The sequence below is a fragment of the Mauremys reevesii genome, linkage group 9 (genome assembly GCF_016161935.1).
Source record: "Mauremys reevesii isolate NIE-2019 linkage group 9, ASM1616193v1, whole genome shotgun sequence".
Lineage (NCBI taxonomy): Eukaryota > Metazoa > Chordata > Testudines > Geoemydidae > Mauremys > Mauremys reevesii.
Window position 1 is genome coordinate 18,933,351 of NC_052631.1, and position 72,089 is coordinate 19,005,439.

General features: G+C 40.2%; 3 long non-coding RNA genes across 5 annotated transcripts; 1 reads left to right on the plus strand and 2 right to left on the minus strand.

Annotated features, from left to right (window-relative positions):
- Positions 1–8,416: 8,416 nt before the first annotated feature.
- Positions 8,417–39,266, minus strand: LOC120371294. Of its 3 annotated transcripts, XR_005584259.1 has the most exons (5): positions 39,104–39,266; positions 17,645–17,745; positions 13,475–13,649; positions 10,310–10,379; positions 8,417–8,610 (listed from the first exon to the last, which is right to left on the minus strand). It is a non-coding gene; the product is annotated as an uncharacterized LOC120371294 (long non-coding RNA). The 3 variants fall into 3 exon arrangements; XR_005584258.1 differs by lacking the exon at positions 13,475–13,649; XR_005584257.1 differs by lacking the exons at positions 13,475–13,649; positions 17,645–17,745.
- On the minus strand, positions 25,404–30,944 carry LOC120371296. Its single transcript, XR_005584261.1, has 3 exons — positions 30,876–30,944; positions 28,331–28,434; positions 25,404–25,476 (listed from the first exon to the last, which is right to left on the minus strand). It is a non-coding gene; the product is annotated as an uncharacterized LOC120371296 (long non-coding RNA).
- Positions 39,267–40,476: 1,210 nt separating the features above from the next.
- LOC120371295 lies at positions 40,477–57,425 on the plus strand. Its single transcript, XR_005584260.1, has 4 exons — positions 40,477–40,539; positions 51,257–51,389; positions 54,826–54,942; positions 57,066–57,425. It is a non-coding gene; the product is annotated as an uncharacterized LOC120371295 (long non-coding RNA).
- The last annotated feature ends 14,664 nt before the right edge of the window (positions 57,426–72,089 follow it).

Genomic DNA, 72,089 nt, shown 5'->3' on the forward strand with positions numbered 1-72,089 from the left:
TGCATCACATTCCTCTCCTGCTCATTCATGCACAAGAAAAGCTGTTTTTATAGCGCTTTTTGAAACAAGGGACCAGTTCTACACTGCCTTCCTCCATCTATTTCTGAGGATTTTCTGACAGTTCATGCATTAGACAGTCCATTGTACTGTCTCAGTTGGCCCTCAGTACCAAAGGGTATTGGACGGAGAACAAAAAGGAGAGAGAAAAAAAAGAAAGAAAAAAAAAGCAAGCAGGGGTACTTTTCCAAGCTCCACTCACAAAATACACTCCACCCATGCGACAACACTCACAGTAGATTGAAGATATGGTCATCATGCACCACATATTTTCTGCTTTGAATATTCTCCTTGTTCTCCAAGTGCCCCACAAAGAACACCCAAATCCTTCCCTGAGAACAGAGAAACCCTTTGATAATTATCCCATATAGATACATTTGCAGGAAATCAAGACTCCCTCAGACCTTACATGCTGAACTCAAGGATGCTCTATGTTTGTACAAAGTTTTTCATAAACCTGCCTGCCTGCCCTCCCCTTCTTCACTATATCCCAAATTCTACTCTCACCTGCCTGTGTCACTGCTGCTTAAATAAAGAGACTTCCTCATATGCAAATAAGGACATAATTTGGCCCTTGATTTATCTTCTTGCATTACGGTGTTCAGAGAAGTGTTTTAAAATCATAACAGTGGCATAGAACTAAAAGGTAAAAAGAGAAAATGTTCAGTACTGACTTACATTACCAATTGATTTAACACGCATCAGATACAATGTTTCTGGAGTGCAGAACAGCTCACAGACATTCACATCACATACAGAATGCATTGATTCGCAGCCCTCATCATTATTTCCTATCACAAGAATGTAACACTTCAAGTCAAAAACTCAAGGCTCAGCAATTGACCGTGCTTTAGTCAACATGCTGCTGAGATCTGTTCAGAAAGTAAGGTTTCTGCAGTGCTTTGCATTAGGATGGCTATTTTCAAAGGCAAGGGGAGCAAAGCCATTTCAATTATATTTTAAAACGTGTAAAGATTTAGAGGGAAAAATGGGCCAGTTTACACCACTGGAGGAAAGTTTCCCATCCTGTACAATGGTCATCAGTGCTACCATAGCAAAATGACTGTACATGCATTGATTGGAAGATAAGATGCAGACAGATATTGTGAGCATGACAGATGTTTTTTGCTCCTTGGTAAGGGCAGTATAGCACATGGAGAAGCTGTATGGTAATATTGGCTACAAATGGCTTGTTGAGTATCTTATTTACTTGAAGCAAAGATTACATGTTTATTGGTACCCTCCTACCTCTTTGCAGGGCTCCTCAGCTTCTGTCCCCTTTGTTTGCCAGGGCATTCAGAAGATTCATCTGTTTCCCAGCTTCTCCTCCTTCCACTGGGCCCACTACTCTTCCCTTTGCCGCCCCCACTCTTAAAGGAGTAGAGACTCAGAGGCTGCTCTGTTCATTATTTCCCCCCACCCACCTGTGGAAAACAAGCAGGCTCCAGGGACTGTTCTACTCCCTCAGATCCCTCTTCTTCCATCCGTTACCCTTGCCCAAGTTTCTCTTGTACATTATGACAAAAACCATGAAAAGAAGAAACAAGGTCACTTCTTTGCGCTTAATTATTTTCAGTGTTTGTTAAGGGGAAGTAAAGATGACTTTAGGAAGAATAAGCAACTAATTACTGAGTAATTAACTACCTTTACTTACATTTATTATTTTACATAAAAGGAACATTTATACCTCAGAGTAAAGAAATAATTTTTCAACTTGTGAAATAACAGCGCATTTCTTGCTTTAAAATGTCTTTGGACTGACATTTTAAATGCACTGCTCCTAATGTTAAAGATCACTCCAAATAAAATATCCATTAGTGTGAAACCATTTCTGTACCTACTAACAGAGTCCCTAGTCCAGCAGGGTACTCAAGCAGGGAGCTTAGTTTAAACATGAGTAAATCCTCTGATTTCAATGAACTACTCACATGCTTAAAGTTGGGCATCTGCTTAAGTAACTTGTTGAATCAGGGCTTTCTACTGTATGCTGGACATTGGCAATGAGTTCTATCCTGTTTTCTTTCTTTGAAGAGTCATCTTGAAGAGAAGGTGATAAGAAATCTTTCAGTGCTACCTCAACTTTTTATTGTGCTGAAGAGGTCATTGAACATCCTTGAGACGTCAGGCAAAATTATTTTCCTTTTGATAGTGGTAGAGTTACCCCATTGTCTGGTTTAACTACCTTCAAAATGGATAATTTCTCCAACTGAATACATTTTATTTGTTCTGCTTTGGCAGGCTCTGTGTGGGAAGGAGATAAAGAGATTTTGATCTAAAGGATTTGTCTCTGTAGCTCCTGTGCAAGAAAAACCAACTGCAAAAGAACGTTCAAGAGATCACTCCAGGAAATTTTCTGGGTGACTCTGAGCTGATCAAATTAGTTCTCTCACCACACAAAAGAATAATTATTAAATTATGTAATGGATATGGTTTAAGCTGATGGAGTCAGCCAACATGGTCTTGAATAGCTGAAGCTCTCTTTCCCCAATCCCAATTTATTTATTCTTAAAACAAGTTTTACAAAAACAAGAACTTAGATTAGTTTAAAAAAAAAACCAAACCAAACAAAAAAAAAACAACCTACAGAGCCAAGAGGTGTTGCTCTAACCAAGCAAGGCCTGTGCCTGATTAACTGCCATGAAAATTTGTCTCCTTGGTGCTCCTTAGCACTCAGTCCTTCACTGTGATGAAAGCAGCTGTAAAACTTGCACAGAGCCAAAGACCTTGTATTGAGAGTTCAGTGTTTGCTCTGCCTTTTTAGAAAGGCTTTCACTTAGCTAAGTGAAATGCATACATTACTCAACAATAGTATTTTTAGTTATTTACAGTAGCACTACGTGGTAAGGGCTTTCCAAATATTGAGGACTGGGAGTCCCTGCTGTGAGGAGCTCACTAAGGACAGATGGAGAAGAGACAACCTGAATGTCTATGTACTCATTGATCTGAACACTGTGGAGTGAGAGCGGTGAGGAATTTAGCAAGACACAAAGAATGGCTAGATTAGGATTGATGGGTAATGCAGACTCATGTAATACTGTATTGATCTGGGTGACCAACTCTAGGCACCCAAGTTTGAAAACATTGGTCTTAGCATCTCATTGCCCTTCGTCAGGAGCCATTACTTATTACCTTAAAACCCCCAAATCTCTCCATCTGTGCGTGCTCAGGCTGCAGGAGAGTTCAGCATGCATTAACTCTGGTTGCAGGATTCAGGATAGGGCTGCTTCATCCTATTATATGGACCTGAATTACTCTGATTGTTTTTAAAAGGTGTGCTGTATGAGGAATAATCAGTATGAATGTCGTGAATACAATGAATTAGATTTATCACATTAAATTTGATTTCGACTTTATCTTTTCAGCTAAATAACTTAGTAAAATGCTGTCCCAAATATCCAAATGTGGCTGGAGACTAAGTGAATTTGGATGAAAGAGAACTGTAATGGAATTTATTGACATCAGAGGACATAATCCTGTGTTGGATAGCCATTTCAGATAATAGAATTGAGTAATCAAGGTAAGAATAGATCATACAATGGTTCCATGTGCATAACTCCGATTGAAATTAATAGGAATTTAAGGTACAGAAGGACTGTAAGAATGACGCCTTTGAATGTAATTTCTTTAAATAATGTTGTTAGACTGTCTATGTGTGAGTAGCTTTTTCCACATTTCTTTTTGGGCTTTTGTGATGGTCACCATAGCTATGAAAGTTTGTTATCCTATAGTTTACCTTATCAAAATAATGTTTTCTATTGTATATTTGTTGTAAACAGAAGAATGTTTTCCTTCTAATACATTGTACTCTTTTTCCTTTACAGTTGCAAAGAATAGGAAACATCTTGTAGAAAATGAAGCAAGCATTGTTTCAGATACAAACCATTTGAGAATACTTTGAAGATAGGACTCTTTAAGTTTTAAACTTTTTAAACTTACCTCAGCTCCCTAATTGTTATATTGCCCTTGGACTGAACTACAGGAACAATATAGATCAAGACATTTTCAAAAGTTCCATCTGTAATACTAATGAAATAATAAAACAATATACAATTGAACAGGGGAAAGCAATGCATTTGTACATCCACTGAACTCAAATGGAAAAAAATCCAATTGAATTAAGAATACGATATTCTTTGTTTATTTAACTCTCAAGAGGAAACTGCTGGTGCCAGATCATTGGACAATTTATTTTCTGCTCATGACATCAGCTTTGGGAATAAGAGCAGAGGTTAAAAACTAAGAATCATTCTGGACGGCAGTCAAAACAGCACTTGTTATTGACTGAAATACACTATACAGAAACCACAGTAAAGAAAGAGGGCTAATGTACTGCACTACATTACTAATTTGGACCATCGTTTCCACATGCCAAGCATTTATTGGGTTGTATTCTTCTTTGGACAGTGGAAATAGGTGGTGTGAGGTGTAGGATTGTATCTAGTAAATTAGAAAACTACAATGGCTGTTGTAGGAATCCAGTCTGTTCTGTGACTTCCTAATAAATCTGTAGATCGGGTTGTCAGATGCCCATAGGCGAGGGGGCTTTCTGTAATTTGATACTGAAGGTCATATCAGTACTTCCATTAGAAACACCATTTCTTCACTTGTTTACAGCTCGGTCATTCCTGCAAAATAAGTCTGACAAAGTCTCATCCTATTAGATTTTTTAAAGGTATCTATTGATTTTAAAATTAAATCTCACCAAAATAAAACAAATACTTTTTTGACTGAGGTCCCAATCCTGCAAACACTTACCCACCTGTTGAATGTTATGCACACGAATAATCTCTGACTCCAATGGCACACTATTCATGGACATAAAGTTAGGCACATAGTAAGTGTTTGCAGGTCTGGGGCCTTCGGAAACAATCTGGAAATCAGATCAGTAGCACAGACCTGGAGCCCCATTGATTTCCATTGATGCAGGGGTTAGTTTGTTTAGTCAGTTCTCCTGTAACTCATCTTATTCCTTTTTATTAAGCAATAAGGAGATTTACAGTGAAAATTAATACACAAATTATGTGAAGATAGCAGTTTGCTAATCCACTCCATAGAGACATGTCCACTCTCAGTTTCCCCTTGTTCTTGTGGTGGCTCATGATTTTTTTGTGCTTTGGCCCTCCAGCCACACCAAAACATCCTCTCCTTCCATGGTAACATGGAAACACAACACAAAGCAAAATATGTCCAAGGCCTCCCTGGGCCACAACCTTCACCTTTTAAATCCAAGCTCAACCAATTGTATTACAGGTTAAATAGTTCCTTAAGCTCTTCAAATTCCTTTACCTCTGGGTCACAAAGGTGTTCTCACCAATCTCTAGGTGGTATCACGAGGGCTTATACCCTCCCTCTTCTACAGGTCCTGCTATTTTAAATCACAGCGAGAGCCACTGCTTAGAATTATTCTCTCTATTCAGGCCATCTTGCCAGCAGTTTTCCAAACAGCTACTCTTCACCACACATCTTCATTGGGCCTCTGTGGAGAGCCCTATACCAAGGTCTTGCTAGAACCCAATATGTCTCTTAAGAGAAGTCTGCTTCTTTTGCATCAGAACTGCTTTCAGCATGTGGTCCCACAACCCTTTTTAGTCATGTGTTCACTCTATGGATTACAATACCAGAATTCTTGGCCTTTAGGGGGTTTGGCCATGGTTGGCTCAAAAGACTACCCTGTTACATTATACAAGCTGACAAAGGTGAAACAAACTGGGAAACTGCACAACTGCGCACCTGACAGAGATGCAGAGCTAAATCCTCTGAAAAATGGCACTTATTGGTGGATGAGTCAGTTGGTTTCTCTGTTTGGTCGCTAGAGATCATAGCATTGGGGCAAACAGCAATGACAAGAGGGGGATGCACTGAACGGGAGGTCTGCCCCTTTTCTCAATCACAGATGATTTTCCTCAGGTTCACTGGGTTCTGTGTATTTGGATGCCTGCCTTCTTCAACATAATCACTATCCTTGTTAAGCCCCATGGTGATTCCCCTCCATTATCTTGTGGTGACCCCTTTGCTGAGCGAATAACCAGAATCGTAAAAAGTTCAGGGCAATGGCCAGCAAGGAGACACTGAAAACTGGTTGAAGGACTGAGCATGAGACTTTCTGGGCCTCGGTATAGGTGGGATACCCTTTCATAGGTAACCCAGGATCTATTTGGAGCTCAGAACACTAGCAGATTTATGCCAATGGAACTCCTCCGATTTGTTGTTATGGCATATGCTAACCTCATTACTCCCCACAGAGAAAGCTCTGCAACTCAAAATCAGATTCCTGACATCTATGCAGGTTTCCTACATTGGGAAGAATTTGGAAAACAGGTGACAAATTAGAGCACCTATTGCACATATTGGTGTAGGTGGGCTACGTGTCCCAAAACTAAACGTCCATCCCCTCAAATGAGAGGGAGGAGTGACTGAGCCCAGTAGGCAAATGATCGTAGGGGAAGGGCAAAAATGAGAAAAATCAGGAGACGAGTGAAGGTCATAGGGCCAAGATGAGGGATCCTGGGGTGGGGTGGGAGGATGGCACAGAGGCCGCATTAGAGTATCATGGACTTAACAAATATCTTTTAGTGCTGTCAGTGTTGAGAGTTGCCAGAGGAAGCCATTTACAGTGTACAACAAATTATATTGGTCCTACAGAACCAATAAACTCACAAATCATGCTACATATTCTTGAGCATCATGTACTAGCAACACCTTATCTATTAACTAGTTATTTGCAAATACACAGATATAGAACAATGAGGTAGCACCAGCTTTCTCATACTCTATGTACCTTGGTTATTTTCCTCTTTCCTCTTATATTGCATCTGTGTATAAGTACATAACTATTTATGCATCTACCCCATTGATACCTTTCAAATAAAAACACATACTAGCAGCCAAGTTGTCATGAGTCTCTCTACAATATTATGTTTTAACAAATCCTTGTGTGATGGAGGAAAGTATGGTAAGGAAATGGAGTTATATCTCAAGCTTGCAAGAGGTTACTAGTTGCAGACCCATCATTGTGCTTAAGCCAATGTTCACTGTAGTTTGACAAATTTAATCTGCTTCTCTCTGACCATCCAGTGTGGTTTGTAAGCTGCTGATGATAATGGAGGTTAACTGTGTTCTATGGCCTGTGATGAAAATAACCCAACTCTGTATGACAGACCTCTCGTTTCCATGCCTTATTAGTCCCTTTGAGGCTCCCATTTTGAAAGGGCAAGGAACTGTGCCATCTTACAACAAGTCTACTGCTCTGGAAAAAAGTGCATACTTATATATCCTTAGGGAGCTACTCAGCTGTGTTGATCCTGCAAGATTTCCTCCAAGATATAATGAGTTTTAATGGGAAGCAGTTTACATTTAAATATATTGAACTCCTTCTTGAACCTTGAAGGGTGCATAAGATTATGCTAATGTGACTTGCCAAGAAAATGTATTAGAAATACCTCAAGCCAACATAATTCAACCTCTACAGATTAAAAAAAAAGTGCATCTCATATTTCCCCAAGTCATTAGTAAGATTGCCAGATCCTAAAGGCTTGATATAAACAAAATGATAAATATCTTCCAGTTCAATAAATCTTGATATACTCTTTAACAGAATGAAATACACACTGTGTTTTTTCATTGAGATAATTAACCTTATGTTTGCTGTGTAAATGGAAAATCATTCCTGCACTGTTTGAAAGAATAATCAACACAAAAGGTTAGAGTATCATTGCACACAAAAGGTATTTTTTTTCCAAACTCAGAGATGATAGTTTTCTGCTACTATCCCATCTATTTAGACTTATCTTAAATTCTCTTCTATCAAAAGAGAGATCCATTTTTTTTGTTGACCATTGACATCACTATCTATCCATATGGCTGACATGCTTTGTCATCTACATTTTAGAAGCTAGGCAAAGGTAAATGAAAGTAAAATCCAAACCGTTCTTGAACCCCTGCTGAGCAATAATATTAGAGCCTTGGGCTTTATAGATTTGAGAGGTCCAGGGAAATCCCCTTATTAAATTGTTTAACCTTGAAAAATACTTTAAGAAGTAACTTGTCCCCACTAGGGTAAAGTTGGAAGTTACATATTTAAAGCTTAGTAGGGAATAAGGAAAGAGGACTCATGAAAGTTGAAGATTTCAGTGAATGCAATATTTCCCCTTAAGAAAGGAAGTGTAAAAATAAGACCAGATTCTGCAAACATTTATGTAGGTGCTTAGCTTTATTAACATGTATGAAGTTAATGGAATCAGTGAGACTATTGATGTGGGCAAACTTAAGCATGTATTTGTTTTCTGGACTGGGGCCTAAATGTGCTAGTTCATTAGAATATAATCAGCTATAAAATAATAGTTAAGAGAGACACACAAGGTGGAATTTGTCCTACTGTACTCGTTTATAAATGATTGTTCTTACAGCAGTCTTCAATATTGTATTATTAATTCAACAGTTCTGTAGTAGATGATGTAGATGTAGTTGGAGGGGTTTTGGTGGTTTTCTTCTGTTTTGTGTATTTTGTTTCTCTGAGTTTTCTTAGATGGAACTGACAGCCCTTTTGGGAAAGTTCTAGAAAAATTAATAAGGTTATATAGTGTTAAATAGAAATTCAGTAGATTTCTGTGGATATAATTCTAAAACTGTATATTCTGATATTCTTTTTTATATATTGTTAACCATCTTATATAATTCTACAGAAGGAATATGATTTTCTATTTAATTTGATGACATGCTCAATACTACATGACCTTTCTGGCCAATCACATCACTCTGCCACAGCTCAAATTTTGAATATTCACAGTTACTGCTCAGTGTAAAACAATTTTGTAAAATATATTCATTTATTACATTTGAATAATTAATAATATCCAGGAAACCCAAATCTGCTTGTAGATATTCCACATGCACAGAAAGAGCCTAAATTTGACAAATTATGTATTGTGTATTATCTCTAACCTCTAATGACACACCTTTAATTCTATCTAGAATTTAGTCTTCTTACTTCCCATTGGCCCAGTATACAGTACAATATGTTGCTAAGCAGGAGAACCAAATTTGAGAACCTTACCTTGGAAAGGTCTCCATTAATCAGTTCTCCCCTAAGTGCATCACACCAATGATGCTTTCAACACCTGGGCAAAACAAAGCATGTGAATGCCATTCACATATCCTCTTGGTTTACCAACCTACACTCACATGAGTGAAAGCAAAAGTTCTGGTTGCTACTTTGAGGGAATTTATAACTGGATTATACATGCGGAAGGGTAACTGAACTGAAAGGTTAGTGAAAGCCCTTATGACATCCTCTCATGTTGACCAACATCTTCTTGAGCCACTCTATTTGTTGAGATGTAGACACATACAGCATATGCTTTGATCAGGGCCAACAGAGAGACAATCACCCATGCTTTGATCAAAGGGACTTCCCTAGAATATTTTTTCTAAATAAACTTATTTTAAACCAAAATAATAATAATAAAAAACCTTTCCATCAGTGAGATTTCAAACAAACAAACACTCTAGACAGTCATACAATTCCTGTAAAAAAAAAAAAAAAAAAAAAGAACCAGTGGGCACTGTGACCTTAACTTTTAAGTCCACCCTGGCACACAATTAATTTGCAGCCTGAGAGAGCTCTCTTTGCAGAAAACTTCTTTTAATGGAAGGAGAATGATCTGCCTTAAAAAAAACATTGCAAATATACAAATACAGAGAATATATAACTGAACAATGTCAGGAAGTCTCACTAAACGAACTTCAGAGGGGAAAGAAATCCCCATACAGAAGGCTTATAATAACTTTGGTGTTTCAGAAACAATCTATATTTTCTTAGTATTTTAAAGGCATATACCATTATAGTGAATGGGGATCCTCTGTCAAACAGCAATTTTAAAAAATGCCATTACTGTAGCTGGATTCTATGTTAATTATATGTTATATGTTAACAATGTAACAGTTAAAACTTAATTATTGGAGTCACTGCCAGACAAGTGAAAACAGCATTTAAAGTGGGAACTGGTATTGAGACTGAACTTATAAATATTCCATGTAATTGGTACAAGTCATCTTTTGTGACCATTAACCTCTGATTTTCAAATTAGTTCCAGATGGGTGCAGACGTACAATTATATTGAGAAAATGCTAATGGAAAATGTCTAAATATAATTTAAAGTGGAGCTTTTACAAACTCAACATGTACAGACTTCCATGATTTACTCATATTTTCTATCCATCCGCCATTCAGTGTGTTTGATTATTCAACACTCACCTGTTGTTGATGCATTCCTCTCATGTACTATACCGTTATCATGTCAGAAATCCTTGCGAACTCTTAGGACCTAATTAGAGATAACAGGGGTTATTAACCATCTAGCATTTAACCACTGTTTCTTTATTAAAATGTCTTCTTTTCCATTTTTTCCAGGTCATTGCTCCAGAGAACAGTGAGGCATAATATTTTTAGCATTCAGATCTCAGAGATATATCATTTAATCATCTAAACAGAAGTTTTCCCTTAAAAGAAGGGTACCCACTCTCTTACACCTGAAATCATAGAATCATAGAACTTAAGATCAGAAGGGATCATTATGATCATCTAGTCTGACCTCCTGCAAGATGCAGGCCACAAAAGCTGACCCACCCACTCCTGAAATAATTCTCTCCCTTGACTCAGCTGTTGAAGTCCCCAAATCCTGATTTAAAGACTTCAGGTAGCAGATAATCCTCCAGCAAGCGACCCCTGCCCCATGCTGCAGAAGAAGGCGAAAAACCTCCAGGGCCACTGCCAATCTACCCTGGAGGAAAATTCCTTCCCGACCCCAAATATGGCGATCAGCTGAACCCCGAGCATGCGGGCAAGACTCTCCAGCCAGACACTCAGGAAAAAGACTTTCAATATCCCAACATTGACCCTCGGTACTAATTACCAGTGGTCGCACGTTATTGACTAAGCATGGACTTTTATACCCTAAGTAGGAATCAAACAGCAAATTCTGCACTGTATCAAAAAATGACCTCCTTCCATTTTACTAAGTTATGTACATAACATATTGCAAAACTGTAAGAGACTAGTAATCTTGTTTGGTTTGTGGGGAAATAAAATGTGTCATGTACACACCACAGTGTTTTCAGGATGTCATTTCAAAAATAGGTCAGGTGACACCAAAGCATGGTACACAACAGCCACGTGACACCACAAAACAATTTTTAATAAACATTATAGAACCAGTATTTAAAAGAGAGAAATTAAGAGTTGTAAAATGTTAGAGTACGTGTGCTGAAATGCAAAGATGTATACACTTTTGCAAACTGTTTATGATCATTCCTATTAATCCATTTTTACTGGGACATTGTAAGTTTAGTGCATTTTAAACAAACATGTCACCAGCAACACACTAGAATATTTAAGCTGAAAGAATTTTAAAAATTCAGCTGCCTTTTGACTCTTTATACCCTGAAATAAATGGTGGTGGTGGGATCTAATATTAATCTGGGAGCAACAACTTTGGTACAGCAGTTCTTAAGTGCTGTCCTCTGCAACCTGGCATGATTTTTATTTATTTGTTTTTTATTTATTTTGCTAGGTCTGTGACTCCTTGTGATGCCCCCACTTTGACTATGCTATCTCTCAAGCTTGGACATAAAGATCATTTAAGCCAGTTCCACATTTAGGTTATCCAAGGTGCAACGTTTAGACAGCAAAATTCTTAAAAAACAACTTTTGGTTGGATTGTCTTTTAATGCATGGGCACGTGTCAAAGGTCTGAAGATTTGTAAAAGTTTGTTTTTACAGAAATGTACACTTGAGGCCAAATTCAGCGGACAATGTCCCTTTAAAATCAAAGACAAGTTGAATAAGGTAAATTGTCCTTACCTATAGTATAAAAAAAATGAATAACCCAAGAACTATTACAATAATGTTGCAATTCATACACATATGTCACTTGGGATCGAACATGCTTCTATACAATCTAAACAATAGATGGTGATAGGGTCATGTTGCCCTAAAGAGTATGTCAATCAATGTACCCATGCTATGGACTTTAGTCTAGCTACGGGCTTGATCTTGAGAGGTGCTCAGCCCTCAACTGACCAGCACTTTAGACCAGGGGTGCTCAAGCTGGGGGTCGTGACCCCTCAGGGGGTCACAAGGTTATAACATGGGGGAGGTTGCGAGTTGTCAGCCTCCACCCCAAACTCCACTTCTCCTCCAGCCCAGCATTTAGAATAGTGTTAAATGTAAAAACAAAACAAAGTTTTTAATTTATAAGCAGTGTGTGTGTGTGTCTCACACTCAGAGGCTTGCTGTGTGAAAGGAGTCACCAGTACAAAACCATAGAACCACTGTGTTAGACCTTATAGCCCTGATTGAGCAAAGCCTTAAATTAAAGCACTCAAGTCTTTCATATTAGTCCTGATCCAAAACCCACTGAAGTCAATGGGCTTTTTTGGTTTACTACATTAATCATTTTAGGGGTTATTTTGTAAAATGAGATATCATAATGAAGTTTTATATCCTTAGCAATCAAGATTGCCCTATATTGACACAGGAGAACGCTACTCCCATGCACAGCATTGTGGGAAGCAAATGAATAGTAACTGCATGCAAATCAAGCCATGGGGACAGCACAGACGGGAAAGGCAGACATGTGGTTCACTTCCCACACAGCATAGCTGCTAGCTCTTCCACACTAGCTTTGTGCCTTCCACAGTGTGTGCAGAAAAACAGAAATAGCCAGCCAGAATGGAGAGTCAGGAAGCAGGCACTATATGTGACATGATCCCATATCCCCAAGTCATGTGGCTGGCTAATTGCTTTCTATGGTAGGTTAACATGATAGAGTTAGGATTACCGTGTACTCCCTACTCTGTCAAACCCATCAAAGGCTTGCCCCAGACACAACAGGAAGACAAGTCACCAGGAATACGGTTTAACTAGGCCTCAGCTTTATTACTAACACATCTGGGAACTATCCAGCAACAACTCACCCAGAGCAGTTCATCTTTCCTTTATAATATTTATCACCTGGAGCAAAACTGCTGTCAGCCCCCAAGCCCTGGTAACCTGGTCCCAGAACCAATCCTGGGACCCCACCACCCTCCCTCATTTGACCATTAAGGGGGTAGGGAGCGGGGGTTGTCTCCTCACTGTACTAGCCATTATGAGTCCAAACCCATTCTATTAAATGAGTACCTGCACTGGGCATCTGCCACTAGGAGGCACCAGCAATTTACTTGGTTGACTTCCCCACCCCACTACTGGTTGACTTCCCCGCGCCACTACTGGATTCCCAGATTATTATTCATATTTTCCTAACAGTGTTCACAGTCAGATCCACTCGCTAGTTGGAGAGGTCTTCTGCCTCTTCCTGGAATAACTCTAGCAGTGGATATGCAATTTCACGATAAGCAACCATCAGCCTTTTCCACTCACATAGTTTAGCCACTGCTGATTTACCCCTCTCACATGGCCTTGTCTATTCACAAAGGCTTTGAGGCTTCCTTGCCAGACCCTCTGTGTATGCAGCTTCTCAAATCAGGTTACAATTTCCCCTGGGGAAAGGACCTGACTCCAGCCACACCATCTCTTGTGATCCATTCACTTGAGCCTGAAGAAAGGGATAAACAGGAAGAATTTAGCACAAAGCCACTGAACTATCCTCCCCAACAGGGGCCTCTTTTATTCATTAGGGTGGCACCATTGATGGGAATAACCCATTGAGCTCCTACGCCAAGCCGTGATGCGGAGGTAACCACTCCAATCTTGAACAAATAAAATCCCAGTTCACTAGGGAAACTTCAACAATGGGCACTCATTGAGATTGCCATGAACTGAAATTTCCTTTTCTGAGGTAACTCTCTTCCCTGTGGAGAAAAAAAAAAAAAAAAAAAAGACCCTAGCATCAGCAACCTCCAAACTAAGCAAGTCGGTATTGCATGACTGGGTATATCTCAGCCTCCCCACACTGTTGTAGTACTATGACTTAACTCACCATCCCACAACTCATTTGTTGACTGTTTGAGAGCCAGGGTGTTAGATCTCTCCCTTCAAATTGAAGATCCCTAACTCCAAAGCAAATCTTCCTTTGCTGCCCTTATAGAGACCAATAGTCTAACTAAAAACCAATACCTAGTATCCACATGGAAAGTATGCTGCTCAGTAAATAAGCCAGTGCAGGAGAGGGACAGCTTAGAGATGTACATTATTCGCTTGTATGTATCAGAGCCATTAGCTGAGAACAGGGTGTGGGGGGGGCATTTAAATTTATTTTATCTGGATTGTTTAAATACAAATATTTCTCTCATTTTCATGAGATTTTACAGCCTTTTCCACAATAAAGCTAAATACATATAATTCTGACATTTCTTCCTATTGATTTTACTTTGTTAAGCTGTGACAAATAGGCCAGCCTACGACCTACTTCAAATGAGTGTACAAGTGCACTTGGTATACATTATGTTGACTAGCCTGTAATGTCAAATGGGTCTTTCCTTTGATCACATTTTGTAGTAACTACAGTTTCTTTGATTTCATGGCTCCCAGGCATTTTTGAAGGAATTTTTCCTATTTTCCAAAAATTCTACACATTCCATTTATTGGCTTCTCAAAACAACAAAGTTATTTGTACTGCATTTGACAGAAGTTATTTTTTTGGATGCTGCGGAAATTATACAAAAGTATAATAAGTGCTTTTAAAAATCTATCCTCTTAAATGCTTCACACTCCAGACAGGAACATTAAGTCTCCTCGTATAGGTTTTCATTCACTGAATGCAGTTATAGTACCTATTTTCCAATTTTACGGTCCACTGCATCCCACAAAATATGATTTGTGGGACTGCACCAAGCCTATCCATGTACATGTACAACTTTCCTCAATCCACTAAAGCTTTGATATATAGCCTAAATGAAATATTTCATTTGACTCTCTCAGGATTGCAGTGCCCCAGAGTTAAACCTTAAAGAAGTCATGTAGCTAATTTTACTATAAACATTTCTTTTTAAACCCTGTTTCTTGCTGATATACATTAATTTGCACATTATTGCTTCTGATCAGTCTCACAGAAGTGCAAATTGAGATTTTCAGTTCACTCAAATCTTCAATAATTTTGAAAGTCTTGTTTTTACATATGTCAAAGCCCTAACATCAATGTACTAAATCAAAGCATCACTACATGGCCCTTCTTCCCTTCCCTACCATTGGCTCAAATATATTATATGCGGACTTAGGAGACTTATTCAGAACAGATTATTAGTTTTAAACCCCCTTTCAGCACCCAGAAATGTTGCACTAGCCTATAAGAATCCAGATAACTGGAAATGAAGAAAATAGACAAACCCTGTTATCACTCCACTCTGTTCAGTCAGATCACACTTTTGATGAATGAACCAAAGTGATTATTTTGTACTCTACATAGAAAATTGATTTTATATTCTAGACTGAATGATCAGTGTGTCCGTCTAGTTTAATGTCAAAATTACTTTAACTCAGACGGAACACTCTTCCTCTTATCAGACCCCTCCATATTTCCTCATCCCAATTTCTTTATAATTATTCAAATGTCAATCCCCCTAATTTATTAATTAAACATTAGAATAACACAGATGTGAACTTCTTTTACCCCCTTTGCTAACAAATACATCACAGTACAGTTGCCTGAAAAATGTAAAGTTAGTCCTCGGTGTTACAATAGTTCTGTTTTTAAAGAAGTTCCAATTATTTTCTTTTCTTATTTTGTAGCTTAACAATTCATCATCTTTTCCCCAAAGGCCAATTTCCAGTTTTCAATGCGTGCACAGTGCTCCCAGTAGGATTTCACTGAGATCCCCCATTTGTATATCCAATGGTGGAACGTGGCCCTTCCTATATCCAATTTATGTACAGACTCTTGTAGTATCAAAATATGGGCACCTCAGAATCCTCTATACTCCACTGATTCATCTCTAAAATTCTTCCCAAATACTCAGAACACACACAGAGCTGTACTTTATATCATAAGAAATTTTAGGATGAAAAAGAGCAAAAGATCATCCATTCCAATGGCTTTATACTTAACATAAATTACATATAAAAGTCTGCCTTCCAGCTTTCTGACTATTCCTTGAATCTCCCTCATTAACCCTTGAAAAACAAATAAAATCTGAGTCCACATTCAGCTCCCATTTACAAAGATGAATCTCCTATTGCAACCTTGAGCCTAGAGCAGGATTTAGCCCAAGTTTCTCCAGAACATATTTAGAATCTTTGTTTCAATCACTTATAACAACAACATAATCATATTATAACATAGTCTTTTGCCTTTGAAAGAAATAAAATCCTGAGTGCTTGTATAAGACTGTTGTCTTCTGCAGTCCTTTGATCTACCACCTGTATGTATAGCTATAAAATCTTGCTATAATAAGGTGAGATGAATTGCACACAATTTAAAATACAGTCTGACTGTCGCTAAATCGATACTCCCTTAGCATAGTACTAAAAATAAATCCCTCTAAGTAATATCCACTTTCTGTATTTCTACATAGAATCATTTTTAATGCCATTGAGCATTATGCCAAAGGTTTTATTTTCATTCTCTCCTCCAGAGTCCCAGATGTTTCTCCTGCTGGAATATTTTGTAGCATATGAGCGCTGAGATTACTGTTTATTTCCTTTCTCTAGTTTCACCTCATATTTCTCTACACTTAATTGCATAAGTCACTTATCTGCTTGTCTCCTAGCAGATCCAACAAATTCTCAATTCCATCCCACCCCACCCTACAACTGCTCCCTCCTTTGCACTCATAGTCCAATGTCAAGCATCCGAGCAGTTAATCAGCAGTAAATTTCCTCTCCCAAATATATGCTCCTTTCTGCGGGTCATTGATATAGAACATAAAATGAAGGCAACTGGTTCTAATTCTGAACTTTGTCACTTCCCTACCTCCTTCCAGTATGATCTGCTTCCACTTATTTTGTCTTTCCTACCGAACCCAGTTCTTCGTCTGCTCAAGTAGTTTATCTCTTTCCATGTTTACGGACCATGTAGTTACTATGTATTACCATACTAATTTAAAAACATGCAGATGAACTATATAAAAAACTTACCATGTGTCAATTTTCTGTTGCTTACTTAAAAAAAAAGATTTGTTTCATTAGGAATGACCTGCTGTAAATGCATTTCTGGATGCGATTAGTTTAATCATAATTGTAAAGATGTTCCTCGCATTCTGTGCATTTTAAGAATTTCTGGTACCTTCACAACCTATGTCAAGCATTCACTTTTTTCAAAATCTGAATCCGGATATTTTAATAGTTTTCTGACAGTAATTTTTAGATCCCCTTTCCTAACAAGACCTTGTTTTTTAATCACTTTTAGATTTATTCCCACTGGGAATTTTAAGTCAAATTCTAGTCTTTGTTGCTCATCTTCCTTCTAAACACAGATAAAGAATTCATTTTTCTTTTCTTTTCTTAAGCAATGCCTACCTTTCTGTCTATAAATGTCACTTGCCATTTTTAGGAGGCCCTACTGCTTCCTTCACTGACTTCTTAGTTACGTTCTTGAAATACCACCTTTTTTTACATTCTGCCTTTGGTTCTGTGCTGTAGCTTTATGTTTCTTACCATCTGCTATACTATTTCTTTCCTCCTCATTCCAGATTTCCATTCCTCTTCTGTACCTGGGTGTTGGGTTTGGATTAAAATTGACACAAACTCATCATTTGCTTAAAAAACAAAGACAAAAATAGAGAAAAATAGAATAACCGACAAGCCAAAAACATTGTTTATCCCTCATTTGACTCTCTCACTTAAAGTACATTTTGCACATTATTACCTCTTGATATTGCTTGGACTCCTAGGTGGCACATAAACATTAGATATTCATTAACTTATCTTTTACAAAAAATGTTGCTGTTCTTCTCTATCTCCTTCCTCCTACTACTCTATCCCCCTAAATATTTTCAGTTTTCCTAAAATTTGTTCCACTGAAATTCAATATCTTTATTCTGTTTGATAATAACTTTTCCATCCTCAGGAGTAGTTTACAAATATTAGCTATTGATTTCCCCCATTATGCCTGTGATGTAGGTACAGAAGAAGATACTAAAAAGTCAGCATTTGCTATGACTACACAGGTACCAAAGGCACCTCCTATTTTAGATATAGCAGAAATCTCTGAGGGTATATTTACACAACTGTTAGTGTACCTCCCAACCTGAACAGATAGACATGGGCGAGCTCTGCTCAAAATAGAGAGTAAAAATAGAGGTGTGGACATTATGGCAACGGTGATGGCACAGGCTAGCCACTGGAGTATAGATCCAGGTGGCTGGATGGGCTTGCACTCAGACAGCAAGCCTGTGCTGCCACATTCATAGTGCTATGTTCAGCCCACTAGCTTGAGCAGAGCTAATGCTTGTCTGTATACTGGGGCTGGGAAGCATACTTCCAGGCATGTATTGGTGGTTCTCTGAATACATTGACCTGTTCATGGTGGATGGGACTCTGTTCTGAAAGGTTTTCCTCTGGATTTCTATTAAATACAAATAGAAATAATACAAATAATACAAATAAAAATAAAAACACTACTGCTATGCCCACTAATGGTCAGCCAATATGCAGGTGCCAAAATACTCAAGACCTTGATTATAATTAAATTTGGTCTCCGTTTCTAAATCTTTCAGCCAACAACACATTAATTATACTGAAAATTGCTTCAACAATTTTCAATCAAGAATATGGATTTAAGTGAAAATTATTTTGGAAAATGTCATTTCTGGAAGTATAGTGCCAAACTTTGACCTTCTTTGAATCCATTAAAGCCGCTGGAGTGATGCCAAGGATGAATTTGCCCGCATTTTGTTTAAAACAGAGTTCTAGAAACTTTTTGCTTCAGTTCTTAAAGTTTTCTGCTGAGTAACCTGAATGTTGATTCCTGACAAGGCAACACAATCCTATGCTGAGCTATAAGACTAAAGCAGGACAGATACTTTAAGACAAATAACTTTTCATACAAAGATATCTAGGTGCCACAAAGATTACTGTCTTAGTTTTAAAGAAATCTTACACAGTAAGTAACTTACTTGCTACAGAAATTAATAAGTTATGAAGAGTAAACAACTTAAACAGTGAAAAGCAAGAACTTTTAAAACACAGGATCTACTTTATATATGCAAATATAGTACACATTCAGTTCATTTCCCCCTTTCCTCCTGTAGGTGGCTACAACAATTTCTTTCTTGGAAGTTCTTCAGTCTGGGGTCCTGTAATCCTTCATAATAGTTGTTTGTACTTCAGCCCTTGCAGCCCGTTCACTAAAATAAATGATTTCATCTTTCCCAGTATGTGCAGAAACAATACATTTTCAGAAAGAAATACGTCTGTAAGACTATAAGCTTTTGGAAATTCTTGCTAGAAGAAAATGTATTAAAATCTTCAGAGCTAAGACCACTTATACAGAAAGAGAAAGAAAGAGATTCATAAGAGCCTCTGTCTCATACCATATATAGATCCTTTGCCTATAAGGATCTAAAGGGACATCTCAACAGGCAGGAACCAGATCAAGACTAGTACACTTTCTATTCAGAATCTGCTTCAGAAGGAACACAAAAATAACTATAGTGCTGTAGCTATAGTGTACTACCTCTATCTTTCATAGAATCATAGGGTTGGAAGGGACCTCAGGAGTGCTGGGAAATTAGAACTGGAATGATATGGAATGATTTTGTATTAGGCTAGGTAATTAAAACAACAGATAAATTGATAAATTTAATAAATTAAATATTCTTGTTAATGCTATACGGCACAATCCTGCAAAGCTTTACTCATGGGAGTAAGAAATACATGCATGAGTAAAGGTTTTCAGGATCAGCCCACACTTTGGTTACTTTACTAGCTCAAAACTTGAATAAAAACTGCAATATAATCTGGTTTATGATAATATGACCTGGATCTTTTGACAAATTAGAGATTATTTTATATAAAATAAAAACAAGCAACTCCCTATGCTACATTTCTTAGACCATCTGTGTTCCTTATGTCCTGCCCTTTTAGACTTCAGGGCAAGCATGTTCTTTATCATTGTGTCTTGTACAGCACTACAAATATAGACTGTGCTTAACAAAACAACAAAATCCACACTCTTCAAGAAAATCTCTAATATTCACAGGCACAATTCTGAAGGCTATCCAAGAATGTTGAGGAAACCCCTGGCCCCACTGAAGTCAATGGCAAAACTCTCATTGATTTGAATGGTACCACAAGTTCACAGTGAGATTTTTCTCCCCAGGATAATTATTATTATTTTTAATAGTAGTAGTATAGTAGAAGAATAGTTGCACCTAGAACCTCCTATCATGGAGCAGGAACAAAAAGACAGTCCTTGTCCAAAAAAGTTTATAATCTAAAACAAGACACAACAGATGGATACAGACAGATGGGGGAATACAAAGAAACAATGAGACAAATATGGTCAGAATGGTATGCTGTGGTCTCAGCACAACAGAAACCTTGTCTGTGTTTGTGTAGGCTTCATCTCAAAGCAGAGTTTTAAGGAGGGTTTTGAAGGAGGATCATTAGTTAGTGTAACATGTGTCTGCGTGTATAAAGATCATTTGATGAAAATACACATTTAAAAAGGAATTGGTCATAAATGTTTCAAGCAATAACCCAATGCAAAGGTTGCTGGTTAAGTGATTAACCCCAAACCCACTGAAATCAAAGGGTTCAATGTGTTTTGGATCGGGCCCTAACCAAAAAAATCTGTTTATTTCAGGTTTCAGAGTAGCAGCCATATTAGTCTGTATCCGCAAAAAGAACAGGAGTACTTGTGGCACCTTAGAGACTAACAAATTTATTTGAGCATAAGCTTGTATGTATCAGAGCCATTAGCTGAGAACAGGGTGTGGGGGGAACATTTAAATTTCTTTTATCTGGATTGTTTAAATACAAATATTTCTCTCATTTTCAGCCCACTTCATCAAATGCATAGAATGGAACATATAGGAAGAAGATATATATACCTACAGAGAACATGAAAAGGTGCAAGTTGCCATACTAACTCTACAAGGCTAATTAATTAAAATAAGCTATTATCAGCAGGAGAAAAAAAAACTTTTGTAGTGATAATCACACCTTTTTGTCAACTGTCTGAAATGGGCCATCTTGATTATCACTACAAACATTTTTTTTTCTCCTGGTAATACTAGCTCATCTTAATTAATTAGCCTCTTAGAGTTGGTATGGCAACTTCCACCTTTTCATGTTCTCTGTATATATATATATATTTTCTTACTATTTGTTCCATTCTGTGGATTCGCTGAAGTGGTCTGTAGTCCACGAAAGCTTATGCTCAAAGAAATTTGTTAGTCTCTAAGATCCACAAATACTCCTAATCTGTTTATTGAAACTGTTTATACCTTTAATCCCTTACAAGTTCATAGCAGAAATGTGCAGGGAATAAAATCACTGATACTAGTTTCTATCCATGAATATCCCTTTTATTACTCTGACCCATTGTAGCAGCATGCTATTTATTTCTTTGAGATGCCATTCAATTAGACTCTATGCATAGATCTATATGGTAAGAAGCACACAAACTGAATGGTTAGAAAACTCAAAAGATTTGCAACTGTGACTCACATTTTAGACAAAAGTAAAAAGCATAAGATTTAGTCTTGAAATGTGTTTCCCAATAATAATAATTTAAAAAAGCATATAAGGCCAGAGCCCTAAGGAAATAAAAGAAAATCCCTACTTAACACCCTCAGCCAGGGTTGTCTTTCCAGAAGTATCAAATCCCTGGTGATAATAGCAATTAGAATACTCCTTAGCATTTACACAAGGCAAACCCTGAGGGGTTTGTGAGAACAGCTCCTATCTGCTTCCCTGGATATGTTTTTGGGTTTTTTGTGCAATCCTAGTGCTATAAAAAATACCAGGCCGGGGACTCACATAATTTTTTAACTGGTTGGAGGTGTAGTGCAGAAAATTTTATGCTGAATGAAGAGATGTATACATTTGGACCTGAAAACATTCATAAGGGGCTTTCAAAGATAAAATGGAGGCTTCTGCACAGTTTTAAGGCCTGTTCCTGGTGCCAGTGAAGTCAATTTCAATTGTACACTACGGGGGCATTAGAAAGCCTTAAGAGTGGTTAAAGAAAACAGTGCTATACAACAGGGCTGATGCCAGCCCAAAATTCGGAGATACCAAAAACTGAATGAGCTTTGCCTAATAAACATTTTTATGGACACATCCATCATAAAGATACAATATTATCTTTTTAAAACCTTATCCTTGTAATACAACACAAGTCCTCTATTTTAAATCTCTCTGCATACTACTGATTTTCTAGGTACACCTTACTTGATCTGTTTTACCTGCAGTATTTTTCCCCCCAAGCTTTCACCCCAGTGGCAAGATCTTTCCTTCTTCTCTCATAACAATCCATACTTATTCCAGACAGCAGGAAAGATTTTTCAAAAGTACAAATATCAGTTAGGCACCTGACTCCCCATCTCCCCCTGCATCCATTGTGGAAATTCATTGCAAAGTAAAATTCAAAGGCAAGAGTAGAAGTAACTGGTATTGATGCTAGGGATGAAAGCTAGTATCCCGATCCTGCGAACAGATTTTACACCATACAAACAATAAAGTTATGGAACTTTTTTAGCTACATCAGCATTGATCAATGTTCATTTTTATAGAGGTCACAAACATGCATGAGCAACATTTCAATGAGGTTTCCACAAATCTTTGAAGAGATCACTTGCATTGCTCATTGAGAAGCAAACTCATAAATCTTTCAAGGTGAGATTTAATAACTGCCTCACTAGATTATGCAGGTAAAGGCATGCCATCAATCAGACCAAAAGAGGAAAGCAGAAGCATTGGTGTTGGGATGCTTTTTTCCCCCCAAGACACACACACGTGAACTCTTTGCTTTACTAAGTACCATATCTTATCTGCTGAGGTTAACGTCATGAGGGTGTTTTTTAAGCATGGATTTTAGAAATGTAATCTTAGTAATGACATGGTATCTTGTAAAGGCAGGAAGAGGAAGCTTGACTTTTAACTATTATATCTAAAAACAAATTTTATAAGTCACTCTGCCCCTCCTATACAGGGGCCCCAGCCAACTTGATCCTGCAAGTGTGGTGCAGACTGTGACCGAGGGGGATATGTCTGTATCAGATACTGCAGTCCATTATTATAGTCCATTTTGTCTGCTGGACTGAAAAAAAACCAACAGCCTGATCTTGATAAGGCCAATTTATTCCAGACACTGCCTTGTTAGGGAGGGGTGTGGAACACCTTAGAGGGAATGATCAATGAAACAGCTCCAAGCTTTTAAAGCCTCTCAATGACTGGCCCACCTCACGTAGACAATGGTTTTCTTCATGTGGGACTCACATGGCTGTTGGTTGGAATTTCCAAATTGACACCTGGCAGAGGTCAGAGACACTATTTAATGGGGATACTCTCTCTGGAAGGGAGGGCTGTCCTCCACTACATGCCAGACGTCCAGGCTGGAGACAGAGAGAGAGAGAGAGAGAGAGAGAGAGCGAGTGTGAAGACAGGACGGTTTGTTATTACCCAAAGACCTGTAGATATCCAGCGCTTTCTTAAGACAGAAGCAAAAAAAGGCAGAGTACATTAGCTTTTTCCACATCCTCCGTCACTAGTTTGCCTCCCCTATTCAGTAAGGGGCCCACGCTTTCCCTGACCACCTTCTTGTTGCTAACATACCTGTAGAAAACCTTCTTGTTATGCTTAACATCCCTTGCTAGCTGCAACTCCAAGTGTGATTTGGCCTTCCTGATTTCAGTCCTGCATGCCTGAGCAATATTTTTGTACTCCTCCTTGGTCATTTGTCCAATCTTCCACTTCTTGTAAGCTTCTTTTTTGTGTTTAAGATCAGCAAGGATTTCACTTTTAACCCAAGCTGGTCACCTGCCATATTTACTATTCTTTCTACACATTGGGATGGTTTGTTCCTGCAACCTCAATAACGATTCTTTAAAATACAGCCAGCTTTCCTGGACTCCTTTCCCCCTTATGTTGTTCTCCCAGGGAATCCTGCCCATCAGTTCCCTGAGGGAGTCAGTCTGCTTTTCTGAAGTCCATAGTCTGTATTCTGCTGCTCTCCTTTCTTCCTTCTGTCAGGTTCCTGAACTTGACCATCTCATGGCCACTGCCTCCCAGGTTCCCATCCACTTTTGCTTCTCCTACTAATTCTTCCCTGTTTGTGAGCAACAGGTCAAGAAGAGCTCTGCCCCTAGTTGGTTCCTCCAGCACTTGCACCAGGAAATTATCTCCTACACTTTCCAAAAACTTCCTGGATTGTCTGTGCACTGCTGTATTGCTCTCCCAGCAGATATCAGGGTGATTAAAGTCTCCCAAGAGAATCAGGACCTGTGATCTAGTAGCAGCTGTTAGCTGCTTGAAGAAAGCCTCGCCCACCTCATCCCCCTGCTCTGGTGGTCTATAGCAGACTCCCACCACGACATCACCCTTGTTGCTCACACCTCTAAACTTAATCCAGAGACCCTCAGGTTTTTCTGAAGTTTCATACTGGAGCTCTGAGCAGTCATACTGCTCTCTCACATACAATGCAACTCCTCCACCTTTTCTGTCCTGCCTGTCCTTCCTGAAGAGTTTATATCCATCCATGACAGTACTCCAGTCATGTGAGTTATCCAATCAAGTCTCTGTTATTCCAGTCACATCACAATTCCTTGACTGTGCCAGGACTTCCAGTTCTCCCTGCTTGTTTCCCAGGCTTCTTGCATTTGTGTACAGGCACTTAACATAACTCACAGATCATCCTGCTTTCTCAGTATGAGGCAGGAGTCCTCCCCTCTTGTGCTCTCCTGTTCGTGCTTTCTCCTGGTATCCCACTTACCCACTTAACTCAGGTCTTTGGTCTCCTTTCTCCAGTGAACCTAGTTTAAATCCCTCCTCAGCCATGTTTTCCCTGAAGGGGTTAATCAAGAAACTGAGAGCACCCCAGTGAGCTGGAACTCTGATGGAGCGTACATCAGAAAGTGGGTGCACGGGGCCTAAGGCAGTCAAGTTGCGAGGCCCCACTTCCCAAAGGTGGCAGACATGAGGACTGCACCTGGGAATTTGTTTTAAAGACCCAGACCTAGGAATAGTGACCCACTTCTGCCCAGACCAGGTTGGCTTAGGAGCATGTGGGATCCAATGGTTGGGTCCACTAGCAAGAAACTGGTGCCTGTCCAGAGTGGGCGACTGAACCAGATTGTGACATGAGACACTCTTGTATAAATAGGCTTCTCAGAGTTTGTTATGTAAATACACTTTGACAGACAATATTCATTTATTTTTAAGCTTTTTTTATTTTTATAAGTTTAAATATTCACAGCTGCAGGAAACTATGGAGGAGTGTCAAACATAAATGACAGATGTTTGAGATTCAAAAGATTTATAACCTACAAAAAAAAAAACACAAATTGTTGGGATCATATGTCAAAATATACAAAATAAATAACCTTAAATTTAACTTTTTTAAATTTTGTTTACTGGTACATTTTGATTATCATCAACAGAAATACTTTATATCGGTTTGCGTGTGTATCACAAACTCAATGTTTATTGACATTTGACAATAAAAATCTAACATTTCTGAAATTGCCTTTCTTTGGGTCTGTTAGATCTATTTATTTTCTATCGCAATTGATCATCTTGGAGCAAAGTAAGATACTAAAAATATTTGTACATTTAGGAAAAAAATGAAACTGTTTTAGAGAAACCTCCCTCATCTGAAAACAATACCATGTTTGGAGATTGAAATATAGAATATAGTGAAATATTAAAAATTTTCTCTATTGATGGATTTCACACTCCAGCACACTCAATTTTACAAACACAAAAGGCGGGGGGGGGAACAAAACACGTACAGAACCCACAGATAAGGACTGATCCAAAAAGTCGGATGGAGACTTGAAAAAATATTCTTAAAAGAAGCAAAACAGAATTGACAACACAGCAAATCTCCTTTCAAGATCCCTTATCCTATGTGTTTTTGTCACCATTATATACAGAATTTTTCCACTGTGCACACTGTTACTAAATTATATATGCCACGAGGCCTACAAACCAGGAAAAAGTGTTTTGACATATACCACTCAAGTGTGAAAGTAACCTTTAACTTTAATGGTTTATTCAGGAACTATGCTGGTGTTTTTAATTAGCTAATGCTTCACTAAGAGCTGCAGTCCCCAAAAGAACATAATAGTTCCATAAAATGGCTCTGTTTTAATTTCTCTAGTTTTAATGTAGCACACAGTACCCAATTCTACCTCCCAACTGTAATTAGCAAGGATAATTACAAAAGCTGTATGAATAGTAGTTGCAGCTGCTATAAGTATGTTTAGTGTAGTCCTATGTACATTACCAATATTACAAAATGTATTATGAAGAAACAGTAAGAAGGACTAAGTTTAGTGCCATTGAATATATCTATATCCATATCTATCTATCAATAAAAGTTGTGTGACAGGAATCTGAGTAAGGGCTCAGTGCTATAAATTTCCCATATTACAAAGGTAAATATTCAGAAAGCTATAGCCTCCACTTTGTAAGAAGCAGGTAAAAATATACAGGAAAAGGAACTGGAATTTTGTACCTTATTTTCACGTAAACTTGTATTTCTAAAAAAAATTATAATAAAAATGAACAATTGCCCTTTGAAAAGAAACAGTGTAACCTACCCTGTAGAGACCCGAAAGGAGCACAGGCTTTTCCAAACCCAGTCTGCTTTCATTACATCTCCTCCTAGGACCCTTCTTTGGAATAATGTTATGGGAGTCAGACATATCAGTTATCAAAGGCAGTTGTTGCCATAACAACTAGGGAAATAGTGACCTCCTCAAGTATACAAATGAACAAGAGGGAGGGAATGATGAGTGGCTGATTATTTCTAATGTCCCAATGTTACTGCTTAGGCAGGAGTATGGGGTAGCAAATGTGCATTGTGCAGGGAGGGAAGGAAATCAGGCTTTTCCAGTTTCCCTATATTTTCTAACAAACATGGGAGATCATTACACACACACACACACATTAATCAGTGGCTGAAATTTGGTTCAAATTCCCCGTGGCATGATTGCAAAAGAGGGTTCTGAATAAAGATGAGACATTGAGTACAGTCCCTGTGAAACAGAAAATTCTGACACAATCTTAATGATGCTCTTGCTATTTTGAGACCTTAATAATGTGTTATGATGCAGTGGTAGTGAATGTCAGTTACTTTAGATTAGCACTGCTATGTTGAACGTAAATGCCTGTTTATCTGCATGCCATCCCAAACATAGTAAAGCAGTGTAGATGACGAACAGCACAATACATAGACAGCTGCTTTTATTTTCATTTTCATTTCACAAGTAGTAAACCCATATATCAATGTCCTAAGTCAGGGGTTCTCAAATTGGGGGTCGGGACCCCTCAGGTGGTTGCAAGGTTATTACATGGGGGGTCGCGAGCTGCCAGCCTCCACCTCAAACCCTGCTTTGCATCCAGCATTTATAATGGTGTTAAATATATTTAAAAGTGTTTTTAATTTATAAGGGGGTTGCACTCAGAGGCTTGCTGTGTGAAAAGGGTCACCAGTACAAAAGTTTGAGAACCACTGTCTTAAGTGTTCATATTAAAGCCAGTTCTGGCAAGAGGACTCTGACTTTCCCCTGTACTCCATTTAGCAAGGCCTAGAAAGTAAGGACATTGAACTTTTTGTCTTACAACCCAGTAAAATTTGTACAATTGCATGCTCATTTATTCATGTCTTTCCCAATGTCTTTGTAGAAGGCAGAGGGAAATATATAATAAAGTTACATTCTTAAATTATGCATTAATGAAATTGACTTCCTTAAATGAGAATAACAACTCCTTTTTAATTTTGACACGATGGATAGCCTCAGTTACAGCCATTGGTGTCAGAATTCTTTGTGCAGGCAAGGTGTTCTCTTCATGCAAAGGATCAATGCTTCAATGGCTGGAGAATTTTGCCTGAGTGCAGGACTTTACCCAGAATGACACTGCACACACTGCACCAAAATATAGGTCCAAAAGCATTTTCTGTTCATTGCCGTAAGCCATTTGACATTATTTTTCTCATTAAGACAGTGGTCAAATTCTTTGTGTGGAAGAACAGAAATAGGTCCTGACTGAAGTTTTAATTATAACTGAGACACAGTTAAAATGCAAAAATATATTATTAAAGAGAGGTTCTTAACAACTATGGAGAAACATAAAAAAAATATCCAGCCTTGAGTTAATATCCATACTTACTGCTGAGAGAGAAGTTCCTGGTGTAAATTAGCTTAGCCCTATTGACATCCAGTGAAAGGGTTCCACTGTTCCACCTGTTCATTGGGCGGACTCCCATTGATTCACTAGAAATTCCACATGTGGAGAAATGGCATGATTAAAACTGGGCCCATGCTAGTGACTGGGAGAAAATCCTCAAACAACCTTACATCACAGCTCTGGATGAAACATACAGAAGGCTATGGTTTTCGAGGCCACAAACTTTCAATAGTTATGAATAAGCCTTACTAAAAGTGGTACTACTACCTCCCTATAATAATTTTTCCTATTCTGAGGCCCAGATCATGCTGCTTCTGCCTCCAAAATGGTCCCACTGTACAAGGCAGGGATTGTGTGTTGGTCTTCTGTGCAGGGGCCGTGCACTCCTTACGCAGAGTTCAGCTCCCTGGAGCCTAATGCACAGCAACACAAAGTTTGAGAGGTGGGCTGGGGAAGACCAAAAAGAATGTACTGCTATGAAGATCTTCCCGTCTCCTTTCCCAGAGGAGGGGAAGGGTATGGCAGAAGCATGCACTGCTACTTCAGTCAGTGGCTGGAGCCAGTTCACGTGTTCATGGGGAGGATTCTTTCCCCCACCCCATGTATCTATCCACATCCTGGCCCAGCTACTCATGCTAGGAACCGTGCAGAGGATTGGGGCCTAAATGCAGACACACACACAGTCATAAAATTATCTAGTACAGTTTTTCAGAACACTATCAGGTGTGCTAATTCTCAGCTGATGTAAATCAGCAAAACTGCACTGATTTTCAGTGAGAGGCCCACTCCTGCATCTGATCCATTTAGGGAACTCCTATTAATTCAATAGGAATTCCACTTGGGGAGGAACTTTAGGATTGAAAGTGGACCTATGCCACTAAAAAGTTTGAGTCTCCTCCATGTCTCCTTATGCTGCCTCTTCTGCCAAAGTATGTATTAAGAAGATAGGCCTATAAATTTCAGTATTTTACTAATTTATTTGAAGGAGAGTGCAATGTCTTGCATTGTCTATACTAAATAGGCTTATTCATACTGTCTATCACAGAGCAACTGGATGTACTAAATCTGTATTATACACAGCACTTGAACAGACGAAGGCAATTTTTCCAGAGTTGGCTACCCAGCTGGTTTTTCAGTTCTCATTACATTAAAGGGTCACTGAATGATTGACCTTTCATCATTCAGATATTTGTCTACTAGAATTGTGGCAATGGCTGTGCTGCTGTATTCTAAGATGAAGATGAAATAAATATGTTGAGTATAGGACTGATTGCGGTGACTCATGCTCTGCTAACCATTGCTGTTACCAATGTCACTATTTCTTCAATCTGTTTTGCACTCAACTGGTAGGCTGTTTCCCCAAGAATAGTGCAGAAATTTGTTTGCATCTGGCATTGTCTTAGATCACTTCATATCCAAAACTTCAATAATCTTTGTCTACATTCTATGAAAGTTTCTCTCTCAATACAGGATATGGATGAAGTAATTTTAATACTGCATGTCTTTTCCTGGCAAGCGTTTCACTGACTCTGAAGTCTGTGGCCAGCTTCAAAGTCATGCTGTCTGTCAAGACTACTGCAGCAGCACCACCTTTGCATTCAGATTGTGTTCACATTTGTTTGAGCAAAAGGTGCAAGTTTCTGATAAGTGGAATCTCTTAACTAAAGCTCACAATACCAGCTCCAGCCTCCTGAGTAACCAACTCACACAGGCAGAGGATAAAGCTAAATTGAATGACACATTCTACTCCACAGTCTCTATTGGCTTTATCCTTGCAGTAGATGGGTACAAACTGAACAGCTCTATTTTCCCAGGATCCACTATGATATGGTACTGTACATTTTATTAAATCTGAACTTTCTCCTTAAAATAATTTGACATGTTTGGGTTCTGCAGCTGAGGCGGGTTTTTCTAACTGAATTGGAGACATCTTATAATTCTGCACCATATTTCCATGCCTACAATTTTTCATCATAACTCTCATCCTGCTGCACCTCAAAGATTGAACCACCAAAATGAAGAATCCATGAAAAATCGTAGTGCAGACAGCTGTTGAAATAACATATGTGGGATTCGCTAACTTTCACTAACATTTTCTTTCCTTCTAATTTAATCATTCAATAGTTCCCACGTTCATCAGGTTTTTGTTGTTGTTGTTTTTTGTTGTTTTTTTGTTTTATTTTTAAAGTAAAGAAAGATTAGCTCCCATTATTTTAAACACATACCTGCCCCACAGAGCTTCCAGTACCAATAGACAAAGGGTGAAGGGAAACAGAGGCACAGAAAGGTGAAGTGACTTTCCCAAGGGCACCCAGTAAGTTAACGGATGAGCTAAGATTAGAATCCAAGTCTGCTGACTCTCAGTCCATTGCCCTATACAATTGATCATGCTGTCACCTCATACATACATTAACAATTCTGTGCTTTCCGAAGTCTGAGTCTGAGTGAGAAACAATCCTCAAAGGAACAATAGTGGGGTATGATTATAATTCATACAAATAGTTCGAAGAGACTGAAGTTCTCTCACATGTGATGCGGCAGCAAAACAGCCGTTTTCTCCATTGATTCAGGTCAGTGCTTTTCCATTCAGTGGCTCTAGTTGGCCCTTGGCAAATAAACAGTAAAACAGCTAGTTTTAGCTAGTGGCTTGATGGCAATACCCTGCCATTACCATGGCAGTTGAGAAGCTAATTGAAGTATGAATGGCAATGGATGCAGCCATTGCCGTACAATTTCTAAAAAGTGTTCTTAAAGCTCACAGAATGATATCAGATAAATGACAAGCTGTCATATAAGTAATGTGACACTAACTAGAATAATGGTCTAGAACTCAAACCAAAATGCTACCCATCTCATTTAAAATGAGTTGTGCTCTTTCATACATTTTAGGCAGCTTGTTGATATCGTTTGTCAATATTCTCAGTTTAAATGATCATGTAGAGATATTATATTATTTTTCTGGAGTTAATGTGACATTCCACAACTTCTTCAGATAAATTAAATAGCCATTGAGATGGTAGCAAGGTAGAAATAGGCATGATCTTTTCATTAAATCTTGAATAATTGATCCTTCCACGTAATATCCTTTCACTTTTGCTGAAGGTATTTCAGATATTGTAGTGGGGTCAGAGATCAGATGCTCATATTTCACTTTTGGGTTTTCTCCCACCAAGAGGTGCTTCTTCCTGGATTCAAATGAGAAGAGTCTTTCTTGGGAACATTCTCCAATATTATCCAGTGATGATCTGTAGGATTACCATTATAAAATTCTGGAGCCAGATCCTCAGCTGGTGTAATAAAATATAGCAGTAGCACAGCTCCATTGAAGTCAGCTTCCCTGTCGATCCCTTCAAGATCTCCTACCACCCCTATCACCTCAGTGCCCCATATTCCTAACAACATAGAGTTTATGAAAAATTAACTAATTATTGAATGCAGAGGTGCCGACTTTGAGTTCTTCAGGGGTGCTGGCCCCCTGCTCTGCCCCAGACCCCACCCCACCCCACCACTTCTCCCAAACCCCCATGCCCACCTCTTCCTGCCCCCGTTCCACCCCTTCCCCTTGCCTCTCCCTACCCCCATCGGCAGCCCCGCCAATCAGCTCCACCCTTTTCCCCCAGCGCCTCCTGCACACTTCTGAACAGCTGATCACCGGCAGGCAGGAGGTGCTGAAGGGGAGGGGAAGAGCTGATCGGCGGGGTTACCGGTGGGCACTGAGCATCCACTACTTTTTTCCCCCCCATGAGTTCTCCAGGACCAGAATACCCATGGAATTGGCACCTCTGATTGACCGATCCCAACTCCTCCAGTTACAAACACCATAATGACCTATTCTACACATGTTGCACTAACATCTTCAACGAACGCTTTTCTAAATAGACAGAATAATTGAGACGGGTAATGCACAACAAAGTCATGGGAGAAGTTTGTATAAATGCCTCGAGAAATGTCCTTAAACAAGAAAGCAAAAATATCTCTAGCATAGAAGATTATAATCTGGACAGTTGAAGGCGTCGATGGGTAGCGGGAAAGAGGATGCCAGAAGCTATAATGAAAAACAAGATATCTCTAGACCAGATTGTGGAATGTTTCAGATACTGATAACAGTTTTGTTTAAAGACAACATTTATTCACTAGAGAAATTAATTTATTTTCTATGAATAGTAATAACACTCTCTCTTTAACACATAGGGTTGATGTATGTACCAGCAAAAAGTGACACAGAATATTTACTCACTGTTTAGAGGTTAGTTACAGAGACTAGAAGGTATGTTCTAGTGACATTCTTATCCTGAGGTAAAAATCAGTTTATTCTGTACCTGCTGGGCTTATGGTTTATTCAGTTTTAGCATCCTGCAGTGCTTGCTGTGCACTTGGGAAATAAAGCAATCTGCCTTTAGAATAGACTAAACCTTAATGAGGAGCCCATTATTTACTATAAATAAATAAATAAATAAATAAATAAACAAACAAACAAACAAACAAACAAACCATCTACAGAGTCTCTAAAATGTGTGTGTTTGCATCAGGCACATAACTCTGTAAAAGATGTTGTTATCTAATATAATTCTTCCCCTCTTTCTCTAATACAGCTATCGCTGTGGTAACTGGAGTGAGATTTTTTTCCCCCCACAGTGTTTCTTTACAAGGAAAGCTACAACTGTAATTTGCTACATACGTACAAATAGCATACTAGAAAATGTCAGGCACCTGTTGAACTGTGAATAGATGTAGGTATGGCAGGTAGAGTTTGACAAAGAAACCTTAAGAATATCTTAAAAGGTAAAAGCCTCCTACAACTTTACTAATGGATAGTTGACTTGCTATTTTTGCCACAAAAATAAAAACCATGACATTTTGACCTCTCTTGATTTCAGCTTCATGCTTTTGCGGGGAGTTGAAGTGTGGGAGGTATGTTAAATAAATAATACACCAAAGAACTGACAATGTTAACTATCAGCTCCACACAAAATGCAGCCAGCATTTTAAACTCACTATCCTTGAAAGATGTCCATTATTTTTGTGATTTTACAGCAGCATAAATAAAACCCTGGTATTTCCACAAATCTTCCATCTTTATTGTGGTTTTATGTATTACGTTAGCACTAGGCACTTAAGCTTAAATCTTTATTGGTCTGATCCAAAGCCCAGTGAACTCAATGGGAGTCGTTCCAGTTTTGGATTAGGTCCTATGTGAAGCCCAAATAACCTCGACTCGAATTGGCTCTCAGGCTCTTGGCACTTCCTATGTAGCTCTTCCTTCATGAGGGAAGCAGCTGTTCAATTAGGCAAAAGCAAAGAGTAATTTCCTCCACACTTCACAAAATAAATCCATTTTGAAATGTCTTTGGACTTTTTCTTTGATAAAATAAATTTAAAGAACTTCTCATGAATGGTGCAGAGAAAATGAATGGGAAAGTGTAATGTACCCTTTCATATAATCAATGAAATGAATAGGCAGCAGGTTAAAACAAAAAAAACAAAGTACCTTTCTTCTTTCTTTTTTTTTTAAGACAATGCACAGTCAACCTTTGGACCTCATTGCCAGGGGATGTTGTAAAGTCCAAAAGTATAACTGGGTTCCAAAAAGAATTAGATAAGTTCATGAACACTAGGTCTACCAATGACCCTATGCTCTGGGTTTCCCTAAACCTCTGACTCCCAGAACCTGGGATTGGATGACAAGGAATGGATCACTTAACTGCCCTTTTCATTCCCTCTGAAGCATCTAGCACTGGCCACTGCCAGAAGACTCGATACTGGTCTAGATGGGCCATTGGTCTGATCTACTATGGCCATTCTTATGTTCTCATGTGTTAGATTTCTCTCTCAGTAGAGTGTTAGACTCAAATCCAGCAAAGACTTAGACACACACAATTTTATGGGCTGTGAATAATCTCATTGAAAGTCAGTGGAATAAAGCTAGAAGTGTGTAGATTTTTGTAGGATTATTGCCTTAAAATTAAGAGGCTGTAGTAGCGTAAAGCACCTGAAATCTCTGTTCCACTGAGGGGGCCCAGACAGGCCAGCACAGACAGAAATCAGCCCTGCCTGGAGAGAGGTATGGCCAGATGCCAAGGTTTTATATTCATTCAGCACATTCCCCAGAAAGCTTTTGCAGGTGGAATGCTTATGGACTTTCAGCCACAGTTTAAATATTTTCTTTTATTTGCAGCGGGGAGAAGGAAGCAAGGGGTTGGGGTGCAAACAAGATGTGTCCTTTCCCAGGCGGGGATCCCACTGCTTAACTTACCTTCCTCCTCCACTGGAGAACCTGGAGGCAAAAGTCAATTGTGCAAGTTTCCCTCTGCTGTTTTGTCATGTCATTCAATGTTTTCTCAAATGGTTTAACTGCAGCAGTTCATATCAAACTTAGTACTTCACTGGGGCTTCTGCAGTACTTATGCAAAAGTACACACTTCTGAAACCATACAGCCATTGAACTCTCTCTTTTTCTTGGCTATAAGAATGTACTTCCACCTGGTTGCACGATAGTACACAGGGCCGGCTCCAGGGTTTTTGCCACTCCAAGCAGCCACAGGAAAAAAAAAAAAAAGCTGTGATTGCGATCTGCAGCTCTACCACCGCTGCTTCAGTCTTCGGCGGCAATTCGGCGGCTGGTCCTTCGCTCCGAGAGGGAGTGAGGGACCCGCCGCCAAATTGCCGCTGAAGATCAGGACGTGCCGCCTTTCACCGTTGGCCACCCCAAGCAGCTGCTTGCTGGACTGGTGCCTGGAGCCAGCTCTGACAGTAGAACCTCAGAGTTACAAACACCAGAGCTATGAATTGACCAGCCAACCACACACCTCATTTGGAATTGGAAGTATGCAATCAGGCAGCAGCAGACACACATACACACACACACAAGCAAATAGAGTACAGTACTGTGTTAAATGTAAACCACTAAAAACAAAGGGAACATGGCATTTTTCTTCTGCATAATAAAGTTTACAAGCTGTATTAAGTCAATGTTCAGTTGTAAATCTTTGAAAGAACTATAACATTTTGTTCGAAGTTATGAACATTTCAGTTATGAACAACATCCATTGGTGAGGTGTTCGTAACTCTTCAGGTTCTACTGTACTGGGCAAAGCATGAATTATCAAAATGTTTGAGAGATCTTTCCTCAGAAAGCAATCAGGGGATACTTCTGATGAGCTGTAGGCTATTTACCCTGTTCTTCAAAAGATATAACGAGAAGACATGCAATTGTTTCCAAATGTCCTCAAGGTTTGGCATATGTAATGGGTGATGAATTTTTACTCAACTGTGATAACCATGAACATCAGTGTCATGGTTTTTCTGGCTTTTTTTGGTGCTTTAAGGAATCTGTGATTCTATTTCATTATGACTATGTTATACTGAAACCTGCTGCTCAGACTGAAGGAGGGGTTCAAAAGCCGGGCCGTTCAGTCAGGGACTGACCAGCCAAAGAAGAGGCTGTACCCTTGGAGATCCCAGGGACTACTCGTGCAGATGGGCAGGAGAGACCCACTATCCAGCAGTAGGAATGAGAGTTCGGAGGAACAGATAGGAGAGACCTGGGCCCAACTACTGATCCCTAAGAAGTTTCGGCAGCAGGTACTGCAGCTGGCCAACCCTGTGAGGGACATCTCAGGTGAGAGAAGACCTTGGACCGAGTCATGCTCCGATTCTACTGACTGGGGGTGCATGCAGAGGTCAAGGGTTACTGTGTACCCTGCCCTCAGTGTCAATTGTCAGAGGACCCAGGAAAATCAAAGGCCTTGCTGGTCCCTCTTCCAATAATCCACCAGAACCAGAGTTGGGTCCCCAAGGAGTCTCCAACCATACCTGCACATCAGCGACTTTGGCGGGAAGGACAATAAGAACACAGGTTTCTTTTCAAGAGATGAGGGGGCACAAAAATCACAGAATGGTGCCCTGACACTGACCCTGAGGTGGAAGATGTTTGACGAGGTGTATAGACCCCTCACTGGCCAGGAAGGGGTTAAGGAACAGTTATGGGCTAAGGAGGCCCCACTTTACTAAATGCTTACTAAGCATGCTCAGACTGAAGACAGGGTTCAAAAGCCAGCCAGGCAGTTCATTCAGGGGCTGGCCAGCCAACCAGGAAGATGTACCTACCCTTAGAGCTCCCAGAGATGACCGGAGCGGAGCCTGCCTTGCACCGGTGAGCAGGAGACACCCAATACCCGGCATCAGGAATGAGAGTTAGGACCCCAAAGGCAAGGTTTCCCAGAGTTGGGCAGTGACCAGATGGCACCCGGACTGGAGTACTAGGTGACCCAGGGAAGCTGATGAGAGGATGGACACCGTATGGAGCAGGTGAGCAGCCAAGTCAGCCTTCCAGGGCCCTGAGTCAGAACCCAGTGGAGAAGGGTGGGCCCAGGTTCCCCTACTTCTGCTCACCCATTGGGCGGAACTGCCGCTGCTGGGACTATGACTGCTAAGCAGGGGTTCTCTGCACCAACCCTGCCCCCCGATCACATATGCCATGCATGATTTTGTACTGTTTATGTTGACCTGCAAGTTGAATGGATGTCAGTATTCCTTTCCCTTTCTATGTAAACTATTCCAATCTCCTCCTAACCCAGCCTCCCTTGTTTATACAAATGTTTAAGTCTTTTATTTTGACTGGAGCTGAAGTCTATGTACTTAGATCTACTCACCGCAGTGTCTTCACTGCGGTAAGTTGACTGCTGCCGCTCCCCCGTTGACTCTGCCTGCGTCTCTCGTGGCGGTGGAGTACAGGAGTCGATAGGGGAGTGCTCAGGGGTCAATTGATCACATCTAGACTAGACATGATAAATCGACCCCCGCTGGATCGATTGCTGCCCACCAATCCGACGCGTAGTATAGGCATACCCTTAGAAAAACTTGGTAGAATTCAACTTGTACAAAATTCCTTTCCTGCAAGATCTTATGTAATACTTCACATAGATAAACGTACACACATTTAGTCAACTCTACCCAGTGATAAGTAATTTTAATGAAATACTTTTCTGATTTCCATTATGCTTAGTAATCCTATGGAGACCACAATACTGGCATAATGGTAATGTTTCTAGGGTTTCATGAAAGATTTGCTTTTAGCTTCTCTGGTCTAAATAGTGACTCGTTATCTTTGAAGGTGCAGCTAAAAAAGCAGCTTAAAATTTATACCCTAAGACTATCAGTGCAGAGTTGTAGTTCATTCAAATTTCCTAAAAGGCTTTTGGAATAAATAGTCAGCAAGCCTCCCATAAGAAGGAAAGCTTCAATAGTCATGTGCTTGTTGGACAGTAAGTATTACCTAAAAAAATGAGGGCATTCCTAAGGGTCATAGTGCACTCAATTCTACGGAATTTGCTACTTTCAGCAAATGATCTCTAAAATGCTTTGTACAGTGGTAAAATAGTAAGAATTTTGCTGAAGGCTGCAGATAATCAAGGACTATAATCCTTTTGAGGGACTCTTACCCAAAATCCACAATGAGGAAAAGTGGTGGAATTCATTCATCTTTGGCAGAAAGGGAACCATTTGCATTCTCTTATTTTTGGCTATACCCGGTCTATAAATTTCAAAATGCTTGTTGGAATATATTGTATTAATAAAAAAGTTGTGTGTGATCAATGTGAGATCTTGAATATGTTTTCTTTAAAAAAAATGAGTCAGTTGACCAGTTACATATGATTTTTCCAGCTCACCAAATGAGTGATTATAATGAGTTAACTATAAAATCTAAATAAAATCCAGAACATTCATTACAACACTATTTCAAGGTTACGCATCAGTGACCATAAGGAGATCCACTCTGAATCTTCTATGAGCCATTTTCATTGAATCTTGCGATACAAAATGTCATTAATGTTTTTTACTGAGTGTTTTTTACTCAGTGACATTACTGCGATAGGAAAAAGAAGCAATTGGGAAAAAGAGACCTAGATTACTACTATAGGATTAATGATATCCCAAATTATAATGCTAACAAATTAGAAATCTGAGCATTCCTCATCTAAATGCTTTTGAAGTTATCATGGATTGGGATTTCCTATGTGACCTTGAATATAAAGGTCACTGAGGCTTTAGGGTGAAATCCCAGAACATTTAAATCAATTGGAGCTTTACGCCTGATGTCAGTGGGACAAGGATTTGACCCTATGTCTCAGTTCCCCATCTGTAAAATCAAGATTGCAATATTTTTTCTCCTATCATTGTCTATACTATCTATTTAGTCCATAACCTCTTTGGGACATCTTCCAACATAGGTACATGAACCTACCTCAGTGGAACTGTAATCTCAGTTGCGGTCACTTGGCAATACTGAAATATAAATAATCAGGAAGGGCAAGGACAATTTTCTTAATTGAAACAGTTTTGAGGACAAAAGGCATAATATCCTCTGAAACAAAAAGGAATTGTATGTGTGTGAGGAAAGTTATCAAACCCATGTACATTACAAAACAATACCAACAAATGAGAGAGTATTTTTGAATAATTTCTTGAATGCAGTTGATTTTCCTCTTGTCTTTTATAGGGTTTCCCCAATTCTTCCTTTTCTTAATTTGTGCTTTTCTAACCATGAAATAGAACTGTTAACAGAGGAGAGCATGTAAAGCACATCTGAGTGTCTTTTACCCCATAATGAAGTTCTACATTGTCTATACAGGTCTGTTATATGTTTGCAGCAGACTGTTTGGTCTGCATGTATTTATATGACTAAAAAATCTATACAAGTAAGTGCCATAGCAACAAATAAACTAATGATGCCAAGCATCTTAAATATATGTTTACCATAATGTGAAAATCCATGCCTGAATTTCCTTCTTTCATGTTGAGATGAGTTCCTGTCTGCATCCTGTAAAACTTGCCCATACTGGTATTGCCCTGGCCTCTTCTTTTGTCATTCAGTGTTGAACGCATTCTAAAACAATATGCATTTCCTCACCTTTTGGGGGCGAAGCCAGACTTTAAGGCACCTGCTCCCCTAATTGGTGTAAACTTTGCTTGTGCCAATCAGAAACGAATACAAACAGGTTTTGGGCCCCGTCCCCTATGACACTTCTATGATGTCATAGTTGGTACTTTAGGCCTGCCTGCCATGTGCAGGCAGGGAGAGGAGAAAGAAAAACGAATCCTGTGGATCCTGTGTACCCCCGTAACCGAGCCTGATCACCTCGAAGCCTCTCTCTCAGCTCACTTGTTTCAAACAGAGCTTCTACGTTTGCCAGTCGTTATGCGTTGGTTTGTATTTGTAAGTATCAGTTATTACTAAATGCTGCATCTTTGTTTATAAATATTGTTAGTAGATATTTTAGTCATTGTGTGTTTTAAGTTTCATTAACTCTATTAGCTAATCATACACTCCTCCCTTACCCCTTGTAATTATCCCCAATAAAACTTTAAATTGATTAATTTTAGTGTGTGTGTGTGTGTGTGTCTGCAGTTTGCATCGTGACCCATACTCTCCTTGCATCCCTTACCAATATAGTCTGTTGCCACGTGCAGCCTGGTAAATAACAGGCCTGCATTTTCTTTCGCCCCTGCGAGTCCGTGGCAATCTACATTTCATATTTCAGATGAGTATTAAAACTACATGACATTTCCCACCTGAGAATAACTAACTCACTCAGCATCCTATCATGACTTGTTTCTCTATATGCTAGATGTTTTACTAAACGGAGCTTCACTGTTTATTAAACTGAACTCAGTGAGAGCTGGAGGAGTGCTCAGCACCTCATACGAGTAGGTACCATGTTTGTGCAACATTTATGCTTTGACACTTGAATTTAAACCATTGCTTCCTCATAAGGGATTATTACTGTTTGTCTGAAAAAGAAGGGGTTAAAACTGAACAACCTTCATTGTCAAATTGGAATAGAACATTGCATTCTGCAGGGAGGTGAGAGAATGCACATAGTTCATTAAATAATGTGAGTAGTAATGAGGGTTTACACAAATCAAACAGTGTGTTAGGTAATTGTAATGTTGCTTTGTGGTAAACCACCTGTCAGGAAGTACTTCCAGCCGAAGGCTCAATCTGCTACATTGCCTCCAGATGATTTCTAATTAGTGTAAACTTCATCTGTGGCATGTAACCGACATATTAAAAAGGTTTCTGTGGTTTTTGCAGTTTCTTATTCTCTTCTCTTACTAGCACTGTTTAAAAGGCTGTTTCTGTCTGATTCTCTGAAGGAGGCTCTTTGGCTGAAAGGAAGTACAAAGAGAAGGTAATAAAATAAAATATGTAATAATTGGAGACAGGGGCGGCTCTACAAATTTGGCCGCCCCAAGCAGTCATGCGCGGGAGGCGCCCCGGAGCCGCGGGAGCAGCGGACCTGCCGCGGGCATGACTGCGGAGGGTCCGCTGGTCGCGCGGCTCAGCTGGACCTCCTGCAGCTGTGGGCGGTTCGCTGGTCCGGCGGCTCCGGTTGAGCTGCCGCAGTCATGCCTGGGGGAGGTCCAGCCGAGCCGCGGAACCAGCAAACCGTCCGCAGTCATGCCTGCGGCAGGTCCGGTCGTCCCGGGGCTCCGGTGGACCTCCCGCAGGCATGACTGCGGCAGGTCCACCGGCCCAGCCTGCCGCCCCCCTGGGAAAGGGCCGCCCCAAGCGGGTGCTTGCCCCGCTGGGCTCTAGAGCCGCCTCTGATTGGAGATATACCAATCTCCTAGAACTGGAAGGGACCTTGAAAGGTCATTGAGTCCAGCCCCCTGCCTTCACTAGCAGGACCAATTTTTGCCCCCGATCCCTAAGTGGCCCCCTCAAGGATTGAACTGACAACCCTGGGTTTAGGGGGCCAATGCTCAAACCACTGATCTATCCCTCCTCCTCTGAAAAATACCTCTGAAAAAACTGAAACTGTCAAAAAAAAAGACTTTAAAAGAAAACGCCCACAAAATCTGTTGTGTTTGACCTTCAGAAAATAAAAAGTCAATACTATAGATCTTTGAACATTGCCAAAAAAGATGTTAAGCATTAAGATAATACTACTAGATAATATTTTGTACTGACTACATATTTCATAACATTGTTAAAATGGAAAGAAAAAAAAATCCATCTGCAGCAGAAGGGTTAAAAGCCTGATCGAAAGCACTTGGAGTCTTTCCATTGGCTTCAGTGAACTCTGGATCAATCAGACCCTAAATAAACTACATAGCTGTAATAGAGTAGAACCAATAGTATCTCCAGAATTGTAGCAGGTAGGAGAGCTCAGAAAGAAGCTGAATCTCTTTAACTTAACAAAGAGAAGGTTAAGGGGTGACTTGATCAGTCTCTAAACCTGCATAAGGAATAGAAATTTAAAAGACAACTCTTCAACCTAGCAGGCAAAGGTATAACACAATCCAGTCACTGGAACTTGAAGCTAGACAATTTCAGACTAGAAATAGGGAGCAACTTTTTAACAGCAAAGGTGATTACCCATGGAAACAACTGACCAAGCGTGGTGGTGGATTCTCCATCTCTGCGATTTTTTAAATAAAGATTGGATTTTTATCCTAAAAGATATGCTCCAGTTCAAACAGGAATTAATTCAGGAAAGTCCTATGGCCTGTGCTATAGAAGAGTAATACTAGAAGATCACAATGGTATCCTTTGGCCCCAAACAATGCATAAAATAGTGGGAGAGTTGTCCTAGGGCCACAAAAAACAGGGAGAGGATCCATTTTCTTTCCAAACTGAAGAGGATTCACAAGAAAATGCACCCAATATCTCTGCGTGTGTAAAATAGTTGTGACAGAACTGTGGTATTATTCACAATGCCACATTGACTTTGGATGTCTACATTATCTTCCCCAGTAATACGTTTTACAGACATTTAAAATTATTAATTTATTATAACAGGGTTGGGACGATTCCCTTATTTGGCAATTTTGACAAATTTGTATCAGCACATATGATTCTGCTTTTACAGCCTCAGCCCTAGTCCCAGACACACATCAACCCATATCCTCTGGCAGATCAGCTCTTTCTTCATTCTGTCCCTAGCTGCAGAGACTCAAAGATCCCCTCCAATTTTTGGCACCTTGCTGCCACATGCTTCCTGGTACAGAGACCCTCTTCCACTGTCCTTCAGCCAACTGGCTAACTGTGTCAAAGACTAATTTGTTTGTTAGCAGCCATTTATCACCATTCTCCATTGCCCAATAGTTTGAACTCTGAATTTATCAACTCTCCTTCCTCTGCATTTTTATTACTTTATTATTTTCTAATGCACATACAAGCATCTGGGACACTGTCAAATATTAAAGTTTAAAAAAAAAAAGACCCAGTGGACCTCAAATTATAAACACCCTCTTAGAAAATGGACAAAGGAAGATAGAATGGTAGAAGAAGGGAGGAAGTAATGATCAGACAGACTGACCTAAAGAGAAACACCTGGCATCCTGAATGCTGAGGAAAGCAACAGAGGGACTCTGGAAACCATACTCAAGCAGTGAGTTCCATAGACATTATCCCTGAACTAAACAGGCCTAATGAAATTAGAAATCTGTAAATAAAGCAAGAAGAATCTATCTAATCTCTCTTTCCTTGCAGCTCAGAGTATAGATTCCAAACATTTTGAAAGATAATTAAATTACATTTTTGCGTAAGAGAATCCACATCCCTTGAAGGGAAGAACAAAGCAACTTGGATCAACCTGAATACAAGCAAAACTGATTCTTCACCCAAATTAGAATCTAATTAACCCTTTTCACAAGTTTGGAAGAGCTTAGCTAACTCTTTTGCATGCCTATGTACTCCTTATTTTGCAGTATCCAGAATTGGGAACTAAGAGAACAGTTGTTCTTATGGAACTTCAAGATGCATTGAAACTCGGAAACAGAAATCTCACAAGAATCCTGATCTAGTGAAATTTCCAGATCAGAAAATGAATGGGATGTGCAGATAAGCATCCGAGTTTTGTATAGCTTGTCCAAAAAAGGCCTTCATACACCACATTGCAGTCACATTGAGCTCAAACACAGAATTTGCCTGAAAAATCTTGAATACTGATGATGATGATGATGAGTTGAGAAAAACAGTCTGAACTCCTCCTCTCAGCTTGTGTTTGTACAGCTGACAATTAAAAAACAAACAAAAACCCACACATATCTTTTGACTCAAACTTACCAATTTGACCTGCAAACTGCATGACTTAATAAATATGGAACCCCATAATGCTGTTTTTACTGAGTCATTTCCTAGAGCCTAACGGCACAATAAATATGAAAATCTAGATTTTCTAACATCGGTGTAAGACTGAACACTGATCAGTGCTGAACATACAAATAGCTACGTATAGGGAATAGTAGAGGGAAAACAAGAGCTGTTAGCGCCTTTCTTCAACTTTAGAAACAAAAATCAAAACTTTTAGGGTACTGAGTTTGCCTAGAATGATTGGTTATGTTCATTAACTCAAGCTGCATAGTCACTATCTTTTGATCAATTACTCTACAACTGCGCAGATAGTATTCTACATCAACTTGCTATTGTTCATAGCTTGATGAGCTATAATTTTGTGCTCCAATACCATCCATTGTTCAGAGAAGTTAGAACAATAATGTATTGTAGAGTCTCTTTACAAGTGCTCTGGAGTTCTTCTGCCAAGCTATAAAAGAATCTTTCTGGGATGGTGAAATTTCTTCTAACTCAATGGGCTGTGCTGGCAAACAGTTAAATTTAGTCTACAAAATAGTTAAGTCTGAGCCTCCATTTCTCAGAAGATGGATTAGCTGCTAAACGGTTTTCAATATGTAACTGTATGGGAATCGTCACGTCCGCCAAACTCCTGGCATTGAAGGAATTTTGAATCAGAGCTCTTGCCCAGAAAATGAGCAGATAGTATAATGACTCTGAGGTTCATTAAACAAACCAGTGAATGAGAAAATAATAAAACTTTATTAAAATGAGAGCTTCTGTAATGAGTTGCTGCATACACCATGTGGTGTTCCCAACCCCCACCTCCTGGGCACATCTTCATAATACCTGTGGTCATAATACTGTCCTTTATGAGGGAGCATCTCTAAATTATAATCTTCTACGAACATATCTCTACAGATAGTGCCAATGCTGTACATAATAAGTGACGTATCTTTAAGTAAAGGCAGTAGCAGTAACGGAAATTAGTTCTCTGGCTCTTTACAAATGAGTGCTGGTATCATGAGCCAAAGGAACAAAGAGAGCTTTACACCCTCTCATCGTTTTATAGGGAGGAAAGACCATTACAGAGATCCCTTTAAACAGTCTTAGAACATGTATTTGGTGTTCAATCATTTCAGTATATTTCCTATTTTTTTTTATTATGAGAACTTAATACACAGTAACTATTGACATGAAAACAAGAAAGACGCAGCCCCCATAGAAGACCTCTAAAGTCAATGAGCCCATAAATAGGAGACGTCCATTAGAATGGAAATTCTGAGAGTTCAAGAAATGTAAATGAAAACATAAATTTCTTTTCTGAAAAACCTGTCAATTTCCAGACCCCCTGGGTGCTTTCAAAATAGGTAAATATTAAAAAGAAAGTAGCAACATTTATTTTCCCATGTCAGGTGCTGATCTCCCTGAAATTGATATTATTAATTGGGTTAGCAGGAAGAGGAGTGTTTCATCCATGCTTTGTCAAAAGTCAGGCATAACTGGGAGTATGTCTAAACTGCAATCACTGGGTATGACTGTTGTTTGAACTAACACATCTGAGCTAGCTTTAATCTCGCTGGCTTGGGTCCCGGAGAAGTGAAGCTGCAGCAAAGCGCACTCCAGTGAGGATTGTGTAAGCCTGCCCAGCACCCCAGGTATTCATGAGGCTACCCTGCTCTCAGGGGCGGCTCCAGGCCCCAGCACGCCAAGCGCGTGCTTGGGGTGGCAAGCCACGGGGGGCGCTCTGCCGGTGCCGCGAGGGCGGCAGGCTGGCTGCCTTCGGCAGCTTGCCTGCGCAGGGTCCGCTGGTCCCGCGGCTTCGGCGGACCCTCCGCAGGCAAGCCGCCAAAGGCAGGCTGCCTGCCATGCTTGGGGCGGCAAAATGCCTAGAGCTGCCCCTGCCTGAACTGAAGCTCCTGCAGCCAAAAATTCGCTCTTCTGGCACTAAAGCTAGCTAGATTAAATCTAGCTTGGGTATGGCTACTCTGGCTACAATCGCACCATGTGATTGAAGTATAGACAAACCCTGGGTTTTCTAAGCACTACCACAAAATAATGAATAAAGATAGCATCAGCTACTCTTCTCAAAATAGTTCAGCATTCAACTTTTAAAAATAATCTTTCATGTTATTTGGAGCCCCAACACTCTTATGTTCCTACCTAATATTCAAACAAAGGCTTTAGGGAGCACTGAGAGGTCACAAAGTGTCTTTTGGCACTTTCCAAGAGGACTACCCAGTTATTTGCTTTCTGGAATCTCCTTCACTTTAGGCATATTCACACAGAGAGACTATAGGAATGATATTTATTGCCAAAACTCATCTTGCTCACAATATTACATTGTTCTTTGAGAGACCAGGTGGGTGAGGTAATATCTTTTATTGGACCAACTTCTAAATATTACATTGCCCACCTTCTCTCTCTCTCTGGGACCAACATGGCTACCACCATTTGTTTTGCATGTTCATGGTTGATACCAAGAAATTACTATAACTGTTTGTTTAAATACCTGAATTCACTTGAAATCAGTGTAGGGGGAGGTCCTAGTACAATCAGCCCAGATTCATGAAATCTGAGAGAGCTGGCAGATGCCACCTGCCATAGATACTTCTAACTTCTGTCTTCTCATAAAATATGGCAATTAGTCTCCCCGACAACCCCATACTTTCCTAACCTGATCTTTCCTGTGGGTTGAAATCTGGTGATCTGATGTCTGCCTTATCAACTGTGGAACACCACTTAATCTTTTGAGGTGTCCAAATAACTGTCTATACCATCAGGGTCTGCAGAGGGGAATCATTTAAGGGTCATGTCTCTCCTAAATCCATTCACAACTGGGCTGAGCAGAAATTTCTTGTCCTTGCTTCCTCCACTCAGTAGATTAGCAGGGGGAAGGAGAACATGCCCTGTCTTACTGCAGCTTTATTGAACCAGCTGCAGCTAGTTAGGGAAGCCCAGCATTAAATTCAATAAGCTTGTTAAATGTCAACCAAAGGGGCCTCTCATCATTACCAGCTGGGTGAGAAAAATATCAATGTGTGTTGTGTTTCTCAGGAGGAAAGATGTTTTCTTCCTCTTATGTGATCAGTGGTAATGAGTCCTTAATCATTTTCAATATATATTTTAATTGTTTTAAATATAATCAGACTTCAAAGCCCTCAATGGGTCAGCATCAGGCCTGTTGCTAGCCCTCCCTGTCCTGGGAAACACAGGGACTCTCTGAGCTCACTCAGTAGAATTCCCTGACATCACATGTAATAGGGACTTTCATACCCGAGTTAGGAAACAGGAACCTATCTGCAAGAAACAGGAAGTAGAAGAATGGGTGAACTCACATTCACCAGTTTCAAACCTACTCAAACATCATGGGTAAAATACTGGCCTCACTGAAGACAGTGGGAGTTTTACCATTGACTTCAATGGGATCAGGATTCCACTGCATGGATTCAAATGCTGGACCCAGAATTAAGTATTTATTGAGTTCCTATTTGGCTTATGAGAAAGACTGAAAATGGGCAAGAGACAGTGTGTATATGTCTAGTTAAATTAGATAGAGCATATATACACTGTACAGAACTCACACACTTATGGCAGCATAGTATTTGGGAAACATTCATTTAGACATGATGACACAGCACAGACTTCCCTGAAGGTAAACTTAAAACAAAAGAATCATTCTTGAAAAGAAATATGGGTTTAGACTACTGGGAAGACAGACTCAAACTCACCCTAGTTTTGCTAACACAAATAAATGCTTGTGAGGTTTGTCTAACACTAGTAGATAGGAGGTGATTCTCCTACTGCAACTTATAAAGAGTGACAAGGGAAGGTTCTGTAAGGCTTAGGGTGACCAGACAGCAAGTGTGAAAAATCAGGACAGAGGGTGGGGGTAATAGGAGCCTATATAAGAAAAAGCCTCAAATATCGGGACTGTCCCTATAAAATCAGGACATCTGGTCACTCTAGTAAGGCTTGTGAGCTGGCGCCACATAATGTACATCAATCATTTCACATAGTGGACTTGAATCATCTTGATTCATATTCAGTCACTTCATTGTGGGGATTGACCCCTTTACTCGTACAAGGGGAGACTCAGCTAGTTCTGTGGCATCATCCTCCCTGCCAGCTTTGCAGAGGGTGCTCACTACAGGGCAACAGAGGAACAGGGTGGAGACTTGGTTGGCCAGAGCAAATACATATTCTCTCTCCTGTCAGTCCCATGGAATGTATCCACACATACAAAAACAAACAAACAACGCCCCTGAAAGATAACTCTATTGCCCAGCCAGGGTAGTGGTGGGAGTGCCATGGGAGCCAGAGCTGATGTAGAGGCACAGGGCCTAGTCAAGGATGTCTGTAGACTCTTGTGGATCTGCAGTAATTAGTGGTATTTGTAGGTGGGCCCAGCCGCCTTTTCCATGAGGAGAGCAACCCTGTCCCTCAATAAGACAATGGTAGGGAATCCCCAAGAACCTCATGTAGATTTCCTCCCACAGCTTTAAACGGGAGAAGGAATGCCCTGGACTAATATTTGATGATGAAATCTGCAACATATAAGTATTTCTCTGTATTTATGTACTGGAGTCTCCTTTTCAAAGAATGGTCCAGATCCTCTGCTGACATTAACAGGCATAGCTCTATTGAATAAATGATTTATACCAGTTGAGGATCTGACCCACTATGCTGACCTACTTTATTTTAGGGGTTTCTAGGACTTGAAATACAATTTTCCATTACTTGCAGTATCAGTCCAAGGGAAGCGGAAGCAATTGTTTTCATAAGAGACAATGATAACCAGAAGTGACAGTTTTCATTTACCACGGTACCTTGTTTGCCAGGGTTATATGGGAAAATACTATTGCGATATTGCCTCTGATTCAACTAAGTTTATGAGAAAACTATATTTGAGGTTAGGCAACAGGTTATGTCTGAAATCCTTAGTTTGAAGAGATGGTAACATTCTATTGTTTAGATTAAAATTTGTTTTAATTAGAAGGGTGACTTTGCCTTAGTCCACCTTAAACTTTCTAGAAAAGGTAATTTCCCCCTTGATACTTTCATGCAGCATTTATTTATTTTTTTTTGGCCCAAATTTGAGAGGATTCAGACAATACAGTTTTGAAATATAGGAGTTCAAACAAAACTAAATGATAGTCATATTATGAAAATCTATTCAATACTTCTCTGCTGCACATAGCTTGCCTGAGAAACTACAATTGCAGTTCATTTTAAAGATCTCTGTAAGACATAACACACAAGGTCAATTATGAGACAGGAAAAGGAATGATTTGGAAGTTATTCACGGCCGAGTTAGTCAGAATGGCCAAATGTGTGCCAAATCCACAGGAAGGCAAATCTGAAACTGGGAGCAGAAGTCTAAGGTATGAAACCTGTGGTAGCAGATAGACAGGGGAATAAACGGCAAAGAAACACACACCGCTTCTATATTACAGAAGTTCTAAAGCTCCCCACTCCCTTGCATTCTTCCATCTCCATGCCCTGCAGAGCTTAGGGTCTCTTCAGGGCATCTTACCTCCAAGTGCCTGTTCTTAATACATAAGAAATTAAAAGAAACAACACCCCCCCACCCAGCATTACGCTGAAGATAAGGTTCAGAATACACATCAGTAAATAGAAGGTAAAAAAAACAACAAAAACTCAAGAGTGTTAAAGTCATGAAGAATCAACCACTTGAAACTCAAGAAATTCAGAGCTCAAGGTAAACCACAATTAAAAAAAAAACAACCCCCCACCCCCCCGAAACATCTGAAAGCATGGAAAACAAAAAAGCAAAAATTACAGGGCCAAGTAGAGTATTTTGAAATCATAAAATATTTGTCATGGTTTATTTGTGTGAAGAGGCTATCCTAAAGGTAATCCACATAACAGAGCAGAGGTATTAAATAATATGACCTACTCCTTATCAAACATTTTAAAGAACTCCACAAACAGTATCATAAGACACCAAAGTACCATACATAAGAAAAGTATCTTGGCAAGCTTTGAGACCTAGATGGCACCATGATGGAACACTTCAGCCTATTCTTTAGAAAAATATAATAAAACAATCTAATGTGAATGAATAGGGTATCCATGACTCCTTTCACTGTATGTAAAGTTGACAGCTTGAATAAGAGACAGATCTGCACAATATCTTCTATTTAAGGGGAGATATCAGGTGTGGAGAAACCAAGGTCAAGTCTAACGCATAATATTTAATAGTAGTCAAGGAGTTCTGCTGAATACATCTATAACAAGAAGTGAGAGGAAAAGCCTTGTTAGTGGAGTTAAAACATTTAGCTTGACTAATAAGAAAAAACCCTTTATACACAATAGTATCCAGCCTGGTAACCCTACAAAAACAAGCCTCCATTTAATTCAGTGAGAAGTCTGCTTGAGTAAAGAGTGCAGCATTACAACCAGCCAGGGCCGGTGCAACCATTTAGGCAACCTAGGCAGTCGCCTAGGGCGCTAGGATTTGGGGGGGGGGCGGCATTTTCTTTGGCAGCGACCACGGCGGCCGGATCTTTGGCCGCCCCGATCGCCGCCGGCATTTAGGTGGAGGGAGCTGGGGCAAGGGAGCGCGGGGAGGGCCGCCTGCAGCAAGTAAGGGGTGGGGGCAGCACGCAGGGGAATTCCCCGCCCCAGCTCACCCCTGCCCCTCCTCCTCTCCGAGCACACCATGGCTGCTTCACTTCTCCTGCCTCACAGGCTTGTGGCGCCTAAGCTGGGAGGCGGGTGAAGTGAAGCAGTGATGGCATGCTCGGGGTGGAGACGGAGCAAGGGTGAGCTGGGGCGGGGGGAGGGGGTGCCTCAGGGCAGAGGGTGGGGAGCTGCTGCAGGGGGGGCACCTCAGGGCAGGGAGGGGAGCTGCCGCGAGGGGTGGGAACCCCAGGGTGGGGGCTCAGGGACAGGGGAAGGCACAAGGTGCAAGTTTCACCTAGGGCGCGAAACATCCTTGCACCGGCCCTGCAACCAGCATATTATGAGTGTGCTCAGTAAACATGTAAAGGTACATTTTAAGCTGGCACAGCATCCAAAACAAAGATATATTTTGGTCGCTAAAAACTATTTAAATAAAAACTTATTTTTTTATACATCAGATATTGCACATAGTAGCATAGCAGAAGAACACGAAGAATTTAATTGGTTTCATTGCAGCTAATTATTGTTGTTATGATTGTGTCTACAGGCCCAAACAAGATTGGGGGTCAGTGTTAGACACTGTACAAACACACACATTGTCAGAGACATTCCTTGTGCCAAAGAATGTATAATCTAAATAGACAACGCTGACATACATTGGGAGAAAGGAAACATTAATATCCTAATTTACTGATGGGAAACGGACTGATTAAGTGACTTTCCAAGGTCACACAGTAGCAGAGCCAGAACCCCAAATCTCCTGAGTCCCAGTGCAGGGCCTTAATCAGAAAACTTTGAGATTTTGTGATCTGATGGTTTCTAATGTGACGACAATTTAAACAAGCAATATCTGAATCTGGACCAAAAATAATAATCAGATACGATATCATTAAAAACTGACAGTTTTGCGAAAGGATCATTTGTTACACTGAACAGATGTCATGTATTTGAACAAATTCAGCAGCTTTTTATTGAGATGATGTGTTAAAGACCAGTGTATAAGAGGGATTTAGCTCCTACAGTCTTGTAGAATCTAAGTCAATGATCACAATTTTGTTGTCCTCTGAATAGTGTATTGGAATCCTTATCAAGTGAAGACTGTCAATGTTTTTGAATTATATTACCAATGCAGTGTAGATGTAAAAATACAGCTGAACTATTCTGCGGTCACTGTCTTGCAGTAGCTTAAGAGACATCTATTGACAAGCAAAATGATTTTCTGTCAGTGGTCACATTTCATCTGAACCATTTCAACATTTCATCTGAACCTGCTGATGATAACCAGAAGGAGAAATAAGGCATATTCTGAGCTGTGTAAGTCTGAATCAACACAAGACCAATACAGTTGTACTGTTTGTTAATGTTCACTGTGCTAGAATTTCTAAGATTATTGGTAAATAAATGAACTACGACATCATTGCTCAATAAACATATGTACAAATATGTAGCTGAATATCTCGGAATATGGAATATGGCTATTATCCACATTAAAATAATGTTTACTTTTCATATAAGAATATAATACAGAGAATCACCAGCCTATATCACTTAAAATTATTTTGGTACCACACTGTGATGCTGTTTCATTCTGTCACAATATTTTCTGCTGTGTGAACATATTTATTCTAGCTTCAGATGGGTAAAACTCATGGATAACCTACAAAAACTTCACTTCCATAAAAGGACTTCATCCAATGCCCATTTAAGTCAATGGTGAGTGCTGGATCAGACCTGAAATAAGTAATCCAAACTGCCTGGTACAACAAAAATGTTGGCACAATGTTTTACAAAATGATTATGATGACCAACTCCCATTAAAAATGTGATAATTTTTATTTTGATCTTTCATTTAACTAGATCAAAACCTCAGGCAACAAACAATTAGCTGTAAATAACTTCTTGCCCTTGATTTTGATCACATTAGATACATAAGAGAGAAGTAAAATAAAATAATTTCCTATATCACACTATTCAATTACAAGAAGGAGTTTTTTTTTTTTTAAAGGAATGCACCAAACTGATAATTTATTTTAAAATGTTTCCATGACTATATTATTTCTGATTTATAGGATATTTTTGATACTAGTGTGACGCACCATAAATCTGTGGAGATTTGATAACTTTATAGTTCACTTGGTAGTTGTAAAACTTTGCATTTGCCTCTGCACTGGGGTAGAACTAAATAATGCAAAACAACATTTGCTTTGTATTCCCCCTCTAACCATGTGCTTTCTTTTAATCTTCTAAATTGAAACAATGTGCAAAACTTTTATATAATATATAACCACCTCTCCTCTTGCATTCTGACCAGCAGCTGTGATTGGGAGAGGGCACACATTTTAAATGTTTTGGTTGTAAAGGCAGGTTGTTTTCAGTGGAAGTCCCTCAAGTCTGGAAATTATACCCCCACTTCAACAGAATCAGATGTGTTCACCTGTAGAGTACTGTACAATGAATGTCTGTTTACATGGGGCCATTTAGGCTCATAGCTGAAAATATTCATTGATGCAAAACTCATGCAATGAGTACTTTTGAGGATTCCCCTCTTCTCCCCACCTCCACACACTCTCTCTCTCTCTCTCTCAATGGCCTGGATCCGTTCCCCATGTCTCAGCTCCTGCAGTATTGTCTAGTGGACCCAGCTGAGAACCTCCCCACCCTGACATGTGCCAGGAAAAGGGGAAACCATTTAAACTGCTTCAGCAGCTCATCTCCTTGAGTTCTCAGGTCCCATATGCAGTGTTGGTCTCCAGGCAGCCCCAATGGCCACGCTACACTTCTGGCTTCCCTCCATCCCTTTCATTCAGTCGGGACTCCAGTTCAGTTTCCCAGACCCTTACTCATGGCTACATGGAACAGTGCAGAGTTTAGTCCAATTAATTCCCCTTTTGTGGGAAAGCTGTAGAATAAAAGGCAACTGCAAACAGGGCGCAGAAGGGCAGGAAGAATAAGAAATATTGGGTGCCTGTCTACAGCAAAGTGGTGAATTCAGTGGCTAAGGAATTGCAGTCTATAGGACCACAACTGAGAGAAATGGGGCAGTTCATACCTCAGAGCTATGGTTTCACGGTCACTATAGATTCAACAAGACAATCTTACATCAGCTTACACTTTGTTCATGTTTTTTAACATTCCATCACTGCCATTAAACCTATGAACATAAATATTTAAAGAAAAGCTGAGATTTGGGATGCACAATTCCACAGCAATGGGCAAATTCCACAACAGATTTTATGGCTGTGGAAGTGGACACTACACAGGGACCTAGTACATAGGCTTGATAAAAGACTTTGCCTATCTAATTAAACTATAGACCTGCTCTTGCTTCCATTGAAGCTTCAAATATTTGTGTTCCTGTATGTATTCTCCTGGAGGGTGAGCAGGATGTCCAAAGCATGCCCTTTTAAAACAATGAGCTCCATCAAACCTGATTTCTGACAGGATGAAAATGTGTGAATAGTGCTGCTGATGAAGAATATGTATTTGAACAGGAACACATTTCATACTTTGGTGACCTGAATTAAAGAAATCAGCACTGATTTTTTTTTTATTGTACCATTCAAAAATTTCTAGAACTATGGAGAATGACGAGTATGTCAAATGAAGTTGTGGAACTGTGGGTTGGGCTTGAGTGGAATTATGCCACTGCCCCTACCCCCACTCCTTCCTCTCCATGAAAATGTGTGTTATGTCATATAACGTGTAGCTATCACTACATATCTATGTCATTATCTACAAAATTTTACTAACAATGATAAGATGTGGGGGAATGACAGGCTGTTATGATTTGCACCACTTCAGTTAGAAATGTTATTGTTTTCCTGACTTTCACAAGGATGTGATTTATATGGGATATTTATTCTTATCTATGGGGAATACTTCAAAAATCATACATATTTCCTAGCCTACTTTATCTTTATTCTGCCAGGGGAAGGTCATCTCATTCATTTACATCAAAGATAGCAAAGCCAAAGGAAAAAAAAACAAAACACACAACACACAAGCACACTTTAAAATAACTCAGTCAGAAATATACAGCTACGCAAAACTTTGTTTTTGTTCTAGTTTTTATTTTTTATTTTTACTCTCTTTAGGGAATATTCTGAATTATGCACATAAATTCATGTCCTTTGTTATTCTTTATTAGCAAACTAGTCAATATACCTTGAAATAAAGGGATATTAAAATATTATTAGTAGGATCAAGGCAAAGAAGCAAAAGGATGAATTAAGAAAAAGAATTTTGGCTGAACATGAGGAAAAAAAAAACCCAAACAGAGGGGTTTTGGTTTTATTACATTTATGGAACAGTCTCTTAAGGCAAATCATAGATGCCAAATCACTTTAGACATTTAAAATTAGATTACCCAAACCTTAATGCATGGGGAAATATTATATGGTATAATCTCAATGTGTGGTGTGTACACAATGTGGGCTGTGAGCAAGTCGCTGCTGAGTCACATAAGACCAGTCAAGGGAAAACACCCATCAAAAAACAAAACAAAAAAAACCCAATGTGGGTCTTCCATTGACTCCAACAGGCATTGGACCAAGTACATATACAGTAGAATTTTACAGGAGCTAGGACTGTAGCTAACTGTACGCCTGTTAGTTTGACGTCAATTGAATACAAGGTCTTGACAAATTTTGACAGAGAAAGTATTTAAGAACATATAGATAAACAATGATTGGGATAAAATACATGGTTTCACTAAAGATCATGACATACAAACCTATCTTTTTTTGAGAAGGTGACCAATTTTCTAGAGGACAGAAATGCAGTAGATCTAATCTACCTGTGATACAATTCCACATGGGAAATGATCAGTTAAATTGGAGAAGACAGAGATTAATAGGAGAATCAAAAGGTAGGTAAGGAATTGGTTAAAGGGGAATCTACATGAAAGTTCATCTTCCATGAAGTTTACCAGGCTGGAGGGAGGTTACCAGTAGAGTTCCTCAGGGATCAGTCTTTGGACCAATCTATTTTATATTTTTATTAATAACCTTGGCATAAAAAGTGGGAGTGTGCTAATAAAATGTGCAGATGACACAAAACTGGGAGGTATTGTCAGGAATATCATACAGGAAGATTTGGATGATCTTAAAAACAGGAGTAATTGAAATGGGATAAAATTTAATAGTGCAAAATGCAAAGTCACCCACTTAAGGACTAACAGTTGCTGCTATAAATTGGGGACTTCTTGGGATCTGTTTGCACTTTAAATGGAGGAATAGCTCAGTGGTTTGAGCATTGGCCTACTAAACCCAGGATTGTGAGTTCAATCCTTGACAGGGCCATTTAGGAATCTGGGGCAAAAAAAAAAATCTGATTGGGGTCTGGTTTGCAGTAGAGATTGGACTGACACTTCTGAGGTCCTTCCTCCTTCTATTTAATATTCTACCATCTATTCAGTGGTTTGAGCATTGGCCTACTAAACCCAGGATTGTGAGTTCAATCCTTGAGGGGGCCACTTAGGGATCTGGGGCAAAACTCAGTACTTGGTCCTGCTAGTGAAGGCAGGGGGCTGGACTTGATGACCTTTCAAGGTCCCTTCCAGTTCTAGGAGATAGGTATATCTCCAATTATTATTATTATTTTTTAAATGCTGCAGCATTTCAAGCATGGACAGTACATATGCCAATGGGAGGGGTTCTCCCATCAGCATAGGTAATCCACCTCCCGAGAGGTGGTAGCGAGGTCAACGGAAGAATTCTTCCATCAATTTAGCACTGTCTGCAAGGAGATTTAGGTCAGCTTAACTAGTTTGCTCAGGGGGGTAGATTTTTCACAACCCTGAGCAACGTAGCTGGCTCAATCTAACTTTCTAGTGTAGACCAGCCCTTAGTTGGAAGCAAAAGAGGAAGACGAAAAAAAAAGCTTGTGTGCATTGGTCAATCAAAGGATGACTATGAGATGCCAATGTGATGTGACCCAAGAAAAAGGCTAATGAAATTCTATCAATGGGAGCTACTTACAGTAGAGATAATACTTATTACCATTATAAGACATTGGTGAGACCTCATCTGGAATATTGTATGCAATTCTGGTCTCCCTTATTTAAGAAAGATGAATTAATTTGGAACAGGTACAGAGAAGAGCTACTAGGATGATAAGAGGAATGGAGAACCTCCCTTTCAGAAGGAGACTTAAGGAGTTTGGCTTGTTTAGCCTAACACAACAAAGGCTGATGGGAGATTGATATATTTATAGAAAGCAATCCTGAGGGATAAACATCAGAAAAGGAGAGGAGTTAAGGCCAATATTGGCACAAGAACAAATGGCTATAAACTGGCCATTAATAAGTTTAGGCTTGAAATTAGATAAAGGTTTCTAACCATTACAGGAGAGAAGTTCTGGAACAGCCTTCCAAGGGGAGTAGTAGGGGAAAACAACAAACTTGTTTCAAGACCGAGCTTGATAAGCTTATGGAGGGAATGGTACAAGGAGAATCCCTTTAATGGCATATAGCCCATCTGCAACTGCCATTTGCAAATATTTCCAATGGCCACAGATGAGACACTGGATGGGGAGGGCTCTGAATTACTACAGAGCATTCCTTCACAGGTGTCTGGCTTGTGGGTCACCCTATGTGCTCAGGGTCTAATTGACTGTCATATTTGGGGATGAGAAAGAATTTCCCCCCAAAAATCAGATAGGCAGAGATCCTGGGGAGTTTTCACCTTTCTCTGCAGCATGGGGCCTGGATAATTTGTTAGTTTGAACTAGAGTAAATAGTGGATTCTCTATAACTTGAACTCTTTAAATCAAGATTTAAGAATTTCAATAACTAACTCAGCCAGAGGTTATGAGCCTATTAGAGGAGCGAGTGAGGTTCTGTGGCCTGCGATGTACAGGAGGTCAGAGTACAAGCTCATGATACTCCCTTCTCGTCTTAAAACCGATGAGTCTTTCTACTACTGCTCCATATGCACCATCCTCATTGCACGTCTCCTTTCCTTTTCCCCACAACCTGCAATCTTCCCTTAGGGAAGGTGTCTGCTCACGAAGCTGTGCAATGACTGTCTTCATCCTGCAGCCTCAGCTCAGCACCCCACAGAGACCTGCAGCAGAGCTTTCCCCAGAAGCTGAAAATGGGGGCAAGACAGAAGAACCCACATAACTCCTAAAAGGCCTACCCAGAACTCCATCAACCACCAATCTATTATTCTCACCCTATACCAGCATCCGCTACCCAGAAACAGAAACAGCATAGTTTCTTGCCAGAACCTTAATTCAGTGATCCATCCCGCATACAAAAGATTGCGTGATTAGGACTGTGGCCAGAGGTGCCGGAACAGGGGGAGGGCAGGGGGCCATGCCCCCATCACATTTTTACCAGCCATAAGGGTGAGCAACGAGGGAGAGAGGGCAGAGAGGAGCAAGTGGGGTGAGGTCTTAGTGGGAAGAGGCAGCACAGCAGGACCTCGGGGGAAGCGGCAGTGGGAGGGTGGGGCTTCTGGGGAAGGGGCAGCATGAGGGTGGGGCCATGGTTCAGGCATTGGTGCCCACCGTCACTTTTAGGAAGCTTCCTCTACTTGTGGCTGTGGCAAGAAACTGGTGCTGCATTCCCCCCACCCTCCTTCTCCTCCTTTTCAAGATGAAAAAAAAACAACCATTGCAGTAAACAATTATGGATGTGTGGACCAATGGATTAATAGCTATGGACCTTGGGGAACAAAGTAGGGTTTCAGACAGGATTTGAATGAAGAGATGGCAGACACCTGCACTCTGAGACAGGATAGGAGCTTAATATTTGGCATGAAAGTAGAAGTTGCATATGTCAGAAATACAAAAGCACTCTGCCCTCCCCAGCAGCCCCAACAAATAGCCACCAAGCAGTCTCACCCCAAAACATCCCCATCCTTTCCTTACCTATCACCCCCACTAGGCACACTCTGTACCCAACATTCCCTGTTCAACACCCAGAACCAGCCACAATTTCCTGCCATAAGCACAATTCAACAATCTGTTCTAGCTGCACTATGACTTGTGCACTGAAAGTGTAAAATGAGATTAAAATAGTCAAGAACTTCTAGGCCACCTTTGTGGTTTACTTGATCCTACATCAAAGACATGATGCTGAATGGACATTTTCACATTTGACATAGCAGCAACTGGTATCCCAAATCCAGGCTTAAATCTTGGTGATCTATTTCTACAGCCCAGGAAGGATTACACATCATCATCAGATCTCTTCCAGGCCTTTCCTTCAGGCCATGGATTGTTAATTGAAACAGAACCACACAAAATAAAGCTATTTCCCTAGTCCACACAGGCTGCAAGGGGCCAAAGATCTTTTTCTCTTCTCCAGGGCCAGTCACAGGAGCAACAAGTTCCCCTCCAAGTAAGATAACCCTTTATAGGGATCACATGACACTTTCCCAGCTGGGCCTGATCATTGAACTAGGCTGGATGACCCCAGGCTGCCCAGCCCTTAAAGAGATGAAGCCAAGTAGAACAGGGTAGTCTAAAACTAAGATGAATGAGAATCTAGGTTTTAAGAGTGAGAGTTCTCATTCAAACCTATATCTGACATAATTGCAAAGGGAATACAGAATATGATTGGCTAAGCACGTTTTAGAAAATACAAATGTTCCTTCCTCAAATTTGCTCCAACATAGAACTCTCTCATTAAAGAGCCCTAACCGGCCTTTGACTATCTGATGCTTTAAAGCTGAAGTATATATTAATATTTAAAAACTGATTTAAATTATATTACACTGCATCTCCTCTTCATTTGGCACTTCACACAAGGACACTTGTGGAATTACTCTACTCCTGGAATGTGTGGTTAAATGAATCAAAGCACACTGTGAATTTAAGATTAACAGCCAGAATGTTACCCTGGCCACAAATTTTGAAAGAACCTTATTTAAATCATGCAGTATGAGGATCGTGGTATAAATCCAAATTGTTTATGAATATTTACACGGAATTGAATTAAAATACCTATTTCTCATCCAAGATCAAGTTTTGGTCATTGTGCAGTGAGTTAGTTTATTCCTTCAATTTATTTGTATAAGATAAAACTTGGATAAAAGTGTGCTATGCATTCTCAATTAAAAATACATCATGCAGTGAGTTACAGTTTATTTGTTCATGTATTTTTTCCCCCATAAAAAGCAGACAAAACAGCTGATGTGAAAGTTTAACTCTTCACTTGTTATGTGAAATGTTGATTTGTTCACTTTATTACACAACATGCAGAAGCGTATAGGCATAATATGCATGTTTTCATGTTCACTAAATTTGCTTCTGACTGAAAACCTATTGAAGTCAATTGGAGTCCTTCCATTGACTTCACTCAGCTTTGGATCAAGCCCTATCTGCCTCATCACACAAACTAAGACAATGCTTCTTTATCCCTTATGTGCATTTGTAACTCATTAAATGCATGAGGAGTGACTCGTGTTTGAATGGCTATTTGGTTAACACGGTATGGGTGGCCACATGTTATAAAGGACAAAAAACGGTGTTCCAATAGCGGCTGTTAACAGGTTTTATTGTATAATATTCACATTATAAAAAAAAGTTGGTTTATGAATATTTATTTCCATTCAAATTAAAATAGCTGGTTCTCATGTGAAATGGAGTTTATGATAATATAATGATTATCTCCACAGTTTGATGTCTTTGTCCTCCCTCAGATAAACCGTCTGTGTATTAGCATTGATGTGTTAACTGTCCTTTTGACTTCTGCAGGCACTTAAAGGAGTACTCCACTAAGATTTTTATCCCTTCCACCTGTTTTAGGTTTTTGTGGGGTTTGGGGGGGGTGAGGGGGGGCTCCTTTCAGATTTTCACACCAGATGGAGCAGACATTTTCGAGGTATTTAATTGGCTGCAGTTTCCTGTCCCTCTTCCTGACAGACAGTAAAATAACCTCCCCTCCCTCAAATCGGGGGAAAAAAATCCCACTTCCTAGTTATTCTGTGCTTTTACTGACAGCTTTTTCCAGCTGCAACTCCACACCCAGAGACCGTAGCAGCCAGCTGGTTTTCTTTTGAAAATCCCTCCACTAGGAGAGGCAAGATTTTAAAGTAAAGCTGTTACAGGGCTCTGTCCAACTGCCCCTCTACATAGCATGAGCCTGCAGCTGTTAGCAGGATGTTCCCCTTGGACCTCCTGAGTCTGAGGGAAGAGGAGCAACATTGAAAGTAAGGCTCTTAGGGTCTTTATACGGCTCATAATGCACACAACCTGAAACTGTGATTTTCATAATTTTGGCAGCCTCAGCATCACTTCTCTTCTTTGGTTTTCCTCTGACATTAACACAGTACATCTTGCCCTTCTCATCCTGGGCCTGATCCCAGGGCCACCCAGAGGATTCAGGGGGCCTGGGGTCTTTGGCGGCGGGGGCCTCCCACTTTGGCGGTAATTCGGCGGCGGGGGGTCCTTCCGCTCCGGGGCGGAAGGACCTCCCACCGCCAAATTGCCGTTGAAGATCCGGAGCGGGAGAAGCTCCGGGGCCCCAGCCCCACGAGAGTTTTCCAGGGCCCCCGGAGTGAGTGAAAGACCCCGCTCCAGGGCCCCCGAAAAACTCTTGTGGGGGCCCCTGTGGGGCCCGGGGCAAATTGCCCCACTTGCCCCAAACCCGGGTGGCCCTGCCTGGTCCAAAGACCACTGAACTCAATGAGAGCTTTGGAAAAGGCCCTTGTCTCTTTGTAGTGTGTCTACAATATTGTGGTGCCTTTTGTTTTCTGTATACTGTACATTTACTTTTGTAAGAACTCTGTGCGGCAAAGTAGAGAAGCCATTTTGTTCTCAAAGTTATTGCAGCCTATAAAAGGTCAGCAAGAATTATGCTCTCTCAAGGACAGGGCTGGCTCCAGCTTTTTTGCCGCCCCAAGTGGCGAAGAGAAAGAAAAAAAAGCCGCAGTCAGCAGCACTTCGGCGGCTGCTCTCCTGCGCCACTTCATTCTTCTTCCCTCCGAGCTGGTGACTGGAGCCAGCCTTGCTCATGGAGACGTTAGATTCCGGAAAAAAAATGACAAAAAGATAAGCTAAACTAAGCAATCACTGTAGTACATGGTTTGCTCATTGTGTATGAAAACATATCTCCTTCTAGTATGTCTCAGACACCACTTCTTATTTCACTTCAACTATGATTTCTCTGCGTGTCTTTGCAATATCTCATGTGTCTTATGCTGCCTGCTGGAAAATATCATGGCAAAATCTGAACTTTCATCTCTCCTGCTGAACCACCTTCTTTTTCTCCATTATTGACGACAACTCCACTGTCAGATGCTGGGGTGCAATCTAGACCAGTGAAGGGTTGTGTCACCACCTGCCCCACAACTTTGGGTACATCACAATGCTTTGCTGTTGTAGCTCCCAGGGCCACTCGCAAACAGCCTAACAGCATGCAGGTCAGTCCCCGTGTGTCTGTGTATAGCTGCAGTACTGGCCCAGCAACTCTGACCTCAGCAGCCTGTCAGCAACACTCCAATCACACTCTGGGGATTCCAGCAGCCTTGGTTACTATTTGCAGGGTGATGCTCCCCCCCACACACACTCCCAGTCTCAATTTTTCTACAAAACGGGTGTTCTGGACAGTACTGATATTAAAAGGCATTGCCCATGTAAAGCCTCAATATTTAACAGTTTGCTATTTTAACTGGAGTTACCAAACAGGTCAGATTAAACACAACACTGGATTAGTTTAGATTAAAAATGAAACAAGTTTATTTAACTACAAAGAGAGAGGTTTTAAGTGAGTATTAAAGTCAGAAATGACTACAAGAAAAATACAGATAACACTTCCAAATAGCTCAAATTTAACCAGCTAGACTTGGTTCAAGGTAAAATTCTTCCCACGAACAGGGCTGGCTAAATTCACAGGTCTGGATCTTCTTGCAAAATCAAAGGGCTGGTTCCTTTGTCATCTTAAATGAAAGATGAATTGCCCCTCACTTTTCTAGTCCAGTCACCCTTTGAAATGCATTTTCCTGAAGGCTACCCCTAGATAAAATTCATTCCAGCAATGAGGAAGGAGACATGGAGTGGTGAAAGAGGTTCCATACCAGCAGCGGGCCGTGAGACAGTTTGTTTACATTGACCGTCTGCAGGCACGGCCACCCGCAGCTCCCAGTGGCTGCAATTTGCCATTCCCAGCCAATGGGATCTGCGGGAAGTGGCAGCCAGCACATCCCTTCAGCCTGCCACTTCCCACAGCTCCCATTGCTGAAATCGGCAAACTGCGGTCACGCTTGCAGCTGGTCAATGTAAACAAACTGTCTTGCCGCCCACCAATGGATTACCCTGAGGGGCCCCATGCAGCAGATTGCCCACCATTATTCCATACGGTTGTTTTCCATCTGTTCCTGCCCAACTTCTTTGCCAAAGAATGGCCACTTTACAGGTGACAGCCGTGCAACTTTGATGACACCTGGCTAGAGGCATTAGCTTATCCTTTGTCTCTTAGAATCTGGTTTACCCTCCTTTCCCCACCCCCATCTTGTCTGGTAAACATATTAGAGTCATAATTTCAGTTTATGTTCATAACTCTTAAGTTGCATTTTGTACATACATTACACAAGAATACTGATCATGTGTTACTAGCTTTTAAATGATACCTGACAAGGCATGTTTTGCACAAAAAATACTGCAATAATGTGTAGGATGTTTATATGGGGATAATTTCAGACACATCCACTATCTTCTTTTTCACTCAACACACAACTTCACAACTGCCCCTTATCTTCTCTCCTCAGAGCCAGGCTCTCAAATCTTGTCATTTTCCCATCTAGAATATTTCTAAAATCCATCTTTCCCTCTCCCTAAGCTAATATACTGTTCCACAGCCGGCTTCTGTCATCCGGCCTACCACATCCATTTTCTCCAGCTCTCATTTATCTCCTCTTCAATCTATCTATCATTCAGGAAGTAAAATGATGTTTCTCTCACATTGCTCTGATCATGTTACCCCACAGACTTCCAGTCCCTACATTGTTTTTTATACCATCTGAGGATCTCTCTCCTGAAATCCTTGGTGGCCTGCTTAAAGAAGTTTTCAATACCCTTTATGCCACTGGAGGAGTACAAAGGGCACTTAGAGATGTACGGAGATCTGGCCCTCAGTATTTTGCTTTTACTTTAATTATCCTATTTGTTAGTTATCACTATAGCAGGTAATAAGATACCGTAACTGTCTGTAGGATAGGATAAAATCATAGGATAAAAATAGAAATTGTTGCCTCTCTAGTTTCCTAACTTTTATTTCCATGTAATGTTTGGAGTAACGGCAGTCTCATCAGGTGCTCACAGGCAACTGACAAGTGTTTAAATGAAGTCTTGCAAATAAATTGAAAAACCAGTATAGGAGGAGCAACAGGTGTAGATATTTTGAATATCTGAAATGACAAGAGCCTATGCAGAAAAATGAATTTAATTAAAGGCACTCATGCAGATTCTTAGCCTTATAAATCCATAAATCTGCAAAGTCATTTCCCCTTCAATTAAGTTAGCATTTTTCATTCCATGGAAATAACTCCCTACTGATCAGGTTTGCCAATATTGAACAATTAGGAGAAATACATAATACAGTTTTGAAAAAATATTTCACATTGGAGTATTTCAGTAGAACCAGTGAATCTGTGCTGCTTATCATCCACAAGGGCAATTCCCTATTGGTAATCCAAAAACTCCCTTAAATGTTTAAGCAGAGCCACATCAATCAGCAAGGCTTCATGACAGAACATATAGTGCGATTTATACCTTCTGGAAATATATGAGGGAAAAAGGAGAACTAGGCAGTTTGGGAACCACTGATCTACAGTGAGTAGAAATAAGTAAAGATACATTTTAAAATGTAGAGTAATACATATGGGGAAAGAATGTGGAAACTCATGTAATCAGTGAGAGAGAGAGAGAGAGAGTTGAGCAGCAGTAATAAAGAAGGGAGACTAAAGTGGGTCATGCTGGACAGCAAATTAGACATGACTTTTTTGTGCAAAGGGTTAGTTCAGTGTGGGGGCACATACATAAAAGACTACTATCATGAAGGGATGTCAGAGTTTCTCTCTCTCTAGCTCTTGGGCGACCACCCCACATAATAGCCACTTGTCAACAGTGTTCCTTGTTATTAAATGAGCTACACCAGTCTACATCTGCTGAAGATCTGGCTGATCATGTTCCGTTCTAGCCATCACAAAACAAAGCAGCTTGTGGGGTTTCAGAGAACAGCAACCGATATTTGTGTGACTGGAGAGAGCATGGAATCCTATTTTGCCCTAAATAGACCCTTTTTCTCCTCCATATTCTGACTGAATGTGTATGGTATTTTTGTAGATTTTGTAATGTGAATATTTGCTATTTGAAATGAATCAATTGTATGAACAATTTTCAAAACAGGGGTAAAATGCTTTGAACCCAACATTGGAGACACAAACCTCAAGCTGAATGAAGAAAAAAAAATCTTGCTTTGTAATATTTCAATTGCTCTAATTATAAGCTTGTTGTAACAAGTATGTACATAATAGTAATACTAACAAGTGCATTTATATTTGACTTAGTAAGTTGATTGACAAAACCAACTCTGACTCTCAGGTTGGGACTGCAAAGTAAAGGCAGATTTTTTTTTCTGACACCCTTAGGCCTCTTGGCACCCCAATAGGGGTTCATGACCCAGAGGCAGGAAATGCCTGCTCTAAGTCACACTTCACCTTTCAAACATCGAAAATCAAGCAAGCATGGAGACAAAACAGCATACTACTGAGCATGTGTCCAGGTGCTGAACTGCAGGAAAAGTTGGGACAGTAGAGAGGGCCCACTGACACAGTAACATACTAATGTCTTATATAACAGTAGCACGTGAACAGCAGCTGCAATGCGCAAGAACTAACAGCACATAACATTTCCTCCAAAGTTGATAATCTTATTGTGAAAAATACAATGCATGTATTGTTGGAAGTTTATACAGAAGAAAGTGAAACAAATGTTCACTCATGTATATGAACATTAGGATACCAAGTGAGTGTTCAAATGTTTTGTAACACACTAGATGGAATATGTTAAGGCTGTGGAATGCCTTGTGGGTGCTGAAGTCTAACCCTATCAGGCAGAGAGACAGACCTCCCCCAGTTTGAATGGCAGGCATTTGACAAACATGGTAGATTAGCTCCTGGGAATGATGCTAGAGGGGTCCAGCATCCCAGCAGGCTGTCTTTCTAAAAGATATGCTCTATTAGTTCAACCAGAAGTTATTAAGCTAGGTACAAGAATCACTGAGTGAAAGTCCATGTTATTCAGGAAGTCAGACAAGGTGATTATAATGGTCCCTTTTGGCCTTAAAGATCTACCAATCTCTGCATCTAATGCTGCAGCTAATGGTACATATAAAGATACAGCTAATTGCAAACAACAAAAGTTCTTCAGAATTAAGTTAATTAGGTTTTTCCGGAAAAAACCCCACCCACCAAACAATCCCCCAAAATAATCAATCCTCCCCTCTAACACATTAATTTAAATGTAGGTTAACGTAAGTGTACATGATGCAAAGTTTTAAAGTCATGTCAGCAAGTCTTCTTAAAATGCCACATGAAATGATATAGCCCTGCTTGTGCACAATATTGACAAGGCTGCACTACTCTGTGTGTCGGGAGTACTGGGATTTTGCATAATGTGTAGTGGAGGAAATGTAAAGGATCATTTACTGCAAATGGGGACAATTTTTCAAAACTTGTTTGCAACGTTAATCTATAAACCCACACAAATATGCATATTGCTCATTACCAAGAAACATTTTTATTTCATATTTAGAACATTAATTAAGTTGTTACTTTTTTTTTCTGTCTCTCAGAAAATCCCTCAAATTAACTCTTGTCATATGAACAAAAATTTGTTTCATTGTTACAGGAAACAAGTTTGAATGCACAAATTACAAAACATGAGATGAGTAGAGAAATAATTACATAGAGTGAGTTAGTGCTTAGACATTAGGTTTTCCCTTGAGCTCCCAACACCAATATTATTAGAATATACAAGGGAAAAGAAAAGAAAAACAAAAAACCCATTACCCATGACAACATCATTTCTGTGAACAAACTCTAGAAAAATTATATTTAGTATAATCTGGAAGATCCTCTTTGAATGTTCACGTGCATCAAGTGATTGCGATTTTTCTCAGTCAGTCTTACAGCAGTAAGATTTCATTCTCTATTGAGAACCTTAGGTTGAGTGCTCATTTCAACAAGATCAATTTAGTTATTATGAGAATCACACAAATGTAACTCCTGTTTTAGGTGTTTCCAGTAAGCAATCATAATGTTAGTAGAGGACACTTATTTTTCCTCTGACACAGAACATTGCAGAGGGCCAGAAGTTAAGTTGAGCTTGGGATTTCAAGTTGTTGCTGTCCAAGTATTTTCCTCTGTGTAATTCCAACAGTGTGAAAAAGCTAAGAATTGCCACAGTTAATAGGCTATGCTGATATGTTTCCTGATCAAAATATTGGATGCGTTCCAACAGAAAGGAATCAATTGCTTTATAGCGTCTTTGCCCAAACCTTTTTTTGGCAGTTTTGTTATAATATACTGTAATAGATTGCAACAGCCTGCAGACACTCATTCACTGCAGTGATCAGAGGCATCTATGTTTTTCTAAATATGAACTACAGGATTGTCTCCTAAAATGATATTAATTGTTGGACAGGAATACATATAATCTCATTCACCTCTTGAATAAAATTGAGATGTCCTGGGAGTAAGAGACAGCCCTGGTCTACACCACAAACTAATATCCGTCATTGGTGCTGACTTCATGGGTGCTCGGGGCTGGAGCACCCGCAGGGAAAAATTGGTGGGTGCTTAGCACCCACCGGCAGCTTCCCCCCCCACCCAGCTCACCTCCGCATCCTGCTTCTCCCCCTTCCCTCCCAGCTGTTTCGCGTGGCAAGTGCTGGGAGGGAGCAGGGAGGAGGAGGAACCCAGCACGCTGAGGAAGAGTTGGGGCCGGGGCGGGGATCTGGGGAGGGGTCGGAGTTGGGGCAGGGCCAGGGTGTGCGGGCATCCACTGGCACCAAGGAAAGTTGGCACCTGTGATATCAGTATAACTATGAAAAGTCCATACCCCCGAAGTGACACAGTTAGACTAACATAGCGCTGTCTACGCTGGGAGTTATGTCAATGGGATGGTTTCTCAGGGCGGCGGAGTACCTAGGTAAACAGGTGAGCTTCTCCCATCAGCATAGATAGTGTCGTCACTAAGCGCAGTAGCTGCAGTGCTGTAAGTGTAGACAAGCCCACAGAAGAGCATTACTAGTCCACAGAAAAAAACTCCTTTTGTCATCACTGGAAACAACCAATCTCTGAGACAGCTGACAGCTAATCTCAAATTTTCAAAAGTGGCCAGTGGTACTGAATGCCTCCACAAGTAAGATTGTTAAAATAAACTCACTGGAATTGAGTCTGAGCCAATGTAGATTTCCATAGCACCATTCAACATAAATTCTAGGATGCACCTATGACAATATACAGCAGCTGAGGCTCCACTTTCCTTCCTTGCCAGGCCACGTGAAATACCAATGCACAACAGCTGTCTGGAGTTGTTTGAATGAAACCTGAAGAGAGAAACTTTATGCTTTACAAGTGTGTGTAATTCATTAACACTACATGTTATATTAAGTGTAATTATATATTATGAAGTCAAGTGGGCTGCTGTTCAGATTAAGGGACTAAGTCCAGATATCCTAGTTCATTTTGCCCTGCCAATGATCTGCTGTGTCATCTTGAGCATGCCACATAACCTGTCTGTGCTGCAGTTTACCCAGCTGAAAAATGGCACCAATAATATTTATCTACCTCAAAAGGCTATGGTGCGGCATAAATAATAAGAGCAATTTTTTATCTTCACTGAGGGCCTCTTGATGTTAATTCACTAAGTACATAACAGTTTATAAAATTAACAAAAATTTTATCCATCATCAAGTTGCTCCAGATTTAAAGCTACTCAGCATTCACACAATGGGTTAGGTCCTTTGCTTCTAGTGACAGGCTAGTTCCAGTTGGGTATGGGGTTATAAGAAGTCTTGAATTAAAAATGTATGCTTTTCTATGAATACTTCAGCTCAGGTCCTACTGTGAACTTTGCACCACCAATTATAAGACAAAATAGTTTACTGAAACATGTTTTTCTGAAAGATTTATTGTTTATATACATATACACTTTTTGAAGGCTACGGGGTATAGATTATTAGCAACCCAAGATGTCAACAATGCCTCTATGCTCAATGTGCTACACACATTTTGACAAACAATTAATCAGAACTCTATATTGCATCTGGCTCATATTTACAGCCAAAAAATGAATTGGGTTGAAAAATCATTTGAAAGGGATAATACTTCAACCTGATGACTTTGTAGTTGGTTTTGTTTTCCTGAAAGGATTCTGCTAACACATCATGTTTGAGAGACCAACAGACAGTGAATTTATGAGCCTTTAGGTAAACAAAACATATGGCGCTTGCCATGTTCCATCTATTTGGTAATCAGTCATTTAGCAATAAATGCAAAATCAAATTTGGAAAGCTCTTCATGACACACCATTTGAAGAGATCAATTATGTTCTTAATTTTGACAAATCTTTCATAGTGAAATTATTTTTCTGTAGACTCTAATTTTTCTTTGTTGTTCTATAAGGTTTTCATTAACCCCTGTTGACATTGAGACCCGGGACTTCTCAATGACTAATATAGATACAAAATGCAATATAGCTTTGCTCCTAGAATGATAGATTTGCTGCAGGCATCAAACAATTGAAATCTGTTTCAATTGTTGTTTTCATCTTTACATTTTCTTTAACTCCAGACTAAAAACTGCACTTATTTGCCATATTATTTTTGCTGGAATGGCCACTATAGCGTTATTCCATGTTCGAGATCCCTGATCCTGCAATCACATCAGTGGGTCTCCACCTGGCCATAAAAGTCTGCCCATGCAGCTCTGATTACAGAATAGGAGACTATGCCCAAATGTACCAAAGCTTTAAGCATGTGAGAAGTCCATTAACGTCAACGGAACATCTTCCATGTTTAAAAGTTAGCCATATGGATTAAGTTCCTTGCTGAACTCGGGTCTATAAATGTATCAGGCTATATGCATCAAAGAATGCCAAAAGCTGTGTGTGGCTATCCCTCGGAGGACAAGATGATGCTTGTTAAACACACAAGCACAATTCCATGATATATATTGGAGGGTACCATGCTGGTCCTGGCCCTGCCCAAGATCCATTTCACAGGTACGCCTCATCTAGGTCCACAAGTATCAGAGGATTTGGTTTTGCAGAAGAATGCAAAACAGGAGCGGTTTTCATTTTTTCCCCACAAGAGCTTTGAACAGCCCGATAGTCTACTCCCCCAAAAGCATTATTGTCTACGGTTATGTCACCCACCCCTACGTAGCCTTCACTTAGCCAAATCATAGATATTGAATGCATTCAATTCTCTCTCATACAGCAGTCATTTTTTTAAATGGAAAAAAGTAACATTTTTCATGGAGCAAAATGATAACTTTGACAGTTACATTTCCTAAATACACATTGTTATAGCCGGTATCAACCAAGCAGCACTATATAAAAGTGAAAAAAATGGTTTAGTACAGACTTGAAGAAACAAACAAGGTATTCCCACTCTCTTTAGCTTTCAGATCTTTGAGAAATTTCATTAAACAAAAGAGTATAATGGGTCTCCGGGTTGTCTCAGAGGAGCTCTTCTAAAGCAAGTAGCATAGCCAAAGCCTGTACTAAGGGGACTTGACCATCCAGAAGTGGTAAGAGGAAAAAGATATCTTTGCTAAGAGATTGGGATGGGGAAGAATAGGTCCCTTTTTCACCTAAGTTCTTAAGGTGTTTTTCTTCTCCCTAGCTTCAGAACCGTTTAGCAGCCCTCACTGAGATGAAGCAATTAGCCTGCCCTACAAACTAGACAACAGAGCAGTAGGGGAATGAGGGGAAAGTAAATCCAAGAAAACAGGGGACCCGCCCCTTCCCTGAGAAATCAGTTCTGCTTTCACGGGAAGCATCACGGTGACTTAGTTCTTGTAATGCCCCTATCCCTTTCTTCACTGCTTCTGCAGTTTAGTTTTCAGGCTATGGGAGGATTAAAAACCTGGTTCAAGAGGGTTTGAAGTTCTGAAGTTTTGAGGCATCCCACACACACACCTAATTGAGGCCTACATTTTCCAGACCCTATTACAGTAACAGCATTCTCTTCCTCTCAGAGAAGTAAAAAGGCACCAAAAGATCCAATTTATATAACTGAATAGGGTTTCTACTACTTGGTAGTGCATGAAACACATAGAAATAGACAACATTCAGGCAGGAATTTTCCAGTGATATTTGCACCCTAAATTCATCACATGGATTTAAGTAGAGACACAATCCATGACTACTCTGGGAGGTAAAGAATACCAAGTAACAGCAGCATCTCCGGATCTGAGTAGCAATTAAGATTACTGCTAGTCATCCCACAGTCAGGGATAATCATGTGTAAAAATAAGCATAATGTCTTTTAGGGCCAAGACTTCTTTGCCGCCTGCAGTCAGAATACAAAACAAAGCTGTTTGATGGAGTCTGGGAAAGGAATCCTCCAGGCAGGCCACAAAACTGCTCTTTAGCTTTTTTTGTGCAGTAGCCCGCTCCCCTCCCAAGGATTCTGTGCTCATTCTCTTATGGGTGCGTCTAGCTGGTGGATCTCCACAGATTCACCCACACTATCCCTCCCAAAACACTCCCTACCTGCTAGGGTGCAAGGAGCCTCTCCATAGTACTTCTCAACTGCATATAGTAGGACTGCATATCCTATGCAGTCTCTCCAAATCTTGGCTCCTCATGCAGCTGACCAGACTAGTTCCACTGAGTTTTGGTCCATCCACACCTGCTGAAGGACTGGGCAAATTTTTCCCACCACTTCGGGCAGTTGAAAGAACTGTTCAATATAATGCTTACTTTAACTAAGCTTTTCAAGTTAGGTGTGGCGGGATGACGGCTCACCGGCGCAGTGCCTCCTGCTGGCCATCTTGGGAATTAGCTCTTTCCCTCTGCAAGCTGGTGTCTCTCCTGCTGCTGGCCCCCGTGTCCCGGACCCCGGTGCTCCTCTACTTCAGGGTTCTGCTCCCAGCAGCAGCCCACTGTCTCTGAGTCTCCCCTACCATGAAAACCCGTAACCCTCTATCCCCACCTTGCCACAGTGACTACTGCCAGTCATCATCTAGCCCCAACTCTCTGGGGCTGACTGCACTCTATAAACCACTCATCATCAGCAAGGGGGTTAGGACCTGCTGCCTTTGCCTATCTCTAGGCTGCCCCTCTGCAGCCCCAGTACCTATTTGGCCCTTTTTAAGGCCTGCAGCCCTCCCTCTGCCATCCTCAGCTTCCCAGGCAGCCAGGTCCTTCTCTCTCTAGGAAGCTAGAGAGAGTCTCTCTTTCTCAGCCTCTGGCACTCAGCCCTCTTATAGGGCTAGCAGTGGCCTGATTGGGGGCGTGCCTCTTATAAGGGCCAGCTGGGCCCTGATTGCACTGGCTACAGCTGTGGCTGCTTTCCCAATCAGCCTAGCTTCTCCACCACAGCCCTCTCCAGGGCTGCTTTAGCCCATTCAGAGCCAGAACGGGGTGACCACCCCGCTACACAGGTTAATGCATTAATATGAGAAACAATGGCTGACCACTGCTCTGTATGCCTTTCTGCACTGGAAACAGAAGTAGTGACATGAACTGCTTTCTTAATATCAATTTATTTTTATTACTGGGATGTAGAACAATGAGAAATTAAGACTTGAAAAAAAAATCAATTGAAGCATCTTAACTTTCAGACTAGGATCTTTAGCTGGTGCAATTTGTGCAACATGATACAATAAAATGAATTAGAGCAGATCATTTTGTAGTTCAGCTCAAATGCATTCGGAATATGGCTCATATAACAGATCAGAAACAAAAGCTTATCTTCAGTTCTTCAGTAACAGAAATGTGAACACAAACACAGTGGTAAATATCAGATGCAAAATCAAACCAATCATTTTG